This window comes from Canis lupus, chromosome 3 (genome assembly GCF_048164855.1).
Source record: "Canis lupus baileyi chromosome 3, mCanLup2.hap1, whole genome shotgun sequence".
In the NCBI taxonomy this organism is placed as follows: Eukaryota; Metazoa; Chordata; class Mammalia; order Carnivora; family Canidae; genus Canis; species Canis lupus.
In genome coordinates, this window is record NC_132840.1 from 53960590 (window position 1) to 54032089 (window position 71500).

At 49.0% G+C, this 71500-nt stretch overlaps 2 protein-coding genes across 2 annotated transcripts; both read left to right on the forward strand.

The window, feature by feature from the left end:
- Positions 1-18072: 18072 nt before the first annotated feature.
- PIRT (phosphoinositide interacting regulator of transient receptor potential channels) lies at positions 18073-30299 on the forward strand. Its single transcript, XM_072821112.1, has 2 exons — positions 18073-18531; positions 26955-30299. The coding sequence occupies exon 2, from the start codon at positions 27091-27093 to the stop codon at positions 27505-27507; it is 417 nt and encodes a 138-aa protein (XP_072677213.1). The 5' UTR covers positions 18073-18531; positions 26955-27090; the 3' UTR covers positions 27508-30299.
- Positions 30300-44651: 14352 nt separating this feature from the next.
- Positions 44652-47213, forward strand: TMEM238L (transmembrane protein 238 like). The gene has a single exon (XM_072821113.1). It carries the CDS (start codon positions 44888-44890, stop codon positions 45125-45127), a length of 240 nt encoding a protein of 79 aa, XP_072677214.1. The 5' UTR covers positions 44652-44887; the 3' UTR covers positions 45128-47213.
- Positions 47214-71500: the final 24287 nt, after the last annotated feature.

The following is a 71500-nucleotide window of genomic DNA, read 5'->3' on the forward strand; positions in this document are numbered from 1 at the left end:
ACTCTACCAACAGCCCTGTTTTCAAGGATAAAACCTGGTTGTATTATGATTAATAAAAACAAGTTGTATTATGATTGTTGTTACTGGAAGTTGGACTTCTCATACACACAAGGAGAGGCACTCATTTCCCTAGCCACATGCCAACAAGCATCCAAGTATGGGGCTGCATCTACGGCTGTCACGAAAGCAATGAAAACATAATTAAACCCTTGAAAAAATAGAAGCAAGGGTCAAATAATCATGGGCGCACAGCTTTCGGCAAACATCATTGTCTGGACCACAATAGACAGCTTCGTGAACCTTGTAATTACAGTGGCGCAAAAAAAGGGGGAGGGGGGCAAGTCTTATTTTCCTATAGAATGACTAGTTCAGATTAGCCATTTATAAAAAGGCATGTTATCTTCTGGATTCTAATAACCTTTACTTGTGTTCTGCAAGTTTAGGACTCATTATCGTGAGCGGCAGAGAGTGGGGGGTAGCCATAGGATCATGGCAGTAGCTGGTCCCCTGCTCAGAGGTGCCTGGCAGGCTCTGGGGTGATACAATGGAAGGACGGTCATGAATAACACATAGCCACCAAGGACTTAAAACAGCAACTGACAATAACAACAATAGGAACAACATGTGTTATGTGTCAAGGCTCATGCTAAATGCTTTATGTAAGTTCCTGCATTTCCTCTTGCCAAAATACCGACGAAATCTGTGTTTGGCATTATTCCAATTTTACAGATGCAGAGACTAGGCTCAGAGAGCTTAAATTATTTGCCTAAAGTCCCTCGTAGGCAAGTATCAGAGTCAAACATTGAACATAAGTATGCCTGATTCCAGAGCCCACAGTCCTATTTGCTCATGCCCCTTGTTCCTGGATCAGGATGGTCCCATATGGAGGAAAGAATTCCACTTGTTCCTTTGTAGAAAGAATGTTCGGGCCGTGGTGAGACCCTCTCCTCAGTTTTTCCCAGACTTGGCTCCATCCTAAATTGCAAGAGTTTCACATAGTGTGTGGACACCTCAAACTGTATCTCCAGCTGCCTCTTCTACTCCCCGTGAAAGACCCCATGCAGGCTCTGGAAACCAGCTCAAGGCTGCTTGGATAGGGAATTCTGGGATCCTGAGTACTGACAGTATGGTCAGCATTGTCTAGGAGCAGGGAGCATAGACCCTTGACCCCATAGACTTCTTCCTCATTGGGGAGGGGCACAGCTAGCAGAGGGTCAAGGAAGGGTCCTCCAAAGACTTATTACTCAAAGTGAGGTCCCAGGACCAAAAACACCAACAGCCCCGAGAAGCTGTTAGAAAAGCAAATTCTCAGGCCCCATCCCAGACCAGCTGAATCACAAACTCTGGACAAGGTCACTAGCAACCCGTGTCTTAGCAAGCCCTCCAGTGATCCCGACACTCACTATGGCTTGAGAACCACTGACCTGGGACAGATCTTACCACACAAGTGTGGTCCACAGGCCAACTGCATCAGCAGCACCTAGGAGCTTGTTAGAAATGCAAATTCTGGGCCCTGTTAAAGGCCCGCATCAGACTTGATGAGGGCAGAACCCAGCAATGTGCTTGGACATCCTCTCCACGTGATTCTTACCTGCACAAAAGTTTGAAAAGAACTGCTCTAATGTAGGGCCTCCTTCACCTTTCTCCCCGGCTGTTTTTATCCCAAATGACAGAAACCCAAACATATTGGTTGAAAGGGGGAAAGGGACTGAATTATTAGTTTGTGCAATTGAAAAATTCATCAGTAGATCTGCCACCACTGGTTAGGGTAGCAAATTGGATTTCAGGGACCAAACTCACTACTCACCACCACCCCCACTCTCCCCTCCCCATTTTCAACTTTAATTGGAAACATCCACACCCATCCATTTCCATGCTGTGTTGCCTACAGCTGCCTGTGCATCACAACAGCAGACCTGAGTGGTTGTGACACCAACATTAAGGCCCCCAAAGCCTAAAATATTTACAGAAAAAGTTTGCTGAGCCCTGCTTTCCAGCATGGAGCACAGGACAGGGACCCCTCTTGCTTAGATTATTGGGAGGATACTGGCGTGCAGGACACCAGCCTGTGGGCTCAGCAGACTCTTAGGCCTTGTTCATTGGAGGGCAATCAAGCCAAGAGTTTTAATAGTTAACTTCATTTCTTGAGCTCCACGCATTTCACACAGACACACACATGCACATGTACATATTTTATATGCAAACATATATATATCTATATAGAAATATAAAATATCCCTTTATGCTCCATTAATAAATCTTTTGGTGCAGATTTATATAGCAGTGTATGAAGCACTTTAGCTATCACCCCTGGAGTGTAGTTTCCTAATTAGGGTGTGTGGCATAATAAGAAATATATTTGGTTTTTGATCACAGTTTCTGGCACACAGCTCCTCCTCAAATTCTTGAAAACTCTGGAGTGGTAATAGTGTCTTTTGCATGTCATTGAGATAGCTAATGGTTAAGGACCCCCAGATAGGGGCACCTGGGTGGTACAGCCAGTTGGGCATCTGCCTTTGTCTCAGGTCATGAACTTAGGGTCCTGGGATTGAGCCCTGCATTGGACTCTCTGCTCAGCAGGGAATCTGCTTCTCCCTCTCCCTCTGTGCTCAGTAGTACTCTCTCTCTCTCTTTTTCTCAAATAAATACATAAAATCTTAAAAGGAGGAGGAGGAGGAGAAGGAGAAAAGGAAGAAGAAGAACTCCCAGATAGCTTCAGGACAGAAGAGGGGCTGGAGGTTGTGTTCCATTACTAATGCCAGATGACTGAATCAATCATATCTATGTAATGGAGGCTCCTTAGGAACCCTGAAACAAAGGTTTGAGTGAGCTTCTGGGTTGGTGAACACACTGAGGTTTGGGAAGGGTAGTACACCCAGGGAGGCCATGGAAGCTCTGTCTGCCCCCAACCCACATGCCCACACCTTGCCCTGTGCATCTCTTCCATCCTGCTCTTCCTAAATTGCAACCTTTATAATGAATCAGTAAACAAAGTGAGCTCTGTGACCCATCTTTACAAATTTCAATCCAGAAGAGGGTGTTGTGGGAACCCACCATTTATAATTGGTTGATCAGGGGTGCCTGGGTGGCTCAGTGATTGAGCATCTGCCTTTGGCTCAGGGCATGATCCCGGGGTCCTGGGATCAAGTCCCACATCAGACTCCCCGCAGAGAACCTGCTTCTCCCTCTGCCTATGTCTTTGCCTCTCTCTGTGTATCTCTCATGAATAAATAAATAAAATCTTTCAAAAACTAACAAGTATGAGGTATGAGAGGCTCCAGACCTGTGACTGTTGTTTGAGGTGGGGACAGTCTAGCAGGATCGAGCTCTCAAATCCATGGAATCTGACCCTAACTCCAGGTACTCAGTGTCAGGATTGGATTGAATTGTTGGACACCCATTTGGGTGTCCAGAAACTTGGAGAACTGGCTATTGGTGTTGGAAAACACCTCAGATGGTGTCAAAAGTTAACTTTAATCTGCATGATTCCAGATGTAAATTATATACTTACCTATACCCCACAGTTAAATTCAGAAGCATTTTGAGCTAAGTTACAGGATGCTATAATAGTAACTAAGGGACCTGGGAGTATGCTCTCAGCATTGCTGTTATGTAATATCTTGCCTTGCTTCTGCAAAGTTATTCTTTAGGTAGAGGATCTGTGGAAACTGACGGGCAAGCTAAATTTGAGAGAATAAGAGAGACCACCTATGAGCAGATCACTAAGCTGCATTAATTCTACTAAAGCAATTCCTGGAGCTGGGGTGGGGTGGGATGGAGGGGAATTTGAGATCATAAACCATGCCCACAGCAGAAACACAGCTGATAGCAGCAATCATAGGGAGGGCTTTGAATTTCTATAGCATTCTAGAATAATCTTACCTGGATTTCAAGAAGTGAGGAGACCCAAGCACATTTTAGGACTTCCAAAGGCACTAGCTGTCTCCATGTTGGACACTCCTGATCTCCTATGATATTAAACTATGCCCGCACCGAACATAATTCATACATAATGATGTAAGTGTCGAGTTGAATTTTACTAGACTCGGTGATTTAATGTTACCTTGGCAAAGAATTAATTAATCTTTTCTTTCTGTGTTATAGAGACATTTTAAAAAATCCAATTATTTCTGTAAGCCCTGGTGAATCTTGCAGGGCCTTGACACTGGGGAAGATCCTGAGCATGCGTCTACAATGCTGAGTCCACCCATCCAGACTGGATGGAAAGAGACAGTGTGCAAAAGTCGCCAGCTTAGCAAATGCAGGGGTCAGGCTCCAAGGTTGTGTCCTCTGTCACATTAGGCGGGGAGAAGCAGCACATCATAGCTGCTTAATTTCATACTTATTCTTAGGACCAGGGTCCAGGATGCTGCAAACACTGACTGGAATTGTGTAATCCATTTTGAGAACCTCACCAGGGAGGACAGCTTGAGTCAAACAGGCCCACAGAGAAATTAGTGCAAAAGGACAAGTGAATGTCAATTAAAATCAGCAATCGACTTCGCAGGACAGGATGGAGGCTTTATGGGCTAAGCAGAAAATGTCCATCCTTTGGGGGTGTGATCCATTGCAAGAGTCCTCCTCAAAGACCTTGGCGAGAGTCTCAGCAAAACAAATGACCTCATTAATTAAATGGGTTAATACTCTCCCCATGCTTTCCTTAATTGCTATTCTGACTTTCAGGAGAGGCACTTTCAAGGCAAATTGAGCACCCGGAGCTTCCCATAACCAATGTTGCAATAAGTACCGTATGTTTTGAAAGCTATTGCAAAGGTAACTGTGTAGGAGGCAGGTGCTTGGCTTGCCTCCACTTCCTGAGGGTCCCTGTGTGAACCCAACTCCTGAATGCCCTGCCCAACTGGCTTTGTCGTCCAGCCCAGCTAGAGATCCAAGAAGTTCCTCCATCATCATCTTCTCCCTCCAGAAGACATTTCCTCTAATTTGCTCTGTTTCCATTTTATTCATTGAGTATGTATTATTTGAACACTTTTGATTCTGTTCTAAGCACAAGAGATAAAGCAGTAAACGTAACAAGTTCATGGCTCTGTGGGGCTTACATTCCATTTGGTGAGTTTCCTCTACAACCTCGTTTGAATGTTGTTGGTTTGTATGAGAAAGAGTCCCCTTTCTGTCATATGCTGGCCACCATTTGTCCCTGTTGAACCAGACGACAGAGACCTTTTTCTTATTCAAATTTATTTTTCCAATGCCCAGGTCAATAGCTAGCACATAGATGTTGCATCAGTTAGGAATTGTATCTGGCTCTAGGTAACAGGGTCCACACACACTCCCCAATATTCTGTTTTAAATCAGATAATGCTTCCTTCTGCCTGCCCCATGAATTTAGTCCAGAAAAAGGAGGTGCAGGGGTGTCATAGTAAGTCCACAAATCATAAATGTCTGAGTTACTTTTGTGCCTGTTCTTATCTCTTTGCTGCTCACAACTTCCTTGTTGCCTCCAGATGGCCACCGGAGCACTGACAGTCACACTCATGATCCAGACAGTTAGAAAGATGAAGGTGAAGGTCAAACAAGATAAGTGTGCCCATCCTTGAAGAAGATCTCCTGGAGGCCCTGTGCCATGTCTTCGCCACATCTCATGGCATGAACTAGGTCTCATGGACTCCCCTTTCTTTAAGAGTGTGGTAACTTTAAAATATATCCATGATTTCTTGGATAAACCTCCTTTTGAGAAGTGGAGCCTGATTTTTCACTCTTTGTGTGTACACTATACTTAAGGATTTGTGTCTAATAAGTAGAATGTGGCAGAAATGATGACATGTAATTTTTGAGAGTAGGTCATGAATGACATCATGGCTTCTCTCTGGGATCACTCATTCTCAGAGGATGCAAGCTACCATGGTTTGAGGACATGCAGGGGGTTCCACGGAGGGGTTCACATGCAGGGAAAGTGAGGTCTCCTACCAACAACAGGCATTAACTACCCTGGTCCTTTGGTGCTGGGAGTGGAGCCACTTTGGAAGCATATCCTCTAGCCCCAGGCCAGCCTTCAGGTGACTTACTGACACCTGGCCACAACTTAGTATTGCCTTGGCCAACATGCTGACCATGACTTCATGAGTAGCCCTGACCCAGCAACATCCAGCTAAATTGTTGCCAAATTCTTGACTCACAGAATCTTTGGGAGATAATAACTTTTTATCGTGCTATTCTGTTTGGGGATGTTTTGTTACACAGCAATAGATAACTAATACAGAGGAAGACTATGAAATATAGATTTGGGTCAGCACTGTGGCAGAAATGGCTAGTTTTCCACCAAAATCTATTTACCACTTCTTTGAACACACGGCCAGATGACATACATGTCCCTTCCTCTCTTGTAGTTAGATGTGGCCATGTGACTAAGTGTTATCTGGTGGAATATGAAAAGAGGATATATATATATATATATATATATATATATATATATATATATATATATACCACTTCTGGGCATGGCCAACAAACCTACATATGCTCCTTCAATCACTTTCTCCTTCCAAACTGACTAGTCTCCTTCTGCTGGCTCATTGCAGACAATAATGAAATGGGCCTGAGAGATAGCATGGCCTCAAGATGGAAGGAGCCCAGGTCCCCAAGTAACCAAGTAGAAAAAAGCTCCCTTGACAAACTAAGTGCCTGCCAAATATTATTTTGAGAATATGAAATAAGCTTCTATTACATCAAGCCACTGAACTTTGGAAACTTGTTCTCATCCCATACAAGACTATTCTACCAAATACAGAAATATTTCTGCCCAAATGCAACTGTAATTGTTACAAAGGAAGAGGAGTTAGTTGGTAGACCCTAGAAGTGTTTGGTGCAAGAATAGTCTGAAAACAACTCCCCAAATGGATGGATATGTTTGCCATATGTTTGCCAGCCTGTGTGCAGACAGAGGCCTGCCTCTGGGGCTGTTTAAGCTACATAGAAGTAGGGAGGGACAGCACGATTGCCTGATGCCAGAGTCCCTAAACCCTCACCCCTGTAATTGGGAACTCTTTGTTGGACAACAATTCCTTGTTGTCCTTCAACAAGCTACCTGGAACCAAACATGTCAAAAATATTGTGGAGCAGTTCTTGACCTCACGGGACTTGGAGTCTTCTCTCACCAGCTCTGTTTGAGGGTTTCCACTGGGTTGGACTTTGAGATCAATATCTTGGGAAAGGAAAGAGGGGAACTGGAGGTTTAGGGGTTCACAATTATGTCATTATCGCTCCCAAAGACACCAAACACTGAAGTAGACTCAGTCTATCTCCACCCCAAGGTGACCCTGACCTGTCGAGAATCCTATAATCTACCCCTTGCCTGAACTTACCTTTTTCCCAGGCTTACCTAGGAATACTTCTCACCATCCCGTCACTAGAGCATTGCCACCACTGTCTTTTTATGCTGAAATCCACACGAGGTTACCTAAGGAAGGCCATCCTTCTGACATTTCCTTCATTCATACATGGAAGCTAGCATTTATTAAGATTCTGTTATGGCTTTATCACAGCCTGCAAGGTCCACAAAGGTCTAACCCTGCTTGCAATTCCAGCCTCATCATGAATCACTCTCCCCTAGTTCTCTGCTCTCCTGCTAACCAGCACTCAAATGAGTCAGGCTCCTCCAGGCTCTGGATCTTGACATATGTTGTCCCCTCAGCCTGCCGATCTCTATTACAACGTTCGACCTTCAAGGGAACTTCCTTGATCCTCTAAACTAGGTCAGGCTCCTCTGTGGCATAAGCTCATGGCTCCTGTACTTCTCCTTCCTAGTCTTTATTACAATGAAGTAATAACTGCCATAATAATCTGTTCAGTGGTTACCACTCTTCTGAATGCTTAGCAGGGGCTACATGTCTTTCTGGTCTACCATGCAGCAGAAACATCTTGGAGCCTGGAGTAGAACAGGTTGTGAGGAAACATCCTTTGAATGAATTCATGTGCTACAGATGGGGAAGTGGGTGCAGAATCACCACCACCTCCTTGAGAGGCTAAACTGACTAGGGGAGAAGGAACACACGTGGAAATTAGTGCAATAAAGTGTTACACTGGAGGAACTACACATTCCTAGATTGGACTTCAAAGGAAAATTGCTTTCTAACTAAGATAATTTAACAACCACATCTTCAGGAAGCCTTTCTTATATGCCACTCGATGGAAGGGAAATGCTCTTATTCATTACAATTATGCATTTTCCCCTTCCCCATCCCAGTACATACTCAGAGATACAGCAGGGGTCTAATGAAGGTGCTTTATTAATTTTTAGGGATAGAACCTGCTTGTACAATTTACCAGCCCTGTTTGTTTCTGGTGGAGAAATCCATAAGAAATCGTGGGGCAGATCCTTGTTTGGGAGAGAATCAGTAAAGAGAGACCTCCACATGGTATTTAGAAAGAAAATCATCATCCTGAGGGAATGAGTTAATAGAATATTTTAGTAGTGTTGTTGTTTGGTGGCTCACTGAAGCCTGCCCCTGCCACTATACTACACGGCAGGGCTCCAGGACAGGCTGAGCACATTTCTTTCACTGAAAATTACAGAAATGCCCTTTTGAGTGGATTAAACAATAAGGATATGGATAATCTCCTGCAAGAAGTCCACAGGTAAGTTGGCTTGAGGCCAGTAAGATCTGCCACCCACTCCACTCCTCTGCAAGTCTCTGGGCTCTGCTGGATGCTGAGTGTCATTTCTTCCTTGGCCAAGCTTCTTCTGTGGTCCCTGACTGGCCCTCACACCCATGGCACTTTGGAGACTCACCAAGGTCTAATCTCTTTCCATGGCTAACATCCCAGCCCACAGCTTTTTCAAAAGAGCTTAATACTGTTCCCTTTGCAAATATACTGCTGTGTTTATCTCAGAGTAACAAGGATCAAGAGTCACTCTACTGATGTGGCCAATTCCATGTGGTGAGTTCACTGTTGTTTTTGGCTAGAAGCCATCTTGGCTGGTGTTCTTGGGCCCTGCCTACCAAAAAGCCAGGTTGGACTGGTCCACAGACAAGAATAAAAAAGCATGCCACATGAGTGACACAGTCAAGAAAAAAGCCTTGAGAAGAGAAAGTCTTCTCCACCACCCAGCACCATGTGCATCACCCCACCATGCCACACTCAACAATGGAAAAGTATTCTGAGTTGAGAGGAAGGAAGAGAAGAAGAAGGTGCATTAGTCTGCTCAATCAGTACCATGACGGCGGGGGAGGGGGTGCTTAAACAACAGATATTTACTTTTCCACAATTCTGAAAGATGGAAGTCCAAGATCAAGGTGTTGGCAGGAATGGTTTCTTCTAGAAGCCTCTCTCCTGACTTGTAGATGGCTGCCTTCTCTTCATGTCCTCACATGGTCTTAACTCTGTGCAAATATGGTTCTGGTGTCTCTTCCTCTTCTTATAAGGACACCAGTCCTATTGGGTTGGGGCCCCACCCTTATGACACCATTTAACCCTACTTACCCCTTTAAAGGCTCAGCAATCACATTGGAGATTAGGGCTTCAACATATGAACTTGGGGTCTCAGGGGTTGGGAGATGTGATTCAGTCCATAACAGGGGATAAGGGAAGAAAACATATGAAGATATGATTTCCAAAGACAGAGACCTGCACCCACTGTCCAGCCTGAGACCCATACTGGTGAAGACCTCAGCTATATTCAGGAGGAATATAGCAGGGGAAACTAAAATCCAAGCTCCACATGGAACTCCAGAAAAAAAAACAGGAAGGTGACAAGATGCTTGAGAGATGACCATTCATTTATCCAGAGAACCATCACCTTGGATGCCTGCTGAGCAATTTTTTTGCCCTTGTCCCCAACCAATGTGGAAGCAAGAGGATTTCAGAGAACCCAAGATTGAAATAGAAGTAAAGGTAAGGTCATCAAATCCAACAAGGCCATGAAGGTAAAACCAGGGAAGGCTTAGCAGTGATCTGCTTAGGAGCAGCATCTGTGGATAACCTGAAGATCAGATGCCCCTTCTTCAGGCTCTGGCACCCCCCAAAATTCAGAACAACCCCCCAAAAATGTGAAATGGAAAACTGAATTGACCAATACTAAGTTTCTGTCACTCAAGCACAATAGTGGCTCAAGAGAGAAGCCAGATTGTCATTTGAAAAGAAATCAAAGGATGCTGATAGTTCTGGTTTCCATGAGTGGACTGAAATCCAAGCCCACACAAGTGGATTAGGTGCAGGACAAAGACAGCCCTCTCTGCTGTGCCAAGGAAAGTGCAGATTGGCCGGTGGGTCAAGGGAAAGCATGAGGGGGCCATTATCCATCACCTAAGAACAAAGATTTCCTTGAGAGAAGAAGATTAGCTATACACTGGAAGAAAACATTTGCAAACACAAAAGACTTCTATCCAGAATGTATAAAGAAATCTTAAAACTCAACAATGAGAGGCCAAATTATTCAATTTAAAAATGGGCAAAAGGCAGGGCACCAGCATCTGCCTTTGGTTCAGGTCATGATCCTGTAGTCCCAGGATCGAGCCCTGCATTGGGCTTCTTACTTAGCAGGGAGTCTGCTTCTCCTTCTCCCTCCACTCCTCCCATGGCTCGTTCTCTCCTTCTCTCTCTCTCTCTCTCTCTCTCAAATAAATAACATCTTTAAAACTGGGCGAAAGGCATCAGCGGACACTTCCCCAGCAAGGGAATAAGGGTAACAAATAAGCACACAGAAAGATACTCAACATCATTAGTCACGAGGGGACGTGGAATAGAGATAAGATAACACTACACACCTGTTCCATTGGCTAAACGAAAAGGAAAAAAAAAAAAAAGAATCCCTAATAATACAGGGCTGATGAGCATGCAGAGCAATGGGAACTCCACCATACATTGCTATATGGAACCCAAATGGTGTGACTACCCCAGAACACCCGTTGGCATTTATAAAGTTAATTATACCCTTACCATATGACCCCAAAGGCCCACTCCTAGAGCAAGGAAAACTTAAGTGAACCAAAGAAACCTAGAAACAAATGTTTCTAACAGCTCTGCTAGAAAGTGTCAGACATGCGGGAACAACTCAGTTGCCCTTCAGCAGGTGAATAGGTGAGCAAATGGGTGCATCTCTTCAAAGCAATACTCCTTGGTCCTAACAGGCACAAGCTGGTACACGCAATAACTTGGATGAATCCTGAAGTCATGATACAGAATGAAAGAAGCTTGTCTCAGACATTTACAAGGTGTACGATTCCATTTATGTGCCATTGTCGGACAGACAAAGCTCTCAAGACAAAAAAAAAAACAAAAAACAAAAAACAAAAAAACACATCAAGGATTACCAGGGGAAAGAGAAGGGCTAAAGGGATAGTTTGAGGGAACACCTTGGATTCTTTATCCTGATTATGGTAGTGGTTACACAAATCTTTACATGAGGTAAAAGTCAGAAACCCATTGTTCAGCAAAAAAAAACCACAATTGTATCATATAATCCGTAGATTTCCCTGGGGAGGGTTTAACCGTCTATGTGTCAGCTCAGCTGTGTTCAGTGCAACTGTTCTAAATGAGAAATAATAATAATAATAATTAAGTGGTTCCCTGCCTGGAAATCCTGCGCTCTCTCTCAAATTTAGGGTTAAGTGTCTGTAACACACATGCGCCCTGTAGTGGCGGGAGCTCTGGAGGTGGAGGCCTGAGATGGACCTGACAAAGATAGGCAGAGCCAGACAGCAGCCAAGGGGGAAGGTACACAGAGGACCAGCCAACTCAAGAGCCCCTTTCTCCCCAGTACCCTAGAGCAAGGTGCCTCCTGAAAGAGGAGGGCAAAGGACTAGATCCTCCTGCTGCCTGGGGACAGGCTGTCTCTTAACAGTTGTCTACACCTAGTTACCTGTCTGTTGCCCCCACTGGACTGCCAGGCCCTGGAGGGCAGGGCCGGGATCTCACGTACCTTTGAATCACAAATATGCCCACCCTGGCACATAGCAGCTAGTCACAGTGGTTTGTTGAATCTGAAAGGAAGGAAGGAAGGAAGGAAGGAAGGAAGGAAGGAAGGAAGGAAGGAAGGAAGGGCCTATCCCAATCACCCAAGGCACAGGAAGGTACTGTTATCCTAGCAAGAGAAACTGGGAACACAGTGTAAATATTAACAGAAGAATTGCTTAAATGTATTGAGATATAATTTGGGATCCTTCCAGTTCCGAAGTTCCATCATACCATTATTATAAATCGAGTACGTGGTTCGATAACACTGCAAAATTTCCATTGGATTCCTTGGATCCGCAACCGAATGCTTGGGAATTCTTAAAAAAAAAGGAACTGGAAAGTTTATGCTTCCCATGGTCTGTTCCCTCTGTCTCCTGATCAATGCCAACATCAACCAACTTTGCCTCTTGAACCAAGATCCTCTCCACTTTCACCACCACTACTACCTTCTCCACCTACATCTGTGCACCTCCACCTTCACCTCCACTACCACCTCTACCTCAACCACGTCCACCTCTATCACCATCTCCACTTCCTCTTCCTGCATCTGCACCAGCTCCACCATCACACCTCCACCCTCACCTCCACCTCCACCACCACCTTCATCTCCATTTCCACCACTACCACTTCCATCACATATCCACCTCCACCACATTCTCCACCACCACCTCCATCTACATCTCCACCACCACCACTTCCAACACACCTCCACCACCACCACTTCCATCACATCTCCACCTCCACCATCACCTCCACCTCTACTGCTATCACCACCTCTACCACACCTTCACCTCCACCTCTACTGCTATCACCACCTCTACCACACCTTTACCTCCACCACCACCTCCACCTCTACTGCTATCACCACCTCCACCACACCTTCACCTCCAGCTCCACCACTATCACCACATCCACTTTAACCCCCTCCACCTCCTCCACCAAAACCTACATCTCCCCCAACATTCTTTTTTCTGATTCCTCTATGTCCTTCAAGACTCATCTTAGCCATCACCTCCTTCAAGAAGCCTCTCCCCCCGCCCCCATCTCAGTTACCACTCTAGGCCAATCTGTTTTAAGATGATCTCCCTTTGCATTCTCAAAGCGCAGCACAGACTTTGCTGCATCGAAGAGTTTCTTTCTCCTTCTGGATTGGACTTGTTGGTTTAGTTGTCTTTCTTTTGCTACATCAATTGTACAGTTCATCAAGGTCCTCTCTTTATTTACAGTGCCTAGCCTGAAATGTGCCTGGCGTATAACAGACATACAATAAATATTTGATGAAGTGATGAATACATGAATCTTTTAAATTATTCAAAAACTAGCAAGCCTGAACCCTTTGACATTTTGCAACGATGGTGGCTATTTTTGTGAGATTGCCTCTATCAGCAAACATGAAGTCGACTTCTCCAGCTTGGGTCCTGGGTTAATTACACACCACAGACAGGATTGCTGCTGGCCCAAGGCGGGCCAAGGAGTAATGGAAGTCAACTTCAGACAACAACACTACCTCACATGCGCCACTAGATGGCAACCGCACCCAAGGAGCAGGTGGCTTCTGGCCTCTGACCGCGCCCCACACTCCAGGTCTGGTCCCAGGCTGGTGACCTCTGGTCCCCCAGCCCCGGTGTGGCTCCCCTTCCCGGGACTCAACCTCCAAAGGAGGACAGCAGGTCCTGGTGGTTTCCGATGCTCCTGACCCAACCCCCTGAAGATGTTCCTTCCTCCCTGACTCCACTCCCACTGGTTCCTGTAAACACTTCAGTTTACAGTCCCTTCACCCCTCAGGTCCCCACCCTCCAGCCCCCACCCTACATTATAAATTCCCATTGTGGGGGGCACTCCCAGTTCCCCGACACAGGACCTAGCCCACCTGCTGCATTAATATGTACGACAAAGAAAAGGGCAGTAGTATCTCCTTGGGTGCCCCCCCGCCCCAGGACATGAGGACATGTTAAGAACTGTCACAGACAGGAGAAAGATAGAAAGGTAGAGACAAGGAAAAAGAGTGTGAGAAGAGACAAGAAGAAAGAAAAGCCAAGATGAGGGTGGCTGGAAGGGAAGGCATTAGTCGCAGCCCTAGGCTCCATGTAGACACTAGACCAAGCCAGAGGGACCAGTGGGGAGATGCTTTTACTTAACTGAGTTTCTCAAGGGGCCCACAAGGGGGCGCAGAGAAGGAGAGACTTATAGGATCCTCAAGTTCCGTCTTCTTGGCCCTGGTGCCCCTGATGAGACAGGACAGGAGGTCAAGATTGGCCAGGTGGAAGGAGGTGGCTCTTCTGGGGCTGCCAGATTTGAGTAGTTGCTTTGCATGATTTTCCCCAACCCTGGAAAACGCAAAGGCCTCTGGACTGCGCTAGAAGGAACCATGGGTCCTGTGGAGCATGGGAGCCTCAGCCGATGTCTGTGCCTTCCCTTGGGCAAGGTCTGGGTCAGGAACATCACCAGGTGTAAGCAGGTGTTCCCTCTGAGCATATTCTCCAAATGTGGTGGTGTTTGGATTTTTTTTTTCTTTTCTTTTCTTTTTTTTTTTTTTTTTTTTTTTGGTTGTTGGGTTTTCTCTCAACATAGGAAGCTGTCATAATGGTTATTAAAATCCAGTAAAAAGACACTGGGGCAAACAGTTTGAAAGACGCGGTATCAACACAGATATCCCTTCACTAGACTTGTAGCCCTGCAGCCTAGGGTGAGATCCCTATCTGCTCGCCTCTCTTACTGGCACCAGCCCCAGGATCCCTCCTCATGTTCAGACCTAGCTCCCCCTCTGAAGGGGCATTGGCAGGAGCTGCCCAGGCCCCTGATAATGCCTGCTCAGGGAGGCCTCCTCTGATGAGGACTCAGAGACCTGCAGTCCACCTGAGTGTCCCTATTTGTGAATCCCCATGACTTAATGTGAGAGGCAGGGAGGGGAGGATGGAAATGATCTTGGCACCTGGAGTCTCAGTGACCCATCCCAGCAGTACGACTGAGATACTATACAGAACGCAGACCTAAGGGGACCCTGGGTGGCTCAGTCGGTTAAGCATACAACTTTGGATTCAGTTCAGGTCCTGATTTCATGGCTCGTGAGATCGAACCCCGAGTCAGGTTCCCCACTCAGTGGGAGTCTGCTTGAACATTCTCTCCCTCTGCCCCTTCCCAGATCTCTCTTTCTCTCTCAAATAAATAAATGAATCTTAAAAAAAAAAAAATGTGCTTTGCCCATATCTTGGAACTACCATGAGAACCATGGAGGCAAAAGGCCTCTGAAAATTGTAAGGTACCTTGTGAATGTTCCCTTGGCCACTTATTTCCGCACCGACCAGATGCCTCTTCTGAGCCAAGGCAGGGCCCTAGGATCCCAGACCACAGTGAAGTCGAGATGCAGCCTTTGCAGAACAGAGGAAGATGTTAAATGGCACCACTAGGAGACCGCCAGCTGAGTCCAGAATGTGGGAGTTGGCTAAGTCAGACAGCCTGGCATCTTCAGGAACCAAGTGGTGTAAGCAGAGCAGGGAGTGGCTGCCATAGGCACAGTGAAGCTCTGGAGATGGAGCTCCGGTGAGTAAAGGCTGGGCTGGTGCGGGGCAGGATCTTGCTTATGGACACCTGACAGTAAAAAGATGGTTTGAGACACCCAGGGACATATAACTGTGAAATGAGTATTAACATTAAGTCATGTATAAGTTTCCTGTATGATTAGGATAGGATGGTGGTTGTTATTTGTAAAAAATAAATAAATAAATAAAAAGGAAGGAAGGAAGTCCTCATCTGTTAGAGATACACATCTCTACTTGCAGGGATCAACTAAAGAAGAAGAGTCTGGATTCACTTTAATCATACTAAAATAAAAAAATGTAGGAGGGAGTCAAATGAAACACAACGAGCATTGATAACTGCTGAGGCTGGACTGTGGATACCCAAGGGCTTGTTAGATCATTGTTTTTTTCCACTTGTGTATGTTAAACTTTCAATATATATATATGTTTTTATTTTTAAAAGTGTTCCAAGGGGGAGCACCTGGGTGGCTCAGTCAGTGAAACATCTGCCTTCAGCTCAGATCATGATCTCAGGGTCCTGGGATTGAGCCCCACATCAGGCTCCCTGCTCAGTAGAAAGCCTGCTTATCCCCCCCTCTCTCTCCCCAGCTTGTGCTCTCTCTCTCTCTCTTTCAAATAAATAAATAAAATCTTTTTTTAAAAAGATGCATTCCAAGGAGTTTGTCAGGACAATCACTGAGCGCAGAGAGAACAACTGTAGAAGACCAGAGGAGGAGCTCTGAACCCAGCATGTACTTGAGAAGGTCAGGAGGGGGTGAGGCCAGATTGGGTGGAGTGGCTCCGTCAAGATGCACAGAAAGAGCATTCCAGATGAGAAGAGCCCATGAGCAGAGGCATAGAGGCTCCAAATACCTTTATCAGGGTAACCAGTTCATCTCACTTGGCTTCAAACTGGCCTGGCTTAGCACTGGGAGTCCCATGCTGTGTCCTGGGGGCCCCTCAGTTTGGAGCAGACCTGGGTGATTAGTCACCTTATCAATCAAACCTTGGAACATGGTGCTAGCTGGTCAAGGGGGAGCGGACCTGAGCTGGAGCGGCTCGGAGCTCTGGAGGGAGGATCGGAGAACTAAGAGTCACCCCCCTAGGCAATGCCAGGCCTGCTTTCTCCCCCTTGGACATCCCAACTGCCACAGTAACCCTCCCGGGATGGCTGGAGTCAACTGCCCAGGGACCACTCTGGCTTCTCACACCTCTTCTTCTGTCCCACTAGGGATGAGCCTGCAGACAGCCAGCTTCAATCTGGACACTTTCTCCTGGACCCAAATCTCCCCTCATCTGCATATATGCTAATATCTGTACATTGCTTATATGTGTATTCTGTATATTAATGACACAGCTATATTCATTGAGCACTTGCTATGTGCATTTGCTTATTCAATCCACAGAAACTCCCTGACGTGGTCATGATAGCATCCACTCCCTAAGTGGAGAAGTCAGGGCTCGGAGAAGTAATTTGTCCAAAGCCACGTATCCGGATAGCAGCCTGCCTCACACAGCTACGTCAGAGGGATCCATGGGGCCATCAGTGAATTATTACACATGCAAAGTATGTGGCCTGGTGCCTGACATGGACAAAGGGCTCAGTGAGGGCTGGTCTCACCCCACGACCATGCCGATGCCACCTGCCAAACCCTGCAGCCCCCAGAGGAAGCGTCAGAGTCTGGACTTAAGGGGAAACATGTGATTTGATTACTTGCATCGCAGCATAATTCACCCCAGGGTTTCTTCTTGAGAAACGGATCGTACACAGGTTGGAGAGCATAGAGGCAGAGGCAGTGACAGCAGTGCAGAATGTCCTCGAAAGCCTTCTGATCGAGTTCCCAGGGACACTCATCCCCAGAGTGGACAGTGTGTGGCTTTCAGAGCCTCCCCTCTTGCCATTTCTCTAGGTCTGGAAATTTCCTGTTTGTGCAGCTGGTGCAGAAATCAAGCTGGCAAAGATGAACGATCCCCTCGCCTGCCTGGTCTTCTGAGTCTCTGGACCACTGCTGGGAGAGCCTCCCTGAGAAACTGGGAAGGAAGCCATCCAGTGGAGGGACCATTGGCAAGGACTGTCCCCCACCCGGTGGCTCACAGCCAGCAGAAGTCATGGCTTCTCCCATCCTCTAGCTAGTGTGGGGAAGGGCAGGGCCAGTCTGGCTTTCAACATCTCAGGCAGTTTTGTTGGCTTCTGGGTCCTGCTCAGTACCTTGGGGATGGACAACCCAATGCCTCACAAGCAGCTTTTGCAAACACAGTCCGACTGCAGAGGTAGAGACACTTGCCCTCCATTCGTGGCTGCCATCATTCGGTTCTCATCATGGTCACATGAAAAGCCACAGGGGCATAAACCGGGAGGGTGGGAGAGGCCATGGTGAACGTCTGCCCCCAGTTCAGAGATGCCTGGGCCTGGGCTGGGGCAGGACCCCACGTGCTCCTGCTCTTTTGTCACATGTGGTGCCCACCCCCAGGCACTGGGAGGTTCCAAGAGGCACCCCTGCCCTCTTGGAAACGTGGATGTTAAATAACCTCTCCACCTGCCCTCTCCAACACCCAGAACAAACACAAGCTCCCAGATCTCATTGTCACGACCTGCCCTGGACAGAGCCAGCAGAGCCTCTGAGAAATCCACCCAGTGGCAGCCCCATCACCACCACCATCACCATCGCTCACATCACCAACCCAGAAGTCCGGCTCTCCTGATTTCTGAGCCCAGGCCAAGAGAAGCAGCCCTGCCCAGACACCGACCTAATGCACATCTGCACTAAAACTTGAAGACAGACTGCAGAGAAGCTTCATTAATTTTTCACAAGATCCGTCCAATAGTGGCTGAGCAGAGCTGAGACAAAGCCACATCACGAGTGCCTGTGCCAGCAGCCCGCAAAGGGTTAACCCATTAGCCCATATCCTGGTGAGCTCATCCCCACTGGAGCCTGCTCAGTGGCAGGGATCCGCTGCACACCAGCTCCTAGATGGGGCCAGGGAGGCTTTCTCCGGCTGGGATGCAGAACTTGAACAGAAACTCGTTGCAAGCTTCCTGCCCCTGATCGAGCCGTGTGTGACTACCGGGTTCACCATCCTCTCCCATGGGACATTGAGGACAGTAAGTAAGGAGGGGGATCCATCCTCTCTGGCTTTCCATTTCCCTGGAGAAATGAGCTGATTTTTAACTTTGCTTTGGAGTGTGTTGAGTCTCTGAACTAGAACTGGAACACAAATATGACGAACCGAGCCTTAGGACAGGGTGAACCAGCCACCAGCAGGCTGGAGGGAACTGCCCAGGGAGAATGGTGGCAGGGGAGGAGGGGGCTGCCGTGCTATGTGCCTGGCAGATGGAAAACCGGGTGCAGACGGCTGCTTCAGCCCTGGGTATCTAGCACCTAGTCTTCACCCGTGGCAGCTGGGAGGGGCTAGGAAGGCTGGGCAGGAACCAAAAAATCCAGACAGTGAAGCACCAGGCATGGCCTTCTGTTCCCAGAGTGCATGGGCGGGACCTCACACCCAGAATGTCCTCCCGGGAATCCCAGATGAGACCTCAGCGTCTGCCGCTGGTCCCTTCCTGCTGCATACAGGTGTGGCAGGAGCCCAGAGCAGGTGCCCAGGAGACATGGTATAGCAAGCTGGCTGGGGCACGCTTCATCTCAGAATGGGGAAACCAGGCAGGCACATAACAGGGATAGAACCACGTAGGATGAACATGTGCACGGGGACCAGCCAGCCTCCTACAAGCAGACATTGTCACCTGAGCTATTTTTTCCACCTTGCTACTGGGCAGGGCCTGGATGCTGGCTGGGTGACAGGAAGGGGGAGGCGAGTGGCACTGTCTGGGTTGAGTGTGACCTTTGAGGGACTTCCCTTCCTAGAAGCGCCGTGAGCAGGTGACAGATGGGTGGCCGAGCCATGGTGACAGGAGCGGCGTATTCAGAAACACTCTGGCCTCTACTTTATCAGCTCAGACACCGGGCCCCACTCATCTTATCAGAGGAATGGGGTCACCAACTGAATGTCTTGCTGGAGAGAGGGCAGTGCCTGGAACTGACAGCCGGGTGGGGCGGTGGTGAGGACTCCAGGCAATAGAGAGAGAGAGAGAGAGAGAGAGAGAGGGAGAGCTTCCATGTCTCTAGGGAATGTCGCAAACAAGTCCACGGCATGAGCCTTTCTCAGAAATAAGCCATCGTGTTATTGCTGCCAGTTGTATTTTGCGGCCAGGCCCTCCCCGGTTCTCCCTCCCACCTGGGCTCTCTGGGCCCAGCCTCCAGCAAGCAAGGCAGCCGGTGCATGCCCTCTCACTGAGCTCTGCTTCTGGTTCTTGCGATTCCCAGAATAGCCCAGCTCCTATCAGGGAGGAGAAGTTTGAAAAGAGACAGATAACTCGGAGCCCAAATGCAGTGGGGTCTCTTGTGAGAGTTGCCTCTTAGCGTAGAAGGATGCCCAGCTAAAACTGAATCTCTCATAAACAACATAGAAATGTTTGATGTACGTCCCATGTGGTATTTGGTGCATTATTGTACAAGAAGAAAGAAAGAAAGAAAAGAAAGAAAGAAAGAAAGAAAGAAAGAAAGAAAGAAAGAAAGAAAGAAAGAAAGAAAGAAAGAAAAAGAAAAATAAATGGAAAGAAAGAGAAGAAGGAAAGGGAAGGGAAGGGAAGGGAAGGGAAGGGAAGGGAAGGGAAGGGAAGGGAAGGGAAGGGAAGGGAAGGGAAGGGAAGGGAAGGAAAGAAAAAAGGAAAGCAAAGGAAAGGACTAGTTCAGATTTACCCGGGCACCTGTCATTCTATCGGCTAAACCTAGAGACTCTGTTAATACTGCCCAGCTTTGACACATTCAGGCAAGGCGCAGCCAGCAAAGGGTGGTAGGGTAGCGGGTGCCAAGATGAAGATGTGCAGGAAGAGGGTGGCAGGATGCCAGGACGGAGGGCAGGGAAGACAGGAGAAGGGAGAAGTGAGCTCCATCCCTGCGACAGCACGGTGCTGGAGCCAGACAGCCTGGACCTCTGTGTCCTTATCTGTAAAATGGGAGTGACAGTAACAGGCCCCCCTACCTAGGGGTCCCTGAGCTGAGGCCAGCAGAGCAGCTGGAAGCCTGTGACAGAGACTAGGGACCCCAGTCCCCACCCCCATCCTTGGCACCTCCACCCCACGGAGCAAGGCCTCACCTGTTGGCCAAGGCAGCCACCGCTGCGGTTCTGTTCACTGCCCGGGCCCCATTCCAAGTGTCCTCCCTGCTCACTGTCCCATTGGTTTGACAAGAACATGAAAACTGTCCCCTGAGGGGGAGCAGGATCGACCCAAACTCGGGCCCTGGAGGCACACCGTCTCCGAGAACCCCCCACCCTTTTTTTTTTTTTTAATTTTTATTTATTTATGATAGTCACACAGAGAGAGAGAGAGAGGCAGAGACACAGGCAGAGGGAGAAGCAGGCTCCATGAACCAGGATCCCGGGTCTCCAGGATCGCACCCTGGGCCAAAGGCAGGCGCCAAACCACTGTGCCACCCAGGGATCCCACCCCCCATCCTTTCTGACCCTGGCTGGCTCCTCGGCACTGAGGTAACCTCAGGCAAACCACTTAACTTCTCTGATCCTCACCTGCAACGTGGGGTGATGGTCCGCCGTCCATCTCGGGCGCTGGGGGGGGAGGGTCCTGTGGCATGGTGCAGACAGAGTGCCCCGCGTGGGTCCCACCCCACAGCAAGTGTCTGATAAACGGCAGTCAGCGCGGTATGGAGAGTCTGGCCCCCTGTCTGAGTACACCATTTGCAGCTTCAGCTTTGGAGAAGCAGCTCAGGGCACCTGGAACCTTCTAGAACAACTGCTGGGCGAGATGTCAGGCCATTTGAGGCCAGGGACGGGGGCTGCCTTGGATCCCCTCCTCCTGCAGTCCCACCCTACCAGCCTCGCTAAGGTCACGAGGTGTCATCGAGAACAGTTGGGTGGAAGGAACATGAATGCACGCTTGACCCTGGCCAGGGTCTCACCCACCATGGCCCAACCAGAAACTGGCTGTGTTTTTTATCACTCCAAGGTAGCAGTTCTTCATATGTCCCAGATTGAAATCCTTTGACAAATATGTATTTCACAAAAACTTTTCTCCCAACCTAGAGTTTGCACCTTTATTTCTTCTTAGTAGCTTTTAACGAACAGTTTTCAATGATGACGAAATCTTACTTTAGAGCTTTTCTTCCCGCACTTGCTTCGTGGCCTTGCCCAGTCTGAGAAAGTTTGCCTGCCTCTGGGTCACAACGGTATTCCCCACCATTTCCTCTTAAAATCTTTCTGGTTTTCGCTTTTACGTTTAGGTGATGCCCCTGATCCGTCTCAAATCCTTTTTTTTTTTTTTTTTTGAGGCTGTGAGGTGGGGTCAGGTTTCTTTCTTTTTTTTTTTTTCCTATTCGACATCTGTCAAAAGGACTTCTCTTTCCCCACTGGATTGCTTTGGTGTTATTTGTCAAAAGGCAGTTTGTCCTCAGTTACTGTTTGGCTTGCAGGGCTGGTTGCTGGAGACGCTGGCCTGACTTCCTAAAAGTCAAGACTTACACAGGTAGTAGGTTGGCTTCCTGGGCTGCTTCCTGCAGACTTGGGGTCAGAGTTCTGTTTTTTTTTTTTTTTTAAGTAATCTCCAGACCCCACATAGGGCTCAAACCTACAACCCAGAGATCAAGAGTTGCATGCTCCACTGAGCTTGCCAGGCGCCCCTAGGAGTTCTGGCTTTATTTATTTATTTATTTATTTATTTTAAGATTTTATTTTGTTTATCTGTGAGACACACAAAGAGAGAGGCGGAGACACAGGCAGAGGGAGAAGCAGGCTCCCTGCGGGGAGCCCGATGCAGGACTGGATCCCAGGACCCCAGGATCATGCCCTGAGCCGAAGGCAGATGCTCAATCCCTGAGCCACCCAGGCGCCCCAGAGTTCTGGCTTTAGATGTGGTCCAGCCATTGTCTGTCTGTATATTCAGTTTCCCATTATTATAAGCACTTGCAAACATTCATAAAAATAGAGTTAGTGATCATAACGAACTTCCAAGAGATCCACCATCTGGATTTAATACTATTGAGCTTTTTGTCATATGTATCTGGAATCTGATTTTTTTAAAAAGATTTTATTTATTCATGAGAAACAGAGAGAGAGAGAGGGGCAGAGACACAGGCAGAGGGAGAAGCAGGCTCCGTGCAGGGAGCCCGACGCGGGACTCGAGCATGGGTCTTCCGGATCAGGCCCTGGGCTGAAGCCGGAGCTAAACCACTGAGCCACCTGGGCTGCCCTGGAATCTGATGTTTTCATGTGAATCACAGCATCATGGCACTTCTTTCCTGGATGTTATTTCAAGATGTAGCTCCATTACCTTTAAGACGTTTTCTTCTGTGTCCGTAATATCATTATTGTACCAAATACAAATGTTAAATTCTTAGCATCATCTGACACCCAATCCAAATTCAGCCTTCCTTAAAATGATCCCAGAATGTTTTTGTACAATCGGTCTGTTCTAGTCAGAATCAAAAAAAAAAAAAAAAAAAAAAAAAGAACATGTTGCATTTAGTTATACCTTTTAATTATCTTTGTTTAAACATTTTATTGTTGTTTAACCTACATGCAGAAAAGTAGTCTTATCACGACCATACAGCATGGATAGGACACACCCATGTAACCAGCTGTAGCCAGCTCAAGAATCAGAACATTAGAGCACTCCCAGAAGTTTCCAGTGCGTTCCCCATCCACCACCCCCACCAAAGGTAACCACTATCCTCCCTGCAAATAGCACAGATTTTGAATTTTATGTAAATAGAATCTCATTTTATGTAAATGGAAGTGTGCCTGGCTTCTCTTGGTCATGTTTGGAGGTCGGCTCACATTCAGGCTTAGGGTCGTTCCTGCTCCTTCTCATGGCCAAATGGCCCCAGACCAGTGTGCCATCTTGGCAACCAGCCCATGGCCTACCCAACCTCAGGTGTGGGCTACCTTCTCCCCCCTCTAAGTGTACCTCCTGACCCTCCAAAAGTGTGGCTTCTGTGGAGAGCAATTCATCCTCTCTTCTCAAATGGCTGCCCTGGGGGCCAAGCCCATATTCAAATCTGTGGTGAGTCCAGGAGGCCTTGCCCTCCAGCCTTCCTTCCTGTCTCTCCCCTATAAGCCCAGCCTCTGAGGCCTCAGTACTTGTCCACCTCTAAGGTGTCAAAGACTTCAAAGAAAGTCGGGTGTGTTAATTTTTTAGGGCTGTTGTAACAAATTACCACAAATGCAGTCACTTAAAACAATGGAAGTTTATTCTCACAAGTTTATTTGGGAGGTCAGAGTCCAAAATCAAGGTGCCGTTAGAGCTAGTTCCTTCTGGAGGGTCTGGTGGAGAACCTAGGCCATGTCTCTTTCCTAGTTTCTTGCCGTTGCTGGCAGCCCTTGGCTTTCCTTGGCTTGCAGAGGCATTGCTTTGACCCCTGGGTCTGTCTTCACCATGGCTTACCTCTGTATGGAGCCCATAGTCATTGGACTGGTATTTGGGGATGACCTTGTCTGGAGACCCCTGCCTTAATTATATTTGTAAAGACCTTTAATCCAAATAAGGTCACATTCTGAGGTTCTGGGTGGACAAGTCAGCCCACTGCAGGGAGTGAGGGATCCTCTGAGACATATAAACCAAACCCCAAAGAACTTAATTCAAACCTGAACATGTGGTTGCCCTCACCTGGCTGGCTCCCCATCTGCTCTCTGGGTCCTCAGAGAGCTGCAGCAGTGAGGCCAAGTCCTTGGAGCACCTGCTAAGGGCCAGGCTAGGGGGCCCCCTCCTCATGGCGGATGAGTAAGCTCAGCCTTGGCCCTCAGGCAGTTTGCAAGCTAGGAGAAAGGGAAAGGCTGGTATGAGGTGGCAGTCTACACACCAGATTAGTTCCCCACCCTCACCACACACAGGGGACATCTGGCAATTGCCAGAGATATTTTTGATCATCATGACCAGATGTGGTGGTGCTACTGGCATCTGGTGGGTAAAGGTCAGGGCCATTAACTAAATGCCCTACAATGCATAGGATTGCCTCCCTATAACAAAATCATGCCCACCCCCAAATGTGCTACCGTTGAGAAACCCTGATATCAAAAAAAGAGAGAGAGAATCTTTTAGGACTTTAATAAAGTGTGATGAACCTCCTATCATCCCTGAGTCGGTGATTTTTCAGGAAACTTGAATTCTCAGAATTCAAGTCTGAGTCACTGGAGGACTGATCTAAGATAGTTTTAGAAGCCCCTTAGCCCAGAAGCACCTGGGTGGCTAAGTAGTTGAGCGTCTGCCTTCGGCTCAGGGACTGATCCCAGGGTAGTGGGATCAAGTCCCTCACTGGGTTCCCCACAGGGGAGCCTGCTTCTCCCTCTGCCTGTGTCTCTGCCTCTCTCTATGTGAATTATAACAGCCGGGTCTGGAACACCCATCATATGTCACACAGGGCAGCAGTGTTTGTGGGGTGTGACCATTCCCATAGCCCAATGGGGCAGATATTCCATTGTCCTGGTTTAGGTGTGGGGCTAGTAAGTCTCAGGGAGTTAAGTAAGCAGCCAAGGTTCCCACGGCTTTAGTAAAGTGGTGTCAAGTGGTGGTCCCTCTGATGTCAGGGACCTGAACCTCCCTATCATCACACAGACACCTAGAATAAGCTTGGTGACTTGCTGGAATTGTGAAGGAGTGATTTTGCCCAGTGCGGGGTTCATTTCATGCCTGACCTCCTGCCCCTCTGTCTACAGCCACTGCCTGGCCAGCAGGGGATGGGAGGAGGAAGAAAAGTCACAGAGCTCACCCTTGCTTCTCCTTTGGTTCCTGCCTAGAAAATGAAGCCCTTCTTGCCCTGTCATTGGGCCAAGACCCAGCCCTCTTAAGTCAACTAAATGAAAGGTTCCCATTCTTTGAGATTTCATGGGCCATTACAGTTTAGATAGATAGATAGATGGATAGATGATAGATAGATGATAGATGATAGATAGATAGATGATAGAAGATGATAGATGATAGATAGATACATAGATATCCACATAAAATGACCAACTTCTATATTGCCGAGTACAGATACTAACAAAGCCAATAATCCTCTTTCCATCATGGTCATTTCATAAAATGAGGAATATTCCACTGCCAAAAGAAAAAGAAAGAAGAATATATCTCAGAATGGAATTGTCCTTTAAATTGAGTAAAGGTAAAACTATGAAAAAACTTACAACCGTGCTCCTGTTTCTCCGTCGTAGAGTGTCACTCACTCACTGAAAGGGATGAAAAGGGATGCAGCATCTCTAGAGTACGAACCACTGCCCCAGACCCTCTGGAGACAGGTCAAGGGCGATGAATTAGGGCGGTGACTCGGCAAGGACCTCCAGGATGCATACCTGGGCTCTCTCAGCCTCCCCTTCCTCCCACACACAAAAAAGGACCCAATACCAGCAAAGTTTCTAAATTCGGTCTTTCATATCTTATTGCCTTATTGCAAATATATAGGTGTTGGCCCTCAAACCCCAATATTTGATTATGTAATGAAAGGTTTTAACCCCAAGGTAAAGGAATCTGAGCTAGCATGGTTTGGGAGGAGGAGGATTTGGCAGGTAAGTGGTGCCACTCAGAAGCTCTGGAGGTGTTCTGCACAGGTGACCAGCTGCCTCCCCTGTGTGGGGACTGGGGGAGGAGTGGGCTCTGGTGACCTCGGGGTACACACAAGGGCTCTGGATGAGAAAATGGAACAGGTGGTTGGCTAGACTTCACACCTTTATAGGCCTGAGAATGGGAAGGAAGGAATCTGACTTGATGTCATTCACAAAAAGGATGGGGAAAGGGGGCATTCAGATGTGAAAAGGTCACACTCAGAACCTGGAACATAGCTTCCTGTCTTGGAAAAATGTATACAAGCCCGGGCTGCACAGAAAGATGTTCTCTAGCCCACATGTAGTCTGGTGTTTTAAGAGCAAGAGCAGAACAGGTTCAAATCAAACCTCTGGCTGCTCCTCACTCTGTGATTGGCAAATGATACCATTTACGAAGCATTTGCAAAATGCTATGGATGCATCATTCCAGCACATTACACGTCTTAACTCAATTAACCCCTTGAGAATCCTATGAGATGAATAGTATTGTTATCTCTATTTTATTGATGGGAAGACTGAGGCACAGAAACATTAAGTCGCTCACTGAAGGTCACACAGTGAGAAAGTGGTTGAGTCGGAAAATAAGATGCCATTCGATAAACCACGGCTTTGGCTTTTTTTTTTAAGGGGTACCACTGTTCCCTGTTTTTTTTTTAATTTATTTATTCATGAGAGACACAGAGACACAGGCAGAGGGAGAAGCAGGCTCAGCTCCCTGCGAGGAGCCTGATGTGGGACTCGATCCCAGGACTCCGGGATCATGCTCAACCACTGAGCCACCCAGGCTTCCCACTGTTCCCTGTTTTAAATCCTAAAAGCAATTGATTAGAATCCTATAGTATTTATCTCTCACAAGGAAAAAAAAAATGCCAGGGAGTGGTTTCTTATTTATGTGGATCTCATCTTTCTGTTTGGCTTTAGCACAGAACCCAGTATCGCCCTCCTGTGAGCCAGGCTGGAGACGGATGCTGGGAACAGGAAGGGTGTGTGAGGACTCCCCCGGCTTCACCCTTGCTTCTAGCTGTTGTGGGTACTGGGTGCCCAGTCTCGAGGAGCCATGACGATGGAGGCTCTCCCCAAGGCCCTGGAGGTCGACGAGAAGTCTCCAGAATCCAAGGACCTGCTGCCCAGCCAGACTGCCAGCTCCCTGTGCATCAGCTCCAGAAGTGAGTCTGTCTGGACCACCACCTCGCCCCGGAGTAACTGGGAAATCTACCGCAAACCCATCGTCATCATGTCGGTGGGTGGCGCCATCCTCCTCTTTGGTGTGGTCATCACCTGCTTGGCCTATACCCTAAAGCTGGGTGACAACAGCCTTAAGGTCCTTAAGATGATAGGGCCTGCCTTCCTGTCCCTGGGACTCATGATGCTGGTGTGCGGGCTGGTGTGGGTGCCCATCATCAAGAAGAAACAGAAGCAGAGACAGAAGTCCGTTTTCTTCCAGACCCTCAAGTCCTTCTTCCTGAATCGCTGATGGTGGCCTCGCCCTGTTCTCCCCATCACCCTGTGGCCTTGACCAGGAGGAGCTCTGATAGCATCCAACATCCCCATCTTCTTGGTGGTGGTGGTTGATGGGGGGATGGTTAGCCACAAGACAGCCAGGCAAAGCCTCTTCCTGGGACAGGCTTTCCTCTTCCTCCCCGTGGGACAGAGCTCAGGGCTCCTCATGTCGCTGGGGGATGCTGCTGGCTGCATCTCATTTAGTCTTGCGAATATTGCTACGCCTTCTGTGATGCTGGCCACAGCCACCCCCTTTCGTGGCTCATTCCCTGCACCTGCATCCAGCTATCGCTCATCTAACTCTCTCTGCCAAGTGCTATGCATGCTGGGAAATTCCTTGGGCTAGGCTGTGCCCCAAAACGAGAACCTCACGTTTGCACGTCAGAGTGCCCAAGCTGCATTCCCCATTTGCATCTTTCTCGAACTCAAACCAACCCATGGAGTTCCCTCATAGAAGACAGGGAAGGCCGGCTTCTGGCTCGCTGGGTTCCCCAGCCCCAGCCGACTTTGCAGATGAGATACTGACTTGCATTTCAAGGGACAAGACAAGTCGCAAGTAAGAAACATCCCAAAGAGCGAACAGTGGAGGGCAATACCCCTGGGAAAGGCTCTGCAAGTCAGCCGGCTGAGGAAGTTACATCCCAGTTAAGACAGTATTTACGCCAGAGACCTTTGGGGTTGGGGGTGGGGTGGGAGGGGAAGGCCGGGGGTGCCACAGTTTGACCTTCTAACACCTTCTTCTTGACGGTTCTTCCCTCTGAACTTGACGATTAGCCATGAACAAGTAAGTGCATGTTGCCCTAACTTCCTCTTTCCCTCAACTCACGCCTCTACCCCCAATTCTAGCACAGCAAGACAGAGACCTACAGAGGCATTATGTAGGATTGTTCTCTCCTTCGCCTCCATTGAGAACCAAAACCAAGAGGGCATGCCACCTCTGAATGGTCTGTGGGTTTCCAGAGATAGGATTTGCTTTAGAAAATCCTATCTGGAAAAAAAAAAAAAAAAGAAAGAAAATCCTATCTGCTCTCCCTGTCCCCACCAGCCAAACGAGCAAACGTTAATTGGGTGCCCTGTTCTGGGCCAGGCCCTGGGATGGGAACAGGCCAGACAAGGTTCCTGCTCTCACCTTCTTTCCAAAGTGAGAGAGTACAACCAGGTCAAGGGGTGATTCCCTTCCATTTCTGTGGGAGAAATGTGGCAGGTGTGGGAACACAGAAGGGACAGCTCACTAGAGGGATTGCCAGACACTGTGTCATCTGAACTAAGAACAGAAGGAAAGATAGGAGCTAGTAAAGGGGGCAGCAGGGAGGCAGGGAGGCATTTTGAGCAGCAGAAATGGCCATATAGAAGCTCGTGTGGCATGAGTGGGGAGCGTAACACAATTAGGAAGCTGCACAGCAATGTCCCCTCTCTTGGCCTGCTTCCCACCTGCCAGAGTACAGCCTCTCCAGGGACCACACTGAGGTCCTAGACTGGAAGGGAGTTTCAAGGGGACCCACCAAGCAGAGAGCACCCATGAGGTGAGTGTTCCCAGAATCTGGGGCTGCCGGTAGCAACCAGAGGTTCTGAGGTGACACACCAGGAGGCTGCCCTAGGTCAGGCCAGAGGCCCAGGGGAGAGCACTTGATAGTAAGGTGCGAAGAGAGGGCATCCCACATTGGAATCACTACTGGCTTGAGCTGTGTCCCCTCACGGGGGCTTCTGGGCCCACCTCCCTGGTCACCACGCAACCTCTCTCTCTCTCTCTCTCTGTAACAAGCTTCCATCCTTCGTGGTGGTTCCATATGCAAAGTCAGAATCTCACATGGGTCCATCTGTATCATGGGAAATTCCATGGACACCCTGTGCCCCACCCCACCCCAAGAACCCAGAGTTTGGGGAGCCTGTGGCCTTCAGGCTTCACCCCAAATGACCATGTCTCTCATTCAGACAGTGTAGCCGAGTCTGCTAGCTAACCTGTCCCCTGAACAAAGGTGAGACAGACCAATCTGTGGGGCAGGGGGGCCGTCGCAAGTGCTTTGTCACCAATCGTAGTTCTGGTGCCTCAAGTGGCTGGGCTTACAGGTCGTGTCCCTTCCTCTGACAGGAATGCAGATTCATTACTGGTCCTATGGAATCACTCTTCCATTCCTGTTGCTTTGCATATGGGGGCAAGTGAGGTAGACCCCCAGCTAGCTCACTGGGAACCCACACTTCCTGTGTCTCATTTCGTATCCACCCCCAAGCTTGTGGTCCAGGCACAGCTGTGTTAGAAGGGTCTGTGTGGGTGCTGCTAACACGTGTGTCTTGATAGAAGGAAGTTTGGGGGCAGCCATGACTCTAGAAGGTATCCAAGGTCTGGACTCATCTTGCGGTTTCCAGGAGCACTTGCCCACGCGCCCTACCCCCTTAAGCTAGTGTCTCAGGAAGAATAATGAGAAAAGCTCTCCAAGCATCATCCGTGATGAGCATGGGCCAAGGAACATGCCCGCATCACGATGAGGGGCTTTTGCCAAAGACCATCGCTGCACAGGAGACTGGGGTATGAATGCACCTGACCTGTAAATGCAGCCACCATCAGATGCCACATTTCTGGGGGAAAAAAGGCATCACCCCCATGACTCTTTTGGTGCCCGTGGATCAAGAGGACAGGGCCAGCACCCGCATGTTCGGCTACCTGGATGGTATCACTCCACCCATTGCTTCTCTGTTTGGGAGACTTTGATTTAATTCAGAGTCCCAAAAGAACTGATGTAATGTTGAATTGTATTCTATTGCACAGTGTCCGCTGTGTTTTCATTCCTTTCTATCCGGCTTGGAGTTCCGAGACCATGTCCACTAATTCCTTCCTCTAAAAGGTGCACCCGCCTCACCACCTGCCCCTGCCTGCAGCGTGCCATCTGGGAGAAAGGGGGTGGGGGGGGGCGGGTTTCCTGCCTCAGATGCCTGGTGGGAGCTGAGAGCCCCACGCAGAGCAGAAGCTCTGTCTCTTCCTTTCCCCTACAAACTCAGTATTGAGACCAAAAAGAGATAGGGGAGAAGAACCTTCCAGAATGAGCCAGTGGGCCAGGGTGAGGCAGGCAGCTACCTGGAGGTCAGCCTGTCCCCATGAACTCTAGAAGGGTGGCAACCCTCTCCCTCCGAAGCCTTTCTTCCTCTCTCCTGGTCCAGCCTCTTTGGCTTCTCCAGGTTTTAAAGCTTGACCCTCTTCTACTAGGCCCCCTACCAGACTCACTGTGACCTCGACTTTCCACTTCCTCCGGTGTACTCTGTCCTTAAAGGGAAAAGAAAGGACGGCTTTGGATGAACAGGCAGCGTTTTATTCCTCCTTTGGTTCCAGCAGCATTGCCAGGCTCATGACGCCCCGTCCCCTCCCCTGCCCCCCACATCCAACACATGGTCACTGTCTCCAGCCCTCAGAGATCAAGGGTCTAGAAGAGGGAATCCCAGAAACCTGCCTGTGTCACTTAATCTTTCCCCAAAACCCTGTTCTCTGTTGCTACTGTTACCACCATCCCCACCATACAGACAGGATAAATGAGGCCTGGGGACACCAAGCAAGGACAACACAAGCCAGGACTAAGACCCCGAAGGTCTGATTCCTGAGGCCACACCCATTCCCCTCTCACCCCATTCAGCTCTTCAGAGGCCCCAGGGTCACAGTGGTGGGCTCGGGGCAGCAAGTGGGGAGAAGCAGGAGTACATTGGGGTCTGGAGACAGGCAGTGGAGGACGAACCAAGCAGGAGCCCAGAAGTCCTGCCAGGAAAGTAGCCAGGAGCAAGGCAGAGAGACAAGAGGAGCCTCCAGCCAGTAAAGAGCCCAGGGTTCTGAGCACCTCCTAAGAGCCAGGCACCAGGCAAAGGGGTAATATTCACAGAATAGGGTCAGAGGCAGGAATGGTGACACTACCAGAGCCTGGTAGCCATGGTACCTCCAAGCCTTTGCCCCATAGGCCAGGCTCTTCTGCTGACCAGTGGGAAGATTTTGAACAGGCTGGCACTTTGGCCTATTATGGCCTCACATCACATCACAGGACAACTTCATAACCCCCTGGAAAGTTCCAAACCACCTCCCACGGGGGTGCTTAGTGCTTAGAATCAAAAGGATCTAAGTCAAGATCCAGTGTCACTTTTCCAGGCAGCAAAGTGGCTGAGCTCTAAAGCTTTCTGCAGGGAGAGGGGCTCAGGGCTTGTTCCCCCAACCCCATTCTTAAAAGACCCTCCCTCCATCTTTTTAAGACTAGAAGGGAGTCCCTGATGAGCCTTGGGCCTGGTCTCTCCTTGCTGCAGCTCCACCGGTGGTCACCCATCCAGATCCTACCTTCTGGCGCACCTCGGACCCCTGAGCCTGTGCTCTCAGAACCCCCAGAGAGTGGCCAATTCCCATCCGAGCTTTCTGACTATGCAGGCTGCTGCCCAAAGCTCCAGGGGTGATACCAGCTGAGCCAGGCCTCAGCGCCACACTGCCCGCTCCCTTGGGTCTCCACCGGGGGCCTGCTCTACTTGAGGGGCTATGCGCACATCTCCTGGGAGCTGCAGGTGCAAGGAGGAGGGGCTCTCCAGGTCAGGTCTCCTACCTCGAGGAGAAGGAAGGCTCAGCAAGAGTCACCTCCACCTCCCCAACCACCCCCCCCGCGGTGAAGGCCATCTCCCACTCCCCAGCAGGGCCCTCCAGCCAAAGCACCAAAGCGAGTGACTGCCAAGCACAGGAGGAGCGGTTGCCAACAGCCCATCTGATAATCATGCAGACCAGGATGGGCTCCTCTTCCAGCAATAAAGAAGCATAGGTGTAAGGAATGGCTGTTTTCCTGCAGGGCTGCAAGAGAAGGAGGCCCGAAAGGAGAAGGATGCCAGATGCTACCACAGCAGTGCTTGTCTAACTCCCCGCCCGGCTGGTGCCCAGGCTCTCTCTTTCTCTGATGCAGCCTCTGGATCTGTGTCTTGGGAGCAGCAGCGTTTCAATCCCCCTTCCCCCGAGCATGGACTACGTGTGAGACATGGGATCTGGGCCCGATGAAGGGATGGAGGCTCAGGCTCTGGCCTAGCAAGCAAGCAGGCGGCCCTGGGAGGAGGGCGCCGAGGGCCACTGATCATGGGCCAGAGGGAATAAGCTGGGGTGCTGTGGGAGGACCACCCGGCCCACAGTTGACCTTTTCAGGCTCTGGAATGGCACCGTGCCAGGTGCCCACATCAGGGGTGGGAAGGGGAAGACTGGCCCCAGGGGGTGGGGACAGCAGGGCAGCGGGAGCACCCCACTGGTTAGTGATGAGGAGGCTCCCACAGAGAGAGCCGCCCCCTCCCAATTATATTCACCACTTTATTTTCACAGTCTTGGTTTTCGCTGCTTCCTCCAAGACCTTTCTCCTCACAGCCTTCCAACAGCACCACTTTTGAAGAACATGCTCTGGTGTGTGTGGTGAGGGGGATGGGGGGATGGTGGTGGTGAATCACTTCCTCCACGTGGCTACACTTCTGTCCTGAGACCCTCCCTCCCGTCAAAGGCACGCGGTGGGAGTTGCCCTCTCCTGGGATGTTGGTCTCTCTGTGGGTGCTGCCCTCGACCTCAGCCCGGCCTCATTCGAACGTGTCTGCAAAGGGCTTCTTTATTAACAGTTCAATTGTTTTGTGAGGTCCCAAATCTATCTCCATGTATCCAAAAATCACATGTTGAGTAGCTTAAGACAACCACATTTATGATCTTACCACTCTGGAAGTCGCAAGTCTAAAAGGGATCTCACGGAGCTAAAATCAAAGTGTTGGTGGGGCGGCGTTCCCTCTGGGGGCTCTAGGGGAGGACTTGTTCCTCACTTTAGCCAGCGTCTAGGGGATGCCATGTCCCTTGGCTCGTGGCCCCTTCTTCCATCCTCAGAGCTGGCAATCATAGCAATTCTGATCTCTACTTCTCCACTGATGGCCACCTCACCTCCTTCTTGGGCCCTTGTGTTTCCTTCTTTCACTTAGAAGGATCCTTGAGATTACATTGGGCCCCTCCACCCCTGAAAATCCAAGATAATCTCTCCAAATGGGCAGATCCTTGCATGAGTTTGCTAGGGCTGCCAGAACAAAGTACCGCAGGCTGGGTGGGGGGTGGGCGGCTGAAACAACAGACATTTATTTTCTCATGGTTCTGGAAGCTGGGAGCCTAAGATCCAAGTGTTGGCAGGGCTGGCTCCTCCTGAGGGCTCTCTCCTGGGCTTGCAGATGGCCGCCTTCTCCCCCACCCACCCCACCGGGCCTTCACAAGGTCTTCCCTCTGTGTGTGTGTCTGTGTTCTGATCCCCTCTCATAAAGACACTAGGCTTGGGGCTCCTGGGTGGCTCAGCTGTTGAGCGTCTCCCTTTCGGTTAGGTCCTGGGATTGAATCCCACCCTGCTTCTCCCTCTGCTTGTGTCTCTGCCTCTCTCTCTGTGTCTCTCATGAATAAACAAGATCTTAAAAAGAAAAAAAAGAAAGAAAGAAAAAAAAGAAAGAAAGGAAGGAAGGAAGGAAGGAAGGAAGGAAGGAAGGAAGGAAGAAAGGAAGAAAGGAAGAAAGGAAGAAAGAAAGAAAGAAAAGAAAAGCAGCATTTTTGCAACCACATGCTAGGCTGTCCCAGTGGCATCACTGTTTATAGTTAGAGCCTGGTCCCAGACCAGTTCACAACGTGCTCATTGTCACTCAGCATCCAGGTAAGGACCTCAGGTGACTAATTCTGAGCATAGTCGCCAAACACTCCCCCAGTGCGCATTCACTGGCAGAGGGAAGAAAAGCTCCACGTAATGAGCCAGCAAGAATTGCCAATCCTGGGGTGAGGGTGTGTTTGCTTTCGGGGGGAAGAGCAGCGTAACCCAGACTAATGAGAGGTGCCTGGTGAGCGAGCTGCAGTCAAGGCCAGGGAGAGGGGTGACTCCCTAGTAGGCGGGTGTTGGGGAGCAGGAAGGCTGGGACGGGTGTGGCCGCAGCCAGGCCAGACAGGTCCCTGCCTCATCCGGAGGACAGAGGATGCCCTGCCTGGGAGGGGTCTGGGATGATCTACAGAGGCCTTTCGCATGTGGTCCCTGAAAGACAACCTTGTTCCATCCATCCACTCGACACGGACACGTCGCTAGGAGCCGGGGAGAAGGAGGTGAAGGAAACAGAGCCCCGAAGCTGGCCTCAGCAGAGGCACACAGGCCAGGAGCAAGGGCAAGGACACCGTCCATGAACAAACCAGTGTCAGAGAGCAATGCAGGCCATAGAGTCAGGGGGCAGCGATGGGGTGGGGGGCAGGGAAGCAGGTGGTGTTGAGGCCTGAAGAAGGAGAAGGAGGCCTCCAGGGGAAGGTTTGGAGCAGAACATTCCAGCAGAAAGAGCCTCCCCGAGAAGGGAAGCCATACCACCTCCTTCCCAAAGGGGACCTTGTGGGGACAAGGTGCGCTGCTGTCGGCCTGTGTCTTTGCTGGAAGGCGCCTCTCCTGCTGCTCATCCTTCTGCTGCTCTGGTTGCTCCTTCACCTCCACCCTCCTCCTCCTCACGTCCATTCAGCCCCCCATCCCTCTGTGCCGTCACCCTTTGCTGTCAACCCCAGCTGCCCCGCTGCCTGTAAGCTGAGCTCCGGCTTCAGTTAATGGCCCTCAAGTTGGCTTCTGTTGTTGTCACCTGTGCTGAGCCCCAGGCAGCACCTCCCACCCTGGATGGCCCTGGACGCTTGCTGAGCGGTGTCAGAAGAATTCACTGTGTGTCCCCTCACTGCCTCCTCGGATCCACTTGTGCGCCAGCAGAGGGTGATACCACCAATCAATCCTCCCTCGCCCACACCCTTACACCCAATCCCCCAATCCTAAACCCCTCCAAGGCCTCCCTCTATCCAGCCCCAGGGCCCCCAGGTTAGGTCACCAGCATCCTCATAGGCCTCCCTGCCCTCGGGCTCATGCTGCTCCAATCCATTCTCCATATTCCAACCAGAGCATCTTTCTAAAAGACACCCCTTGCATCTTTCCACTTGCTCCCTCCTTGGCCTATGCTTATTCTGATCCCCTTTTCCATCTAACTGACTCCTAGCTCAAGCATCACCTCTTCCAGGAAGCCTTCCTTGAAGTACCCTATTGGGCAGTTTGTCCTTCCAGCGACTCTGCACAGGAGTCACGAGGGTAGATAGTACTGCTCCCGTTTTACAGGTGAAGAAATTGAAATCCAGACTTGCCCACAGTTATAGGCCATCCTGTAGAGAGGGACAATGGGTCCGGGGAGAAGTCGGCTTCAACCTCTACCCCGTCCTATTCCCGCTCCTCTGCCTCCTTCCTTCTCCAGAGAGTACAAGAAGTACTTGTACAAGTTTGGCTTGGTGAGGACAAAGCTCTTAGGGCCTGGGAAGAGAGAGTCCCCAATTTTTTGTGGGTTCAGGAGCGCAGGTCTCAAAGAACCCAGTGCAAAGCCAAGTAGGCCCAGGGGAGGCAAGGATCCACCCCTGGATGTGCTCGGTTAGATGCCACTACAGATGGGTCTGAGCAAAGACATTAGTCCCTCTGTGCCCTACTCTTCCCTCCTTCTGCTTCCCCAGCTTCTTCCTCAAGGAGCCATCTGTTTGCCCTTAGACGTCATCACTGCGGGAGAACCCTGAACCTTCTCAGAGCTCATGGGCACCAGTGCAGTGTCTAAGCTGCCAGGCTGGACACCGGGCCCTTGGCTCACAGAGGGCAGAATCAGGCTTCGAGCTGGATCTCTTGATCCTAAGGCCAAAGCACCCTGTCTGGAGGCCCAGGTTGCTCAGGAGGGCCAGTTGGGACCCGGCCAAATGGGAAAGGTCCAAGCCTTTCAAGAGATGGATGGTGTTACCCAAATATGGTAGCCACATCTGGCTGTTTACATTTGAATTTAGGTTGACTACAATTTAGTACAACTAAACTTGCAGTTCCTCGGTCACACTGGCCACATGTCAGATGCTCAAGAACCACATGGACAACAAAGATGATAGAGCATTTCCTTCATGGCAGAGGGCCCTACTGGATAGCGTTGGTCTATACCAACACAGCTGAGAACCCACTTGGGAATGGGGCTCTTCAGACCGTCTACAGTCCCATGTTACACGTATACTGTGCTAAGTACTCTATGCTAGGTACCACATACTATATACTATGTATTATATACTATGCTTTTCATATCCGTAATTAGGTCCTAGGCTGTGTCTTCTTGTTGCCTTCCTGATTTTAGAAAAATAACATTCTTTCCCTTGTTTTTCTATTTATATATATATTTTTAAGTTCAGCATCTATCTTCAGTTTTTACTGCTTCCTGTGTTCTTTGGTTCCCATTGCTTTTTTGGTAACTTATTATGATATGTAATAGCTTTTTAAAAAATATATTTATTTAAATAATCTCAGTTTACTTTGGACCACTGATCTCTGTTGTACTTATGTGTTAATTGACATGACTGATGGGCACCTACTTCTCTCTCCCCTATACCCTCTTGCCACCATAAGCTCCCTAAAGGCAGACACTGTCTTTCTCTTGCTCACTTAGAGCTGACTCTGCACCTATAGATGCTTCAGCAGGTCAAAAGAGCTGAGCCTGGCTCCCCGCAGAGCCCACGAGTGGAGGGGCAGGCTTGAAGCTCTGGCCTGGGGGCCTGGGTGAGGACTCACCAAAGCATAACCCTGGAGCTTGGTCCAGGGCTTGGCTGGGAGAGGAAGTGTGTCACGGGCAGCTAAGCCTTGTGCTGCTAACCCTGGCACCCTGAAAACAGGCTCCACAGCGGATTGCTCCTGAGGCAGGCAAGCCATGGCAAGCAGAATTGTGACAGAAAGATAGATTCTAGCACCAAACCCAGCAGATAACCCGGTGGTGATGTCTTAGGACTCACAGCTCGGACATCTCTGACTATATGCCCAGCAATGCCTTCAGAGTTGAGTGCCAGTAGAAACGACAGTAAAACTAAATGGGTGTGATGGGAAAAAACCAAACAGAAGTGCAAGAGACCGTTTCTCCTGAGTGATAAGACTTCAAGGTATTACCGTGGAGGCATTTTGCTTTGGAAAGGGAGCTGTAGGAGCACTCGATGGGGTGCCTGGGTGGCTCAGTAGTTGAGCATCTGCCTTTGCCTCAGGGCATGATCCCGGGGTCCTGGGATCGAGTCCCACATTGGGCTCCCCACCGGGAGCCTGCTTCTCCCTCTGCCTGTGTCTCTGCCTCTCTCTCTCTCTGTCTCATAAATAAATGAATACAGTCAGAAAGAAAGAAAGAAAGAAAGAAAGAAAGAAAGAAAGAAAGAAACCAAGAAGAGGAGGAGGAGGAGGAAAGATACACAGAGACTTGGAACGGATCTGGGCAGAAATGGAGCAACTCTGGTAAGACACTCAGCTTTCCTGAGAGCCGGGAGTCGGCTGTTATGAAATGAGTCTAGGCAATGAACACTGGGTGTTAGTTATAAGAAGGCGGAGCTGCTTCCGGGCTGGAAGGAATGCCTGGTTGCATGAGGACGAAGGAGAACTTGACAAATGCCCTCTGCAAATGTACCAGGGACTATTATAAAAACAACGATCAAGTCAAATAGGAATCCACTTCTTACTTATTAGGATGGCTATTATCAAAAAAAAACAAAAAACAAAAACAAAAGCAAAACCCAGGGATGCCTGGGTGGCGCAGCAGTTGAGCATCTGCCTTTGGCTCAGGTCATGATGCCAGGGTCCTGGGATCGAGTCCTGCATCAGGCTCCCTACAGGGAGCCTGCTTCTCCCTCTGCCTGTGTCTCTGCCTCTCTCTCTGTGTCTCTCATGAATAAATAAATAAAATCTTAAAAAAGAAGAAAAAAGGGAAATAACAAGTGCTGGAGAGAATGTGGGCATCAGAGCCTTTGCACACCACTGATGGGAATGAAAGATGGTGCAGCCACCATGGAGTGCAGTTTGGAGGCTTCTCAAAAGGTTCAACACAGAGTCACCATATTATCCAGCAACTTCACTTTTAGGTATATACCCAACAGAACTGAAAGCAGGGATTCGCCGTACAGGTATTAGTAGCCTCGTGTTCACGGCAGCATTATTCACAATAGCCAAAAAGTGGAAGCAACACTAGCATCCAGTGACAGGTGGCTGGATAAACAAAATGTGGTTAAAAATGGTTAAAATGTGGGGCGCCTAGGTGATTCAGTTGGTTGAGCATCCAACCCTTGGTTTGGGCTCAGGTCGTGAGTTCAAGGTCATGAGATCAAGGCTTGTTATTGGGCTCGCGCTCAGCATGGAGTCTGCTTGAGATTCTATCTCCCTCTCCCTCTGTCCCCCAGCTCTCTCTCTCAAATAAATAAATAAATAATCTTTTAAAAAAGTTAAGATGCTAAATGAGTGTTGTATATATTTTGCTATAGTTCAGTTTTTAAAAATGTAACAATTGAACATGAGTAGGAAAGAAATGAACTTGATTCTCACAGGTCCTGGGGAGAAAGCTGGCACAGGGACTCAGAGCAGAAAAAAGAGGGATTCAGTGCATCCCAGCCAACAGGACCAGGGCGTAGCTGTAGTCATTCCTTACTTGCCAAGTGAATGTAGGTGAATCTCCTAACTGCTCTCAACGCTGGGGCAGGTATAGGGCTGCCGTGGGGATAAGCAGATGCCGAAGGTGGAGAGATGCCCCATGGACATTTAAGTGCAACACAAGGGCACAGAAATACGATTCTCTGCTAAATAGTGGGTGACGTCTTCAACCTGTGAGAGTGAAGGTGACGAGCAAGGGGAAGGTGGCTTGTGGGGTTGGGGAGATACTCTTGAGGTCTGGATGGGAATGATGATGGTTTAGAGCAGCCCGGTGCAGAATAAGATGGAAAGACCAGGGGAGAGAGCTGAAATGTTTGCTGAGCCTGTGGGTAGCAGGTAGCTGGATTCTAGAAGCCCAGTCAATACACACTCCAGGAAAGTCTCTCAAGCGCCCCCCACCCCTTGTAGCCCAACAGCCCCTTGTAGCCCAACGAAGAGCTATGAATATTGTCAGACACTCCTGAGGCAAGCAGGAATATATTTCTGGAAATATAGACCCTAGGCTTCCACCTGGAAAAACACTGTGAAACAATCCCCTCCAAAACATGCGAATCTCAGGCCTCTATTTGACAAAGTAAGTATAGGTTTCAGGTTCAGCAACTTCAGTTTGTAGGAGTTGATAAGCCTGGCACACTGCCTGGTTTTGTAAATAAAGTTTTATTGGAACGCAACCACCTCATTCATTTTATATATTGTTTACAGCCCTTCTCCCATGGGAGAGCTGAGTGGTTATAACAGAAACCTCATGGCCCACAATGTCGAAAATGTTTAATATCTGGCCTATTACAGACAAAGTTTGAGGACCCCTGGTCTAGTTTAATTACATTGTTTTGTTTTCAGTGTATGTATTCTAAAATACCTGCTGTCTATAGTGAGTGATAGCTTTCCACTGATGGTGACAATAATTAATTTAAGTTAAAAAAAAAAAAAAAAGGATACAAAGAGGGCACCTGGGTCATTCAGTTGGTTAAGCATCTGCCTTCAATTCAGGTGATGATCTTGGGGTCCTGGGATTGAGTCTCACATCAGACTCCCTGCTCAGAAGTCTGCTTCTCCCTCTGCCCCTCCCCTGCTCATTTTCTGCCCCCCTTTCTTTCTAATAAATAAATAAATAAAAGCTTAAAAAAGAATCCAAAAAATTAACAAAATAATGAAATTAACAAGCTACCATAAGAACATATTAACAAATTAATAAATTATTATATAACAAATAACAGAAGCAGACCATAGCTGTGGCCAAACCATGGAGTTAGCACATACGGGGCCAAATCCCAGACAAGGCTCAATAAACACCAGACTACAGGACAGGGGTAAGGCAACAGATGTGAGAATGGTGCAGATAAAGATGAGTCTGGGGACCAGGAGAGCATTTCATGAGAATAAGAGATCCATCTCCAGAGGTCCTGTGCCCAACGAGGCTGGAAGAAGGGCCCAGCATGACTTAACTGGTCTCAGTGGGTGTCAAAGGACTCGGAGGGCAGGAAGCCGCAACCAGGAGAAGTCAAGATCAATAAAGGGGAGAGATGCTCGCTTAGGAGAGTTGATGGTGGATCCCTTCCAACCTGGGGTGTTCCTTGTGGACGCACTGGGGCAGGCATGATGTAAAGACATCCATGACTAAACACTTGTCTGTGTTACAGCATGCAGGTGCCAAGCAATTTACACCTATGAACTCACGTAATCTTTCCAGGAACCCCAGGAAATAAGGGGTTATTTTATAATAAAGAGATTGAGGCACAGAGAGTGCAAGGGACTTGCTCAAGGTCACTCAGTGAGTGGCACAGGCTGATGTGGTTACGCCTGCCCAGCATCTGAGCTCTGACACTCAGCTGATGACCGGGCCTTGGTCATCCATATAGTCAAGCCCGGGAACTGTGACTCTGTGTCAGCTGAACACCCGGCTGGCTTGTCTCTGGTCCCTTGGTCTTGGCCTGACCTTTAGAATCCAGGTCATGGAGACACTGTCATCCTGGTGACATCACAGGGAGATGACAAATCTCAGCTTTCCTCAGGAGTGACAAGGTGCCGATTGCCAAGAGGAGGCAGGTCTGTGAGGCAGCAAGGAGGACAAATGTCTCTGAGCCATAGAGGCAGGGACAGCCTCAGCAGCCCAAGAAGTCCATGAGTGGAGTGGAGGGGCCAAAGGGTGGCATCCAGTGGTGCCCCACACCCCACGTTTGTAGTCGGGAAGGGATCCCTGATACCCATTGTCCTACATCTCCTTGTTTTTGTAATTCTTTTTTTTTTTTTTTTTAGATTTTATTTATCTTATTTGAGAAGGTGGGGGAAGGGGCAGAAGGAGAAAGAAAGAGAGAATCTCTCTTCAGCTCCTCTCTCAGTGACATAGGAACAAGCAGGGCCACCTCATTTTCTCCAGTGCCTGGTGGCATGGTGGGCCACCTCTAACGGGGTGCTGGCTTCATAATTACGTTTGTATCAGAAAGCTCGGTTTGCAAGTCTAAACCTTGAATCTGTGCTGTAGCTGAAGTCAAAGAAGGTTCAAAAACCAAATGAACAACCTTCTTAGCCATTGTTACCAGTTGAATTGCGTCCCCCCAAATCCATATATTGACATCCTAACCCCTAAGACCCCGGGATCGGAACCTGGTTTGGAAACGGGGTCGTTACAGATGCAATTAGTTAAGAGGGGGTCAAACGGCAGTGGAGTGCACCCCTCATCTGATATAAAAAGGGGACATTTGGACACAGAGACAGGCACACAGGGGAATGATGCTTGAATGGGAAGGTGAGGCACCTACAAGCCAAGGGACACCCAAGATTGCCAGTAAGGCCCCGGAAGCAAGGAAGGGGCAGAGAACGGAGTCTCCCTCACGGCCCTCCAAAGGAACCCACCCTGAGGACACCCCGATCTCAGACCTCCAGCCTCCAGAACCAGGAGGCATCCATTCCTGTGGTTGGAGGCCCCAGTCTGAGGTTCACTGTCACAGCAGCCCCGGGAACACCAGATGGCTGTTTCCCACAGTGGCTATTACAGCCCACAAGGCGACAGGTCAGGAAAGCTCTGTGGGAGCCAGAGGGGCTGGTGTCCTTGTTCCAACTGAGCACCCCAGACTGTGCTGTGTCCAGTCAAGCGAGGGCTCTGGCTAGTGACCTGCCCCTGGCCTGGGCTCCCCTAGTGCTCCCTGTGTCCACCCCCCCTCCCCGCCCCGGCCAGCCACACCCTGCTGGCTCCTCCTGTCCCCACCCCTCTTCCAGTGGTCCCACCCCCGGGCTCCAGGCTCACCTGGCTTTCCACCAACCGCCCCGTCTGTCCCAGCTGTGTAAACATCCAGAGCGCTCCGTGTGCAGGAAACAGGATCAGGAAGGACAATCAGAGACTCCCTCAGCCTGGGTGGTCTCCCTCCTGGGGCCCACCACTCACCCCATGGAAGAACGGCCACGTGGGGTGACAAGGGAAGGCAGGCTGCAGAACTGGGTGCATAACGCAGACTATTTCTATAAGAAAAGGGGTATTTATGGTTCTGGAGGTTGAATACCAAGTGGGGGATGCCGATTAGCTGTGGATATGAAATTGTGAGTGGTTTGGATCTTTGTTCCTTTTGCTAGTGAGTGGGCCAGAGTTTCTTCAGCTGGAAACGTGTGTGCGTGTGCATGTGCTTGTGTGTGTGTGTGTGTGTGTGTGTGTGAAAATAGTAGCAATAAAAAGGATCCCTAGTGCCCGAAGAACCCATGTTTCCCTGGGATACTAAGTGGGGGTCTGAGCCCAGTAAGGCTGAGCTGGCTTCTCTCTGATCTGTCCTCTGAAGTCAGATGGGAGTACAGGGATCAACCATTTTGATTTTCACTGTAAAATTGTTCACAGGGAGACACCTGGGTGGCTGAGTGGGTGAGCATCTGCCTTCAGCTCAGGGCATGACCCCGGGGTCCTGGGATGGAGTCCTACATCGGGCTCCCCGCAGGGAGCCTACTTCTCCCTCTGCCTGTGTCTCTGCTTCTCTCTGTGTCTCTCATGAATAAATAAATAAAATCTTTAAAAAGTAATAATAAAATTGTTCGCAGGCACATGGGACTCTGCAAAGGCACCTGGGAACCTGCAGACAGCCAGGCCTGGACACACCCGCCCGGCCTTGCACGGCCACTGCAAGGACACTAAACCTGCCCCAGCAGATGGGCATTGCTGTCCGCCAGCTGTTCTTCCCTAGACCCCTCCTGGTCACAGCTGTCGGCGGAAGGTGGGGGGACAGTGGGAAGGACACCAGCTTCTCCAGCAACGGGAGGTGCTCCTGTATCGATACCTAACTGCTTCGGAGGATGTACTCAGAAAGGGAAGCAAACACTGGCTGGGAGATTGGTCTCGGCTACTTCTCACTTGGAGATGCTCCAGATGGGCTACCTGGCTTGAGTCAAGCCTCTTGGTATTTCAGATCCTAAAATCTCTAACACAGGGGGCCCCCGGGTGGCTCAGTCAGTGGCGCATCCAACTCTTGGTTTCTGGCTCAGGTCATGATCTCAGGGTCATGGGATAGAGCCCCGCCCCTCGGGCTCTGCGCTAAGTGTAGTGTCCGCTTGAGGATTTTCCCTCTCCCTCTGCCCCTCCCCCCTGCTTGTGAATTAATTGATTAATTAAAGAAATCTATGACACTAATTGTCCAACCCCCCACCCCAGGGCTTTCTTGCTGAAAGTCTCTCAGTCCAGGTGAGCCTGGAGCCCGGGGGTGGGACCACTGGAAGAGGGATGGGGACAGGAGGAGCCAGCAGGGCGTGGCTGGCTGGGGGGAAACAGGGAGCACTAGGGGAGCCCAGGCCAGAGGCAGGTCACTAGCAGGAGCCCTCGCTTGACTGGACACAGCACAGTCTAGGGTGCTCGGTTGTTTCACACTCTGAAACAAAGCTGAGGTCACCTGTTCATTCTCACCCACCCGGGAAGGCATGGAAAGAGTGGAAATGATTTCCTTCACTTGTGTGGGGAAACTGAGTCCCGGAGAGGTTCAGTGTGCAGGTCAGGATCCCACAGTGAATCGGGGACAGAGGGGCGCTGTGAGAGGCCACCGTGACAAGGCCATCGTGTCCTACATAACCCCTGGGGGGTGCGAGCAGTGCCACCGAGACAGGAGGCCAAGGTCAAGTCAGTAGGTCCGGGAGACGCAGAGAACCAGGTAGGCCTTTCTTGACTTGCGCCTGGCGCCGCCTGTTGGTCCACAGCTGGAGGCCAGAGGGCACCCCCTTCCCCCCCACACACACACACACCCCGTCTATCTTCTGTCACTTTAGGCTCTGGCCTGAGCCTCCGTGTAGGAAGCCAAGCCCCCAGGTCTTCACAGTGGAGGGATCCACAGGACACAGCACCTTCTCTGGGTCTCTATTTGGTCTCTAGCACTGACCGACTCTCCCGACACAATTTCAAAATCTATCTGTGCCAACAAGGTCTCTTCCACATCTTTTACTTAAAACCTCCCTTCGGCACCAGGAAAAGTAGGGCAGAGGGGGTGAGGGGGACGAAAGTCCCGCGCTTACCACGGGAGGTGAAGCAACCTGCCAGCACCCGCCCAGGATGCGAGGGTCCCAGGACCGGCCACCCGAGGGCCCTGGCTGACACCGAAGATCCCTCCCAGGGCCCCTGACTCCTCCTCCGCCTCGTAACTCGGTTGGCCCAGCGATGACCAGTCCCACTGCCGGTGATGTCAGGCTATTTTGGTCGGGACCATTCCTGAGTCATGAAGCAGTTAAGAAATATCCTGCCCCACTGGCTACCATGCTCATAAAGGTAGATCCACGTGTACTTCCTTGTGGCTCCAGACAGCCTGACGGCTCCCTCGGCTGCTCACACCCAGCAGGGAGCGAGGGCAGAGGCAAGACGCAGAACCACCACCCTCCCATGCAAATCACCCCCGGGAGTGCAGCTCGGCTCCTCCCGCTTCTCCCCGGGCAATGCTCCTGGGGAGGCGGTGGGGAAGATGCAACCCGGGCCGCTGCGCCTTCCTCCTTGTCCTGGCCCTCTTGCTCGACGCCGTGGGCCTGGTGCTTCTGCTGCTGGGCATCCTCGCCTCCCTCGATTACTGGGACTTCTTGGTCTACACGGGGGCCCTGATCCTGGCTTTCAGCCTGCTGTTCTGGATCAGCTGGTATTCCCTCAACATCGAGGAACCTCTGGAGAAACTGGACTTTTAGTTTGGCTGCAGGCAGGGAAGGAGGGATGAGGACTGCACAGGCACCTGGCTCTGAACCTGGGGCTGTCGGAGGAGCGGGGACACGTTGCCACTCCCACCCAGGATGCTCCTCCAAGGATGAGGTGAGTGCACGCCAGGTCTGCTCGGAGGAGTGGCCAGGGAGGCTGGGCCGAGCAAGGGCAGGCTTGAGTGGGCAAGCAGCTGGGAGCCTGCACCTTGCCTGGGGGGTCTGTTGACCTGGGCCCCAGCTCATCTGTGGTGGGCCACAGGTGTCCCCTCCCCTGGGGCCCTTATGGAATCTAGATGGAGGGTCTCCACAGCCCCTTCCACTCCTCATATGCCACGCAGAGCATGAAATTGCTCCTTCAGCTCAGAACTTGGGAGAAAAGAGCCCATCCTGATTCTCTGTTGGGAAGGCTCTAGGTGGCAAGGAAAGCCTTTAGCTCTGGGAGAGGATGGAAGATTCCCCAATGGTTGCTTGTGCCCTTGTGTGGATGGAGGTGGTGCAGACTGGCCTGCAGCAGGGAATGGCCCAGAAGGGCCTTTCTACTTTGCTTCCTCCCTCCACCTGCAGATGGGATATGCACCAACAGGCGGAGGACCTGCCTTCTCTCTCAGCCAGTGCTCTCACCCCACCCTCCTCGCACACACTCCATGCAGCCACGACCGCCTCCCCACCCCACCTTCCAATCCCCACCCGGCCCCGGCTGGTCTGGGAGACTCAGAAGTCAAGAGACCATGGCGGGCCATTCCATCGACCGAGCGGCCCTTCCCAGCCAGGCCGGCTGCACGGTTGATTGCATGTAACCCAGGAGGCAGATAATTGTAAGATTTTTCACAGGGGCACTAAGCGCCAAGGATTGAGCTGGTCTGGCCCCCCACAGCCTTGCATTATGGGCAGCCCTCCCCAGGAGAGTGAAACAGGAGCCCTCGTTGGGCTGAAGATCACCATTCCCCCCACCAACCCCAACCCCACCCCAGTGGCCGGGAACCTGGCATAGCCGGGCACTCCCTTTCCAGCCCTGGCTGCGAGGATAAAGGTCACGGCTGTGTTGGAAGCAGAAGGTAATAATTCCTGTGTCTCTTCTGGGGGTTTCTGTTTGACCCTTGGAATGGAGAGACCAGAGCAGCAGTTTGAAGAGGTTTCTGGAAGGGAGGGTAAAACCTGATCCCGGCAGGTGAAAGGAAAAGAGATGGGAAGTCTGAGGGCCTGGGTCCCACTCCGAGTGGCACCACTTGTTGCCTGGGTGACACGGGGGCAGGCTGCACCATGCCCCAAGGCTCAGTCTCCTCATCTGTAATACGAGGCTGACATGGCCCAGCCTTGTCATCACTGGGGCCAAAAAGAGGTATGGCTCTCTGCAGACCCTGTGGTTTTTACAAATGTCACATATCCTTACTAAACATATAATAGAGGGGGGGGATCCCTGGGTGGCGCAGCGGTTTAGTGCCTGCCTTTGGCCCAGGGCGCGATCCTGGAGACCCGGGATCGAATCCCACGTCGGGCTCCCGGTGCATGGAGCCTGCTTCTCCCTCTGCCTGTGTCTCTGCCTCTCTCTCTCTCTCTGTGACTATCATAAATAAATAAAAATTTTAAAAAAAACATATAATAGAGGGTGAGTAAACTGACCTGGAGTCCCCACTGAGAGTACTTGGTGCACCTCAAACTGGTAGTGAAGGAGTCAGCTTGCACCCCAAAGCAAAAAGAACCCCTAATTTATTGCTCATTCCCAAAGGCATGTCAGGCACTGTGCAAGGCACTAGGGATACCATGAAGGATAAGGTACATAGGTCTCTACCCTCAAGGGGTTTCCCGTCGAGGAGACTCTTAGTGAGATGGAGGCCCAATAACAGAGTCAGGGGAAGACTTCCTAGTCTTCCTTTTGTCCTAGGAAAGGGACATCACTTCATAGGAACGGCCAACAGAGAAGCTAACCCAGAAAGTGGAGTCTTTCAGGGAGAGGCAATTGGTGAGCAAAGCAGGAATTTGATCATTATCTTCAGAACAATAAGAAGTGATTAAAGAGAATGTAAGCAAGGGTGGGAGCTTGACATAACTGCATCTATGTTTCAAAAGACAACCTGGCCATGGCACAGATGATGGTGGTGGTGGTGGTGGTGGTGGTGGCGGTGGTAAGGGTGATGATCACCAGTTCAAGTTCCTTTGGGGAAGCCAAGTCACTTGCTCGAAGAACTAGGGGTTCCTAGTGTGAGGCTCCTTGCCCTTTATGTCCTTCCCCAGAAAGGAGTTCAGTAGCCCAGTGGTGAGGAGCATGGGCCAAGACCCAGACTGCCTGGTTTGAATCCAGCTTTGTCCCTTACGAGCTGTGTAAGTAACTCCTGGAGTGAGCTACTTCACGTCCCCATGCCCTATTTTCCAAACCTATAAAATGGAAATGGTGCTAATGACAGCCCCGACTTCATAGATTATGATCAGACCAGCCCGGGCGGCCTCATAAGGATGTTGCAGAGACCAAGTGGGCTCGTGTGTGTGGCACCCATGAGCGATAATTAACTGACACAAGGGTACTCCAGGGAACCTCTCTGTCACGATGCAGGTGGTTGGTGCGTTACAGAAAAGTAAGGCCTTCCTCTGAGATAGACACCCCTAAAGTGTTACATGATCACCCCTTTTTTAAACATTTTTTTTTAAAGACTTTATTTGGGGCAGCCCTGGTGGCTCGGCGGTTTAGCACCGCCTTCAGCCCAGAGCCTGATTCTGGAGACCCGGGATCGAGTCCCACGTCGGGCTCCCTGCATGGAGCCTGCTTCTCTCTCTGCCTGTGTCTCTATCTCTCTCTCTGTGTGTCTCTCATGAATAATAAAATAAATCTTTTAAAATCTTTAAAAAATAAAGATTTTATTTGTTTATTCATGAGAGACACACACACACAATGAGGCAGAGACACAGGCAGGAGGAGAAGCAGAGCCCAATGCGGGACTTTATCCCAGGACCCTGGGCCGGGATCACACCCTGAGCCGAAGGCAGATGCTCAACCACTGAGCCACCCAGGTGCCCCCCATGGAAAGTTCTAACCAGGTTCTGAGAAGACCCCTCAGGGGCTGGGGTAGAGGACAGCAGCCCTACCCACCCGACAATATACAGCTCCAGAAAAGTGGGGTGTTCCACAGTTTTATCTACTGAACTGTCACAGAAGGCTTCCTGGGGACACAAGTCCTAATGCTAAAACGTATTTCTGAAAACGACTCATCCCAATCCCCTTACATGTAGTCTGTGACCTTTGGCCTGGGCATAATTTCTAACCACACTCAGGATTTATGGGCAGTTTACAACTGGCGCCGTCAGTTCTCCAATTCTCAGAGTGGAGTAAAAGGAAAGAGCATGGACTCCCCTTAATACAGAGCCCGAGGCCGCCCTTCCGAGCTCATCCTTCAGTTTTGGGACGATGAGTTTGCTAGAACACCCCCACCCCCCTCCCCAAGATAAGCGGGTTGCACCCCCGGCACAAGGTCTGGTATGGAATTGGGGTCAGGACAGGGCAGGGCCTGGCAGTCTCTCGATCCCTCAGCCTGTGGCCTGCATGGTTCTCCAGTGACTAGAGGGCAGCCTGGCCACTAAACCTCAAAGCACCGCCCCCCCACCCGCCCCCAGGAATTTCGAATGAGTGCCTTGTGTACCAAGTGAGGCAACTTGCCATCTGATTTTATCACTTGGTCACTATATTCTCGAAAGATCTGTTTGTTCCATGGTTTCACTTGCTGGGCATTTCTTGTAGCTAGAGATAAACCCCCAGGCAGAGTCAGGTGAGGACTCTCGGCTTTCTACATGAGGGTGTACATCTACACCCAACCCCAAACATACACACACATACACCCTCACACCTGCCACACACGTACCAGAAATACACATTCACAGAAACACACACACACACACACACACACACACACACACACACACTCCAGCAACCGAAGCCCAAGGGCATGGGTGGCTCGCAGCCCTGAGCCCGGGGAAGTGAAACCTCTTCCTCACCATCGACATTTTTCCTACACGCAGACACCCCGTCTGCCCATAGGGGCTGCCAGGTCAGCTCAGGGTACAGCCCGGTGGAAAGGCCTGCACGCCAGCTCCGCACACCCAGGCCACGGGCACACGCGGTCCTCGGGCTGCGTGAAGGGCCAGATGTTTCTCTAATCCCTGGAGGAATGTTTAATCTAGGGGGAGAGATAAAGCAAGTACACAATACTCCGCAAAAGCACACAGAAAATGTGTGCCAGGAGAAAAGCTTGGTCTTGCACGGAGCTCTGAGCACCCCGTTGAGGAAGAGATCCTACAGGGGTGGGGTGGGGTAGGGGTGAAGAAGGGGTGTGTGTGTGTGTGTGTGTGTGTGTGTGTGGCTTCGGACATCTGGCCTGGGTCCCCGGGAGCAGGAAAGAACGTGACAGGCAGAGACGGCACTTGGGAAGAGCTGGAGGGAAGGAGTGCAGAAAGAACAAAATGAAAGAATATTCTGGAAGGAGCGAGCAAGCAGGTGGGACTAGGTCGGGAGTGTTCACTGGAGGCCACTGGATGCAAGATGAGGACTGAGATGCTTGGAAAGCAAGGAAGAGAGTTCAGAGGCTGTGAAGGGAAATGGCCAGGCTCTGCTTATGGTAGCAGGTGCAGGGACAGGTGCAAGGATAGGTGAGAGGGGGCAGGGGGGCGGGCAGGGGAACACTCAGGAAGCTCAGTGGGCAAGTAAGAGACGGACAGGAACAGAGGGCCATGGAGAGCAGAGGAGACGGAGACAGCGTGAGTGGGGACAGACAGGCCCAGAGGACGGTCCGTCCTGGTCCCAGGTAGCCAGGCGGCAGTGTCAAAGGCTGCAGAGAGCCCAGCTGCCCTGAGGATGAGGGAAGTCGAGGGACGGCTCAGGTTTGCTTCCGATGATGCTCTTTCCTGCACACGTGCATCGTTTGAGAGGCAAATGGTGCCTTTGAGCAGAATGGCCCAGCTGGCGTGGGATGCACAGGTTTTAAACTTAGAAGGGAGATGGGGCATGGAGGTGGGACCGTGGATGAGCTTGTACAGGCTGCACAGGTAGAGACAGAGGAGGAAAGCAGGGTGTGTGTGTGTGGGGGGGGGGACCAGTTGGAAGGGGGGGATGCCTAGGATTCTCTAAAGGAGGCCCTGCACATGATCCCACTCACCCTATCAAACTGCCCTGCAGAACCCATCATCATTATCACCGATCATTAATCACCTGTACAGATGAGGGTCAAGGAGCACCGAGTCTAAGTCCCTTCCCATTCTGTGAGTCTGCAACCCAGCCAGGCTCACTCACTCACTCACTGTCCAGAGCGCTTTTTACAGAGTTAGAGCCAAGAAATTGCAGCGAAGACCATATAGCATGCAACGCCTACCTTATTTACTCTCTGGTCTCCTACAGAATAGTTTGCTGACCTCTGGCCCAGCCCTGGTTACTTCCCACGGGAGCCGAAGACAGAACCTTGAGCCATGCCTGCTTTGGGGGGAGTGGGAGAAGGAAGGCAGGCTGGGAAGCCTACAGGGACGTTCCCGGTAGTAATAAGGGAGCAACATCCTACAGGTGACAAAGAGGATATGATGTCAAGAGTAGGGGGCCGACCATCGAATGCCTGTAGCCTGAGCAGAGTGGGCTGGATGTGGCCATGAACCTTTGTCACTACCAACTGGGGATAAAATAGGACCAGCGCTGCATGTGGAGTGGCTGCCAAGATGTCCAAAGGGACAGGGGCCAGCACAGATCCATCTTCAAGAAGATTGAGCAGGATGGTAAGGGGAGGGGAGGGGGGGAGCCAGGGGACAGGCAAAGAAGACACCAGAGTTAGAAAGGAAGACAGCTGGATGTCTGGCCATGTCCAAGGTGGACCTGGGGGTGGAATCCAGAGCTCCAGGAGAGCCATTAGCTTTGCCCACAGTGAAGGCTGGGGAGGGGGAACTCAGACTTGACGAGTGACTGGGGATTTACTGGCCAATCACTTGTTTTCAGGACCTCATCTGATGCTCACAGCTCAGGGATTCAAATACCCTTTTACAGGTGGAGGAAACTGTCTCAGAGCAGTTCCCAACTAGCCCAGGGACACTGCGCTATGGAGAGGCAGTGCTAGAATTCACACCTAAGTCCTCTTGACTCCAAGAACACACAGGTTTGAAATGATGTGTTCAAATCTCGAGCCGACCCATTTTATCTTCATTCATTCAACACAGGTCCCGTCTGTCGACAGAGTAACATCAAAGCGGGAAGATGCTCCACTTTGCCCCGCATCCTTTACTCATACCCAGGAGGATCCAGAGGCTGCGAGGCAGAGGCTTTCAAAGCACCCACCGGGATGCCCCCGCATTGCATGAATGCCAGGCTTCTGGAAGGTTCCAATCTCCATCAAGAGTCCAGTGCCCCTGCACCACGCCACTATCTATGCTGCTGGTGCCCCGCCTGTTCCAGGAGAACCTGAGAAGCCTCAAACTTCTTGCACTGGGACTCTGATGGAATAAACTTCATGGTGGGCTTAGATGCCACGACAAGTCCCATCCCCGCTGCTCCTCTTGTCAATGTCCTGTTAAAGACTAACAGAACCAAGCGCAAAAGTCTAAATGGGGTCTCCTGCAAGCACACATCGTGCTGTGTTATTGCTACTTCTCCTCTCTGGTTCCACGGACAAGCCATGGGAGCCTCGGAAGGAAGCTCTTGGTATGGCCCAGGTGGACCCCATCTCTTGGTATGGCCCAGCTGGAACACTAGACCTATAGCAACATGTTGGTTGCGGAAGCAAAGCAGGGCCTGCCACGTGCAAGAGGCTGCCTCCTCAGTGCTGGACGCTGTTAATGATGAACGCAGCCCTGCCCATGTGCACAGCCAGGCTGCCCGGGTGGCTCACATTGAGCTTTTACTAGGCTAGAATCCTTGTCCTCTAGGCGATTCTCTGCCTCTGCTGTGCTGTCCTCTTGTTTTGCATTTCTTGATCCTAAGAGCAGGACTCTTTTTATCTTAACTCAGTTGCATCTAGTCAAATGCAGCCCGACTGTCAAAGCCACCTACGACAGTCACCCTTCAGAGGCTAATCAGACGTGCATGTGCTCGTCTCCAGTGCTTGACCTGCCTCAATAACTTATATTTTCCTTGGTGTAATTTTGTACTTTTTATTTATATTTCACCTCAAAAAAGTATAAGTGTTCCCTATAAGCTATTTCAGATGCCCTGTGGTACGAGGTAGTTCTCTAAATATAGAAGTATGTTTGGCCTTTGGCTTTACCATGATGCAACTTGTTTCTAAGTCTGCTTTGTCTCTAAGAATTCTCAAACTCCCAGCTTGACAGCAGCCTCGTTTCAAAAGTTGAATCTGCTTCTGTGCAAGTTCTGGAATTTGACATTGGGCAAAGCACCTCCTGAAAAGGGCACACAGAGCCCAGTGGACAGAGACAATACATCATGGGTTCTCCTGACACCATGAATCTTCTGGAAGTTCCATGCTCAGCCACCAGCCTGGCCTCTCAGCATTGAGGCTGGACTCAGAAACCTGACAAGCTCTCACAAAAGAACATTCCAGATAAGCCATTAAGAAGAAAGTTTCCAGGGATCCCTGGGTGGCGCAGCAGTTTAGCGCCTGCCTTTGGCCCAGGGCGCGATCCTGGAGACCCGGGTCGGGCTCACAGTGCATGGAGCCTGCTTCTCCCTCTGCCTATGTCTCTGCCTCTCTCTCTCTATCTCTCTCTGTGACTCTCATAAATAAATAAAAATTAAAAAAAAAAAAAGAAGAAGAAGAAGAAAGGTTCCAGGGTAGCCTGGGTGGCTCAGTGGTTGAGCGTCTGTCTTCAGCTCAGGGCATGATCCTAGAGTCCTGGGATCGAGTCCTGCATCGGGCTCCCCTCAGGGAGCCTGCTTCTCCCTCTGCCTGTGTCTCTGCCTCTCTCTGTGTCTTTCATGAATAAATAAAATCTTAAAAAAAAAAAAGAATAATAAGAAGAAAGATTCCCCCTCCTACTCCAGAAGATTCCTTGACCATCTGTGTAATCCTACTGATTTTCCCACCTGGACATTTCTTTGTGTTTCTCACCTGACTCCACGCAGTGAGGAAGCACTTCCTCTCACTTGAGGTGCTAATAAATGTTAGCACAGAACGGAGGGTGGTGTGTCATCAACACCACCCTGAGCAGCTAGTTCCTGAGGAAGACGCTGTGTTGGAAGCCAACTAACTTCCTTCTTGTTTTTTTTTTTTTTAATTCTAGAAGTGGAACAGGTTTTCCTTTCTTTGGCTGGGACCCAAATGCAATTGTTGGCTCTCATTTCATAGCAGCCACGCTGTTCAAGATATGCCAATCTCAAAAGAGTGGGCTTGTGCTGAGCCCAGAGCTTATGGTCTCAGAGAGGCCTCAGAGATAGGCTGAGCAGGCTGTGGGGTCTGGTCTCCCCTGTCATACCCACTGCGAGGACCTGCCCACTTGACCTGCAGCTTTCCCATGCTCACTTTTGTGTGGCTGCTAAGTGGGCACTTTAAATGCGCATACGATGGTCTTCTCCTTTGTGCACGTGTTCATCCCTGACCCCTCTCCCAAGTTAGAGGGCATAGCTTCTGCTTCCAGCTGCTCTGGAGAACCAATGGGGAGAGAATCTGTGATAGTAGCAGTAGGGGGTGCATTGCATGCAAACTCAGCTGGTCACTTTGCTTGCCCTGCCATTAGCCCCCCAGAAGAAGGGGGTCCACGTAAGAAGGCATCAACCATCGGGGAGCCCTGGCTGAGAGCTAGAATGGAGAAGGCACGTCTAGACAGTGCGTGTGGAAATTGGGGCCACATTCCCCCTCTGGGTCAGGGTTTGGTCCACAACGGAGTGCATGCCAGGACAATGCTCAGGGACCCCATAAGGGACAGAATTGGAGGACAGAAGTCATTCTCAGGGGTCAGCACTACCACTGAGCACAGATCTCCCTGGGAGCTTGTTAAATGCAGATTCTGATTCAGGTGGGTCTGAGGAGAGGCCTGAGGCTTTGCATATCTAACAAGCTCCCAGGTGGCGCCACTGCAGGCAGGCCACATGACACACTGAAGAGCCCGGATCTTGAGCAGCCCTGTTATTTTAGAGACGCAGAACTGGAGCCCTGGTGTCCAGGTGTCACAGGCTGCCAGGCGAGCCCTCCTTCCCCTCCCTACACTGCTGACTGGCTTCTCCAGAGCCCTGCTGAGCCTGGGGCAGAGCAAGCAAGCAAGCAGGCAGGACAGCGCCCAGAGGAGGTGAGGCACACTCGTGCTGCCGGTGAGTCAGGAGCCAGTGCGCCTCGGGCCTCAACGTGACTGTACTGCGTGCCCGGGAATGTGGTCCTGAGCGCCCGGGCCTCCACGCTGCTCCTTGTCTCTTCAGATGCCAGAGCCATGAGCGCATGAGGGCCCATCCCGCCAGGCAAGGCAGGGCAGAGAGGGAGAAGGACACAGCGGCCAAGTTTCTATGGGCAGGGCCCCTGGAGCTGGGCTCATCCTCCCGAAAGTTCTCCCAAGGAACCATCTCTGTGGCCTCTCCCTGTGTCTGTTCCCTGGGAAGACAGCTGGGCTCTTTCAATGACCTAACTCAGTTGGTTCTGTCATTGACGGGCTAAGTGACCTTCTAGGTAATCCTCACCTATTGAGGGTCATGACAATGACCTCATGGTTACAAGGATAGAAGGGGACTCGGTTTTGGCCCCCAGAGATCCGCACAACCTCCGGAATGGGCAGATGCCTGAGAAAGCAACACTGCTCCTTTGCAGAAATTAAAACACAGAGCTATAAACTTTGGATGCCTGGCGACTCTAAGACTTCAGCACCTGCCATTTATAAAGCTATTTAGTCAAATCTGCCACTAATCGGCAACTCCACACTTTACACACCCCTAGCCTTATAGTTTACTGCAGAGATGGCCAGCAGGGACCCACAGGTGCAGGGGGTGAGGGCATTCTGGGCAGAGGGTGGCTCTACGCAGGCTCTGCAGCCACCCTCAGCCAGAAGCCTTGAAGCTGCCAGGCTTCCACTCCTTTCTCGGTGACATTGCAGTGTGATGGGAGAAGGGGGGTGAATCCTGAGTCCAGCCTTATTGAGGCCAACCTGGAAACATATTTGCATGAGGGACCAAAGAGCCTTCTGGGTAAAAACCAACCCTAAGGGAAGAGAGAGGCAGAGAGACAAGCTCAGCCATAGATATGCTCGCCCTCGTTCATTTTCCCACCACCTCTATTTGTTCTTGAGGAAGAAGGGTTGTGAGACAGCTGGGGCAGTGTTGGGGAGGGCGGGGGGTGGGCGGAGGCTGTGTGGGATATTGGGGTCTGCATCTCATCACTTAGAAGCATCCGATGTAGACTTCGGTTGTGTTAGTTCCTGGCAGACACATGAGACAGTAGGTGCTAAGAGTTAGCTGAGCTTGTTTGAGCTGAATTGGCTCATCTAAGGCTTCAAGAAGTTTCTCGGCAGGGTACGAACACAGGGGAAGAGCGACAGCCAGGAGAACGCAGGTAACAGGTTATGGGTCCTTGTCGGGGACCCTTGGATGGTGGCATCAGAATGCTGGACGCTGAGCAACGCCTGGGAATGCCGAGGTTTCCGTGTGGACAAAGTGCTCTGTCTGTGTCTAAGGACCAAGCATGGAAGGCCCAGCGAGGGCTGTCTCTGAACTCAAGGCACCCACAGATTCTCCTTCCTTTCTTTATCCAACAAATATCCACCCCTGGCCCTGGCCCCTCCGGGATCCCACAGACTGCTCTTCTCAGGAGATCCTGTCACATCTGAAGTTGGTGTCTTTCAGGGAAGGGAGAGGGACATGAGGTACTGAGTCCCACGGCCTCCCGACACCTCTGCTATGCCCCCACTCCGCTGGGCTGTGCACCCCCAAACCCCCCGAGTTGGCCTGGGAAGAAATAAAGTAGATACAGATTATGTTTCTAAGCTAACAACCTGGATGTGCATTGGCCCCGACTCTGCTTCCCAAATACAAGCACCCAGTTGACAAATGTCTCCGTGTCTTTGTTTCCTTGCTTCTCCTCTTCCTCCAAGTGGACTGCTCCCAAGTGAGCCCCAGCCTCTAGATGGTCATTTCATTTTCACTGGCTTCCCTTCCAGCCCAGACCACAGGCCTGTCCCCGGGTGTGAGGAGGGCAGAGGTCCTCTGGAGGGTGTCCCCAGTGGCACGTCCCCAGCACACACAGCCACAGTCCCATGTCCCCTGGTCCTGATTCCACCTTTCTGAGTGGCCCTCCTGGCCCTCATCAATCTCAGTCTTGTGGCCCAAGGTCCCAGGTACACATCTGAGTTCTGGCTCTGCTCAGAGCCTCTCAGGGTATAGGACACCGACCCCACCTCTCTGCAGCCACCTGGGAACAATGACACAGCCATTCTCAACATGTGGCCCTGGGACAGGCCGTGTCAGCCTCTCCTGGGAACTTCTTAGAAGGGCAAAGTGTCCGGCCCTGGTTGGGTGAGCAACTCAATCCAGGTTTACCCACCTCGACCCAGGGAGTTCTTATTCCAGATCTACAAAGAGAGAGGCTGTGGGGTGGGCTCTGTAACCATGTGGACCAAGCCCCCCACCCCAGGGGTGGCTCTGATGCTCAAGCCTCAGCACCGCCACAGGGATGGATCTCCAAAGCTGACCTGCGAGCCCGTAGGCTGCCCTCCAGGAGTCCCCATCTCCTCCGTCTCCCCGGTCACGAGAGAACAGACCTTGCCCACCATCACACAGCACCCTGGCCAGGCAGTGCCACCCCAGGAGGCTCCATCAGATGTGGGGAACTTTGAGTCCTGGCCAGCCCATGCAGTCCCCAGTCGCCTGTGACTAGTGTCCTGTGCTGGCCAGGGGCATGGACTGGTTGTTCTTCTGGCCTTGTCTGCATTTTGGTTTTCAAGAAACTCAAGTTCCTTGTTGCTTAGGAAGAAGGTTGGGTGTGGGAGCTCCGGGGAGGTGGGGGTGGGGGGTGGCTGGTATAAGATAAAAAGAGGGAAGAGGCAGGAAAAGAGTCTGCAGGGGAGATGCTCAACCCATTGGGCCACCCAGGCACCCCAGGCCTGTTGCCTCTTGATCCTGAATTTTTTCCAGTGTTTCTGAAGGTCTGCCTTGGGCACAGCAGACCTGGGTGAGGAGACCAAGGTCTCCCTCATGTGACTCTCACACACACATACCACCTCTCGCTCTTGACCTACCAATCCCCTGAATCTGCAGGGGCCGTCCCCCCACCCTTGTGTTCAATCTTCAATCACTCCCACTGTATCGTTGGTACCACCAGCCTCTGGCAGGTCGTGCTGCCTTCTCCTGGAAGGCCTGTGGGTCTGGAAAGAACCCCAAGGAGCCTCTGATCTGTTCCTCCTCAACCTATTCCAACATCGAGACCCTTCTTTGTTGTTCTCTTCCCCCTGTATCTCCCTTGTCTTGAAATACACTGTCTGCCAAGGAGACTGATCATCAAGGAATAATTAATTTATTTCCCCATGATTTATTAATCAAACTACATCCATAACAGGGTATGCAAAAAGCAGAAAACAGATGTATTATGATTTCCATTAGAGTTTTGAAACCTTTAGAACAATCCATTACAACTGCCACAAACCCCCCTGGGGATTTGGGGAGGAACAAATGAAACCAAAATTTGCAGACCTCAAAGGCCTGTGTGGACAGAGGTAGTATGAGAAGAATACAATGGCTTAGAGGCTCTTGCCGCCCCACCCACCATGCTCAGCCCATTTTGTCCCTTCCACAAACGGCACCTTCCCCCCTATTTCTGGGGGTCCTAGAAGAGCATCTCCTGGACTCACAAACAAGGCTGTACTAAACCAGGTGAGGCCTCTGAGCAGGGCACCTGCTCCCCTGCCCCTTCCTGCATCCCCCACTTTCCCAGCATGACTGGTCTCCTGTCTCCCACCCCGCCCCTCCACCCCACCTGCACCTTCTGCAAATGCTAGAGCTGGTCTTGACTCTTTACCATGAAACTCGACACCAGGCCAATGGTGGTGGGCGGTCGGTGGCAGGGTGGGTGTGGGTGGGTGGCTGTGCCCCTCTGTCACAGCAAGGTCAAAGCCAAGCTGCTTGGACCACAGTGCAATGCAAGGTGCTAGAGAAGTGATTTCTCCTAGTTCTGTCTATGCAGCCCTGCTCAGACACAAACCCCTGGTAGAGGAGAGCTGGAGACAGATTGAACAACGGACCCCCTGTCCCCCTGAATCTCGAAGGCTTTGCTCCCGCTACACTGGGAAGGCATGGTGCCATTGTTGCCTGGGACACTTGTCAACCAAGGCATCATGAGGCAGAGGAGAGAAGGAGCAAAACCGGGGGTGGAGCTGGTGGAGGCCTGCCTCAAACAATAAATTTATTTTTTTTAAGATTTTATTTATTTATTAGAGAGAGAGCACAAAGGGAGAGGGAGAAGCAGACTCCTCACTGAGCAGAGAGCTCGGTGAGGCACTGGATCTCAGGATCTCAGAGATCATGACCTGAGCCACCCAGGCACCCCCAAAACAAAGAATTTCTTAAAAACTTCTTTTGCTCTTTAAAATTTGTACAAAGGTTGCCTTTTGCTCCACAACACATTTGTGCTTGTTCACTACTTATAAAATGTCCCAGAATCTTCAAACAAAATTGATTTCCTTTTACCTATGAGTTTACTTCCCCCAGCAAAATGGCGTAGACCCTGAGGGGGTCATGTAGCACAGGTGAGAAGCAATTCTCACAGTTGGTAGCCATCCCCTCCCAGGAGGCCCCTCAGCCCACTGCATGTGGATATGGGCCAGGTGCACTGGGCAGGTGGCCAGGCAGGTCCAGCCATGCCTGGCACCCATACCCACAATCAGGAAGCACCTCTCTTGCCCAAGCCCCATGTTTGCAGTGAGAAAGCTCAGTCCCCAGCACATGAAACAACTCACCCAAGACCACACAGCCTGGTCTGGAACCTATGTCTTCTGATTCCTGCCCCCCTACTCGTCCAGCCACCCCATCCCTCCTCTCTGGGTGAAGGCAGAGGGCTGGCAGTGAAGAAGGACTCTCTCAAGCACTCCTCAGGGAAACTTCCTGAGCCCTTTTTATAGGTTGGGAATATTAAGGCCAGAACCATCTACTCCAGGGGGCCGTTTGAGATGAAGGTTGGGTGATACACGTCAAAGGCTTTGGAAAGGTACAAGGGTAGCTCTTGATCCCATGCTGGGAAGGCTTGGATGGAGCCTTACTCATTTGATCCTACCCTTTCTCTCACCCTGTGTGCAGTTCTGGGAGGCTGATTCTAACACTGATAGCAAACCCAGCCTATGAACTACCTGCCCTAATGGAAGGCATCAATCAAGGGTCATGTAACTGTGCCATTAGGCCTTCACCAGGGACTGCAGGGGTCATGGAACCTGGCTCCCGAGGAGAAATCCATTTATCATCATCCCCTATCATTTATACTTGATATCCACCAATTGTGAGTGGTCGGTTATCCAGCAACCACAATGGGCGGACACCTATAAATCACAGCCCCCTCCATGCCCTGTGCCACAAGTAATTTAAACTGGAAAGAATGATGATTAATTACAGACTTATTGATCAGTGTAGTTGTACTTTAAGTCTATAATACTTGTATTGCCACCATGCTTAGCATTAGGGACTCCTGGGTGGCTCAGTGGTTGAACATCTGCCTTTGGCTCAGGGTGTGATCCCAGGGTCCTGGGATCAAGTTCTGCATCAGGATCCCTGTAGGGAGCCTGCTTTTCCCTCTGCATGTCTCTCTCTCTCTCTCTCTCTCTCTGTCTTTCATGAATAAATAAATAAAATCTTTAAAAAAATAACATTAATCGTTTACCGGGTGCTAGCACTTTACACAATTTACCCTCTTAGCGAACAATACTATCAACCAACTTGACCTAAGTGGTATTTATCGAACATTTCACCCAATAGCAACAGAATATGCATTCTTCTCAAGTGAATACAGAACATTAACCAAGACAAACCATATTCCAAGCCATAAAACAAGTGTCAATAAATTTTAAGTCATTCAAATCATACAAAGCATATTCTCTCACCGCAGCAGAATTCAATTAGAAGCTAATCATGGAAAGCTATCTAGGAAAATCTCCCAAATATTTTGAAGGTGATCATTATGTTTTTAAGTAGTGCATCATTCAAAGAAGAAATTAGAAAGTATTTTGAACTGAATAAAAATGATAAGCAACATACCCAACTTTGTGAGATTCAACTAAAGAAGTACTTATAAGGAATGTATGTATAGTTTTAAAACCTTATATTCTGTCTTTTAAAAACCCAGCAAAATAAACTCAAATCAAGCAGAAGGGCAGGAAAAAAAAATCAGAGTAGAAATCAATGAAATAATAAGGTTTTTTTTCAAAAAAAGAAATAAAATCAAAAGCTGTTTTTTTGATAAATAAAATTGATAAACCTCTAACTAGATGGATCAGAAAAAAAATGAGACACAATTATCAATATTATAAGTGAGAAGAGTGACATGCCCAGATTTTATAGATATTTTTTAAATATTAAATGAGTAATATGAACAACTTTATGCCAGTAAATTGGACAAACAAAATGAAATGGACTAATTCCCTGAAAGAGACAAACTATAAATACATACTCAGGAAAAAAAATCAATGGACTTATATCTATTAAAGAAATTGAATATGTAATTAAAAACTTTCAGAGAAAAAACATTTCTTTACATTGAAAACTATAAAACACTGCTGAGATAAATTAGAGAAAACCTAAGGAAATGGAAAAATATACCTTGACCATGGGTCTAAGATTTATTAGTCTTAAGATGTCAGTTTTCCCCAAATTGATAGAGTTAAATGATTCTAATGAAAATCCCAACAGACTATTCTTTTAATTGACAAGTTCACTTTAATATTCATATGGAAATGGAAAAGATTTATCAGCATTACATGATTTCACGACTTGTTATAAAGCTAGAATAATCAAGATCATGTGGTGTTGGTATCAAATAAGATAATTTGATCAACAGAATAGAGCCCAAAAATATATGAAGAACTTTTTTTAAATGAAGGCACAAAGGCAGTTCAGTCAAGAAAGAATATTCATCTCAATAAATCACATTGGAATATCCACACCCAAAAAATTACCCATATCTAACACCTTATACAAAAAAATGACTCAAAAGGGATCATAGACCTAAACAGGATACCAAAAACAAGAAGACTTCTAAAAAGTGAAAAAAAAAAGGAGAAAATCTTTGTGAACTTGCAATGAGCAAAAAGTTAAAAGTTGTCAGACATATCAAAAGTACAATCCATAAAGAAAGAATTAAGGTGAGACGTCTGGGTGGCTCAGTGGTTGAGCATCTGCCTTCAGCTAAAGGTGTGATCCCGGGATCCTGGGATCGAGTCCTGCAACAGGCTCCCCGCTGGAAGCCTGCTTCTCTCCTGCCTGTGTCTCTGCCTCTCTCTGTGTGTGTCTCTCATGAATAAATAAATAAAATCTTAAAAAAATTAAGGAATTAGACTCTTAAAAATTAAAACATTTGTTCTGCAAAGACACCATTAAGAGAATTTAGAAAACTTCCCAAATCACACCACATAGGGGACTTTTAACTGAATTATATAAAATACTCTCAGGGGCACCTGGGTGGCTCGGTAAGCTTCCCACTCTTGATTTCAGGTCGGATCATGATCTCAGGGTCATGAGATCGAGCCCTGCATTGGCTCTATGCTCAGTGCAGAGTCTGCTTGTCCCTCGCCTTCTGCTCCTCCCCCAGTTCATGCTCTCTCTCAAATAAATAAATAAATAAATAAATAAATAAATAAATAAAATATTTTTTAAAATAAAATATAAAATACCCTCAAAACTTAACAAGAAGCAAGCAAACAATACAAAATGGGCAAAAGGCACTTCACCAAAGAGGAAGGCAAATAAGCATGTGACAAGATGCCCAACATTGCTATCCTTTAATAGGTAAATTAAACCTACAACAAAATATCCATACACATGTCTTAGGATAACTAACATGAAAAAGATAGACCTCATCAAGTGTTGGAAAGGGTGTGGACTAGCTGTTATTCTCATGCATTGCTAATGGGAATGTAAAATGGCACAATCACTTCAGACAAGAGTTTAGTACCTTTTTAACTTAAACAAACACCGACCGGATGATTGAGCCATTCCAGTCCTGGCTGTTTACCCAAGAGAAAACAAAGAAAATATCCATACAAACACTTGCACACAGATGATTGTAGCAGCTCTATTTGTAGTGGCCAAGAATTGGAAACAACTCAGATATCCATCAACACTTCAATGGGTGAATAGATACACAAATGGCTGCGTATCCAAACAATGGAATACAACTCAGCAATAGAACATAATGAATTATAGATACAGGCAACAATGAGGATGCATCTCCAAATAACAATGCTGAGTGAAAGAAGTCAGGTGTGAAAGAGTACATATTGTTATCATCCCCCTCTCTAAAAAACTATAGAGATTAAGCTATAGCAATAGAAAACAGATCTCTGGAGTCAGGTGGGAGGGAGGAGGTAGACCAGGAGAGATGGGATTTCAACATTTAGCATAGGGATTAAGGGATGAACTCCCTATTTTACTCTCAATTCCAGACTCCAGAGCAGATGCTGCCAGTTTATAGTGATGACTTCCTGTCCACCTGGGCATGTATGATACCCATCAATGTTCGTCCTGAGTCCTTCTCATTGGGTCTTCCATTGTGCAACTGAGCACTGGGGTTTGTCTCCACCGTTGGCACCCTCTTCCTCATCCTCTCTGCAAGAAAGTCAAATGTATCCACCAAAATCCACCCAAGTCCAGTTTGGGTGGTTCTAGAAGTATCTGGGAAATACTTTTCTCATCCTGCCCAACTCCCTTTGCTGTAGCCACTTTCTACAGTTTCGCTCTCCCCAAAACAAGGGGCTAGCAGAGTGGGCATGATGGCAAGAGCTGACTGTAGGGAAAACAAAACTGACTTGTGGGGAAACAGATTGTGGGAGCTGCTGTGGGGGGGAGGTGCAGCATAACTGCTTTGGTAAGCTTGATGGTGGAGATCTTTATCTATTTGGTTCTATGTGTGTTCAAATACCTAGACCAATGTTTGTCACATAGTAGATGTTCAGTAAAAACTCACCAAGGGAATGAATGATAAACAACTTAAATTACTCTTCTTTCTCTTTTTCCCATCATAGGACCATTTGTTTTTTCACTGTTCTGTAGCTCTGTTTTTCCACTGAGAGCAAATATCAATCTAAGATCATTTGTTTACAGCCTACTGTTGCATTGCAAATGATTTCAAAACAGTACCTAGTAGATTAGGGACCGCTAGATGCATCTTACCTGAAACGAGTCTGGCAGCATGGAGTCTAGGGTGGGGATGGGAGGGGCTCGAACAGAAAGTGCCAGACCTCTGAGTCCTAGGAATGGTGCATGCTGGCTTTTACAGAGTAGCATCCATAGGTCTTTGAATTTTGTTAAAGAGTATTAGTGGTATGTTTCTGGGACTGTAGGCATATCATGAAAAGTAAATTACCTTAGTGTTGTTTATTAGGTGCATCATGCTAATTACCTATTTACATGAGCTACTTACCATTCATGCTGGATTACCATACACACAATGAAACTGCACATACAGTGCATCTATGTCAGATGGATTCCACGGCTTTATTCGATTAGGAAACCCTGTGAAGGATTTGGTCTCCTAAATGGCTCAAGCATTTGCCCACAACTTTTAAGAGGCTTCGTTTAGTGAATTTCAAATCCCAACCAACATTAGAATCACTTGGGGAGATTTTTAAAATCGCTGTTGTGAAATAACATGATAGTTGGGATTTTCTTAAAAATGATCCAGCACCAGGAAAGGGGCTGGAGGGGGCAGGATACATGAAACAAGATCGATGAAATGCTGGTAATTGTGGGAGCTGAGTGATGGAGGTTCATTGTACAATTGCCTCTATTTTACCCATACTGGAAGATTATCTCAAGAAAAAGATGTGTGGAGAAGCTTCTTTGGCACAGTTAGGAGAGTACAGACCACACTCAAGGAGACATAGGGACAGGGATGTGCCAGTTACTAGACACTTGCCTCCATTTGCACACCTGCACCTCCCTCAGCCAAAAATGTCCTTACTTGAACAATTCTCAGTAATCCATTCTATCTATCCATTCATTCATCTATCTGCCTACCTATCTCTTCCCATATATATCTATCATCAATCTATCCATCTATCTATCCTCTTGTCTAATCTATCCATGCATTCAACCTATCTACCTATCTTATCTATCTATCCATTCATTCACCTATCTACCTATCTCACCTAGTGTATATATCATCTATCATCTATCTACCTATCTAATCTATCCATGCATTCAACCTATCTACCTATCTTAGCTATCTAATCTATCTTATCTATCTATCTATCTATCTATCTATCTATCTATCTATCTATCATCTATCACTCTTGGATCAATTGAATCAGAACCTCTGAGGGAGGGCCTGGACATATTTTAAGAAGTCCAGGTAATTCTAATGTACAGCTAGGGCTGAGAACCATCAGTAAGGGAAAGTTTCTGTGGGTGAACCTCAGTTCAATATTTTTAGAATAAAATGAGCTGCTTTGACATGTCTGTGAGGGCACAGACTACATACAGAAAGGCCTGGGTGGCAGTAATAATCACCGTCATTTATGAAATGCCTCATATGCGCTACTGGCAAGTTCTCTTATGCACATAACCTCAGCTTTCTTACAGAGAAACCACGGCTGAAGAGGAGGGGTAATACACACAGGGTCAAATGGCTTCTAAAGGGCTGAGCTGGGATTCAAACCCAATCACCCAAGTCTTTCTGCTCCAACAGAAAAATTAAGAGGTCTGTGGCTCTTGAACACTGACTGTCTCCTCCTCCTCCCATCCTGTTTCTTCATCTCTCCAGTCTCACCCGGTTATCTTACTTCCTTACTCTTGTGATGTACATTTCAGCTGAAGCAACATCTTCCTCCTTGTTTCTCCAAGTTTCCCCTATTTCTGCTCACAAATGTTCATAACCAGCTTCAAAATGGGAGCAGTCTACTGCCAACACCCACCATGTGTATATCTATAAAAATCCGTCCTAGAAATGTTTTTCCTGTATGTAAAAAACATGCTTACCACATTCCATATGTCATCTTTATAACCTTATATTTGGTCAGGTCTCAGAGTGGTGTGATAACAAATGGACAGAGCTGAGTAAAAAATGAATTCCAAAATAACTTAAGTTTTTGATAGCACATTTAATGTGTAAGATATACGATAACTACAACATAGGAGAAGGGCAGAGGCACCTACATTATGAGAAAGTTTTCACATTCTGTGAGAAGCAGCGTGATACTGATTCCAAGTACCCTGAGAGCAGGTAAACACAGTATCTATACTGTAATCCTTAGAGCAACCACTAAAAAAAAACCTATTTTAAAAAAATGGTATATAGCCAGGGGCGCCTGGGTGGCACAGTGGTTGAGTGTCTGCTTTCGACTCAGGTCATGATCCTGCGGTCCTGGGATCGAGTCTTGAATCAGACTCCCCCCGCAGAGAGACTGCTTCTCTCTCTGCCTATGTTTCTGCCTCTCTCTGTGTGTCTCTCATGAATATGTTTTTTTTTAATCTTTAAATAAGTAAAGTATAGTCAAAAACACAAAAGAAAAAATGAAATGGAATTTGAAAAGTGCAGAAGAGTGGAAACCAGAGAATATATTTTAAAGAGATAGGGAAAACAAATAATACAATGGTAGATATAAATCTAATACATAAACAAAAAGATATTATACCAATGGATTTGTTTTTATTATCCAATTATATGTTGTCTGCAAGAAACTCACTTCAAATATGATACTGGTATATTAAAAGTAAATGGATAGGAAAAGATACAACTTGCAAACATGCCCCCCAAAAATGTTGGAGTGGCTATATAAATTATAAATTTATGTTAAATTAGAACAAGCAGACTTCAGAGCCAAGAAAATTAGCAAGGATGAAGAGAGACATTATATAATTATAAAAGGGTCAATTCACCAGAAGGCAGAATAATCATAAATGTATATGTACCTAATAACAGAGCTTCAAAAAATGTAAAGCAAAAACTTACAGAATGGAAATGAGAAATAGAAATGGATGCATTTAGAACTTGTTAGGAGATTTCACCTCCTCTCTCAGTAATTAAAAGAACTAGTCGAGAGAAAATCAGCAAGGTTTCAATCGTAAAGTTGAAACTTGCTGTCAGCTCAGAACTGAACAACCATAAACCAACTGAATCTAATTAACATTTATAGAATGCTCCACCCAACAACAACCGAATAGACTTTCTTTTCAAGTGCACGTGGAACACTCGAAGACAGACCATATGCTGGGTTATAAAACAAATCTTAACAAATTCAAAGGAATTGAAATCATACAACGTATGTTTTCTGATCATAATGGAACTAAACTTAAAATCAGCAGTAGGAAAAAAAAATCAGCAGTAGGAAGGGACCAGTGTCTCTGATGAGCTCAGTGTTTTGGGGTGGGGTGAGGGCTCAGCTCGACTATCAGCACTCCTTGCACCCCAGTCTACAGTTTTCTCATCTTTAGGCCTTGCCCATCTTCTTACTAGCTCCCAAGTGAAACATGCCTTTCAGATCCAAGGCAACCCTAAAGAGACCGTCTCTGTAGGACAGGGAACACTCAGGGTGGCTGGGACCAGGTGGGGCATGGGAATAGAGGCAATTTAGGGAAATAGTGAGGGAAGGTGGGAGCCAGGATACCTGGGACCCGCAGACAGAAAAGTGTGAATCCTCCAGGGAGCTGTTAAAATACACAGAGGCCCCAGACCCCACCTCAGGCACTATGGGGTCCAAGCATTAGAATGTATTAGAAGCTCTCCAGGGTGATTTTAACATGCAATCTAGGTTAAGAAGCTTCCCTAGGTCAGAGATCTGCAGAGATTTCCCATATAATGACAGTTATTAAACATTTTAGGTTTTGCAGGCCACAGAAGATCTCTGTCACTTCTCCAACCCCTTTGTTCCCTCTTTCTTCTCCTCCTTCTATAATCTTTTAAAAATGTACTAACTATTCCTAACCCATGGTCAATATAAAGACAGGCAGCAGGTTGGACTTGGCCCACAGGCTGTACTTTGCTGTTCCCACTTTAGGTCAGCAACTCTCAAACATTAGTCCTAGGACCTGAAATGAGCAGACTCTGGTGTGGGCAAACCGGCTCTCATAAACCAAAGCAAAACCTTCATTTGTAGCATTTGCTGACTTCCACGGTGTAAATGCTCCCACCAAGTCCAAATTCTAACATCAACGTGATGTCCCTGAACCAGGGTTGAAAAGAGGTGCACGGTCGGCTCCCACAAGCCAGGATCCGGCAGCTCTAATATACCACTTTATGGGAATCATCTGGGAAGCTGTTTAGCAAAGTACAAAAGCCACTGCCCTTGGCTCTATGAGGAAACAATTAGATGATCCTCACACTCTACAAATGATTATACAAGGCACTGAATTCCACTTGGAGAACCTCAAGGTGAATGTGCATGTCCCCACCCCCAAGGATGCCAGGCTGTGATAAGTGGGTACAGGAGCTGTGACAGCACAAAGGAGGGTCACCTCATCTGGACTCATGAGTCAGGGAAAGATCTGCATGGAAAATTATCTAGTAGGACTTGGAAATAAGACAAAAAGATTGTGTGACGATTTAATGCCATGCTGGAGTGTTTTCTATAAAGCCTACCAAAGGGTCATCTTGGGAAATGTATCTTTGTTGGACAAATTTGTCATTAGAGCTTGGGCATAAAATCATAAGTTAACAGGTATAAAACTGAAAGGAGAGATGATTTTTCTTCCTGTCTAGTAAATAAGTATGGAAATAAAAACAGACACCGATACACTTCAATTCTAGGACAACTAACTTTATACCACAGCTAGGAAAAATAATAATACTAAAGCAAAAATAACAGGATCACCTTGCCTGGCTCTGGTGCCCTACCTCATAAAACCTTGGCTATTTCCCATAAACTTGAATTCCCCACAAAAATCCATTTATCCTTGATTTTTGCCATGCTAATATCTGAAGATATGTCACGGCCTTTGGAATTATGACAATGGCCTGAGAAAGTTGATGTTTTTCACCATGGAAAGGATCACAGAAACTTGATAACCTTGGTGATTTTACAGTTTTTTTTCTCTTTAAATGGTCAGTGTGTTTTGTATTTGGCAATCCAGCCCTTCAGAAAGTCTAACTCCCAGAAAGTCTAACTTTTCCTTGGAAGGAAAACTTTCTCTTTTGTTTCCTAACCACAATTATCTCTGGGTTTTTGACAGAAGATAACTCCAAAGGTTACATTTTATTGCTCTGTTGGATATTAATCAGATTTACACTTTTATGCTAGCATAAAAAGTCGTCTTCCCGCTGACTTCATAAATCCGAATTTCATATATCTTTAGTGAACCAGCTGTTTTTCTTTCTGTCGATTCCCTCATGCATCAGCTAGTTTCAGCTGTGTAAGGAAACCCGTAGGTGAGTGGCTTAAAGCAAGAGCCATTTATTTAGCTCCTGATTCTGTGTGTTGGCTGGGAAGTCCTTCTGGTTTGGTATAGCATGAGTAATCCCTACTGCACTTGCTTATACATCTGCAGTAAGCTGGCAAATACCTGGCCCCTGAGTGATCTGAAATGGCCTCGTTTACACATCAAGTGATGGGCCTGCTGCTAACCAGTGCAAGAGGGATGACAGGAGCCTGTGTCTCTCATCACTCAGCAGGCTAGCCCAAGCTTTTATACGGCATTCCTGGATTCCAAGAGCAACAAGTGAGGGCAAGCACCAAGGGGCAAGTACTCTGCTTCACATTTCTGCTTGTATCTCATCTGTTGTCATCCTTTTGGTCACACATGTCACATGGCCAAGCTGGGTGGGAAGGTGTAGATATAGGGTGGTACGGATACACTGGAGGCCATCACTGCAATACCTTATCACACCTCATTGGAGCAGAATGAAAGTTTGTTGCATGCTAACAAATAACTTGGTCAAAGAATTATGCTTTCGTAGGATGAAGAGATGCCCAGGAGGAACCCTGTGAGAAGACAGGGGTCAGAGAAGTGAAGGGACGTGTGCTCCAGGCAGAGGGAAGGGTATTTGCAAAGTCCTAGAAGTAGGACAGAAAGCTGTCACCGGGGCTGGAATAAAAGGCAAAGGTAGGGTACCTTCACTTAGAGCCTCTGTTTTATTCAGGGAACCCTGAGTGGCTCAGTTGGTTAAGTGTCTGACTCTTAATCTCTCAGCTCAGGTCTTGATCTCAGGGTTGTGAGTTCAGGCCCCATGTTGGGCTCCACACTAGGTGCAGAGGTTACTCAACAAACCAACTTCAGATGTGCTTTAATTTAAACACAAGGGGCTATCACTGGCCAGAGCATGGAAGGATGAAACATTGACTGCTTTTTTGCTTTTGCTACTTATCTTTGCCAACTGAAGAGGTTGGAAGGTCCACACCTGCCTGCCCTCAAAGGAGGGGAAATGTGGTCTTTGGTTGACTGAGGATCAGGTCTAATGGGCCATCGAGGTCTACAATGCAAGAACCAGAAGGAGAGACAAGGAAGGTCTTGGCTCCAGGGAAGGGAAGGATTTCCCAGTGACTTAAAAGGAGGTTTTAGAAAGAAGGGAAGAGAGGAAAGTGTTGTGAGAGAGGATTGGCAGGGAGCTGGGTGACGATTCTGGGGAATGTGCCCACCAAAGGGGAGGGCTTGCATGTGGCAAAGCTAAGGAGGTGGGGAGAGGGACAGAAGACCACAGAGGTACCTGTTCTAGAGACCAGAAGCTGTACAGGCTCCCAGCCTCTATTCAGACCAGGCACCTCCCCTGCCTACCCTCTGAAACCCCTCAAGCTGACCCTCCCGTTGGGAGCCAGTGAACACTGCTTTGACAGCACTTGGCAATTTTCCCAGTGACCTCTTTCCTTAGTCCCCTATCTGGGCACCTCACCTGGAAAACCCACTCCCTGTGCCCCTGAGCTCCTGTGAGCCTAAGGAAAGGACCGCTAGGGATCTGGACAGTGAATGAGAGGGTGGGGTAGGGGCATCCCCTTGCTCTGCATCTAGTCTTTGGGGTCTGGCTGAGTGAATTAGGCTGTACTTAGTCAGCTAAAGAATCCGTGGAGGGGAGGAGGGCACCAGGGTGGCTCAGGTCATGATCCCGGGTCCTGGGATCAAGTCCCGCCTGGGGCTCCCTGCTCAGCGAAGAGCGTGCTGCTCCCTCTGCCCCTCTCCCTACTCATGCACACTTTCTCTCTTTCTCAAATAAGTAAAATCTTTAAGAAAAAAAAAAAAAAAGAATCCCCAAGGATTCCTTGCTATAGAAGATCTTCTCTAAGGACACGGACCAGCTCAAACATTAGTCCCCTCCCCAGAGGCGTTTATTGTGAATTGTTTCACGTGTGCTGTTCTAAATATTTTGTGTGTTTATACAAATTGAGTCATAACATCCACAGCTATGTATTCCAAGCAGTTAGGGTGTTGGGGTGGGGGGTGGGAAACAGCCAACCAACCTGATGAACATTGCTGGGGTGGCTGTAGGAAAGTGTTGGGCGGCTTTATGCAAAGTCATTCGTACACCTGGCTCAGTTTTAAAGACAGTGGGTATGAATGACCTAGCTTCTGCACCAAAGTCTCTAGTCCTTAACTGAAGGGAGAAAAATAAAAATAAAAATAAAAAAACACGTCAGTCAGCTTTTACAATTACCCCACTGTGATGTCTCCGGATCAGACTGCAGAAAGGAAAAAGAGCTAAAGTGACTTGCATAGAATGGGCCCCTAGGGGAAGAAAATCAGATTCTGCTCCTTAAATGCAGGGCTTGGGGGAGGAGCAGAGCCGGCCAGATTACAGAAGAGCCCCTCCAGAGCTAATTAGGTCCGCAGCAGCAGCCAAGCAGGCCTCTTCCTGGTTCGCTGCCAGCAGGCCAAGCTTTCTGATGTTGCAGGGAGGGGTGAGCAGAGCCCACTCCAGGCCTCCAGATGGAGGGTTTGTGCTGCTCCTCCCAGAAGTGTCAGGAGAGGAGGAAGCTAAGACCCAGGCTCTGGGCAGAATGAGCCGATCCAGCAAAGACCCTGTAAGAAGGGCATTTAAATTGCTATCTCAGGACGCCTGGGTGGCCCAGTGGTTTGGGCGTCTGCCTTTGGCTCAGGGTGTGACCCTGGGGTCCTGGGATCGAGTCCTGCATCGGGCTCCCTGCCTGGAGCCTGCTTCTCCCTCTGCCTGTGTCTCTGCTTCTCTCTGTGTGTCTCTCATGAATAAAATAAACAAATCTTTTAAAAAACAATAAACTCTTGATATATACACTCTATGTCAGTAAATAATCTTATTTTAATCAAAATGGGCAAAACAGGTCCTCCAAGGATACCTCGAGGTCCAGGCCGTGGGGCAGGGCCCACCCAGTGGCAGCTTCTGGAAT

Excerpts from the sequence above, each read along its gene's own strand:
- PIRT (XM_072821112.1), top strand. The coding sequence starts at position 27,091 with ATGACGATGGAGGCTCTCCCCAAGGCCCTGGAGGTCGACGAGAAGTCT.
- TMEM238L (XM_072821113.1), top strand. The coding sequence starts at position 44,888 with ATGCTCCTGGGGAGGCGGTGGGGAAGATGCAACCCGGGCCGCTGCGCC.